Source organism: Arvicola amphibius, chromosome 10, assembly GCF_903992535.2.
Source record: "Arvicola amphibius chromosome 10, mArvAmp1.2, whole genome shotgun sequence".
NCBI classification, from domain to species: Eukaryota; Metazoa; Chordata; class Mammalia; order Rodentia; family Cricetidae; genus Arvicola; species Arvicola amphibius.
The window spans coordinates 93964866-94035250 of NC_052056.1; the positions used below are offsets into that span (position 1 = coordinate 93964866).

Sequence of the window (70385 nt, forward strand, 5' to 3'; positions counted from 1 at the left end):
TAGGGCAGCCAGGACTACACAGAGAGACCCTGTCATGAAACACCAAAAAAACAAAAACTGAGAAAAGATGAGCAGAATCGGGCTGATAAAATGTGCAAAATAGCCAGGCGGTGGTGGCGCATGCCTTTAATCCCAGCACTCGGGAGGCAGAGGCAGGCGGATCTCTGTGAGTTCGAGGCCAGCCTGGTCTACAAGAGCTAGTTCCAGGACAGGCTCTAAAAAAAAAAAAGCTGCAGAGAAACCCTGTCTAGAAAAACCAAAAAAAAAAAAAAATGTGCAAAATAGTAACAGTGGTGAGAGGGGCTGGTCTGCCTTGTTTAGTCAGTTTCAGCCCCTCAAGCCCACAGTGCATTTCGAAGCCTGTTGAAAAAACATGACTTACGGTTTTAGATTACAGCACTTGAAACAACAACAAGAAAAATTACTATGAAATTCATCCCACGTTTTAAGAAGGGAGGGAAAAAAGAGTCAACCCACTCAAAAATGCGAGTGTGAATTTGTCTTCAGAGACTTTTCTCCCCAAAATCAAATCATCAAATCCAAGTTGAAAGCAGAGAAAGGACGCAGGAGCCTGCAGTCTCGTTTCGGTGAATTTTCTCTTTTGTGTGAATTTGCCTTATTGGGACCGCGGCCTTGACGCTCTGGCCTCCACCTCCCAAGTGGATTACAGATGTGTGCCGTGCCGCCCCTGCTTGAAGGCCCGAGTCTTGCCTTGATTTTCCTATTGACCCCTTCATCTCTCCCCTCCCCCTCTCTGAACCTTCGTGGTGAGTCTCTGGTCTTCCTAGAAGACTACACCACACCCACACCCCCAGTTTGGTGCAGTGAGTGTGTGGATTTTTAGTAACCAGGGATGCATATAAATGTGTGGCAAAATAAAGGGGTCTATTTGGTGAGAAAATGGAGTTCCCGGCACAGAAGTGCTTCCCCAGCAGGAAGAGGACTCCAGGCTTGATTACAGAGATCGTTAGTGTGGAAAGACACAGGGAACGAACGTGATGTTTCTTTCTGTCTCTTACTCCCTTTACTGCCCAATCTTGCAGCCCCTAGGGGAGGAAGGACCAGGAGAGACTGGAGGCTGTTGCCTAGCAACGAGAGTCGCATCTGGATCAATAGCAAAGGCAGGCGATGCTCCAGCCCCCAGCCCAACTCTCTTTAGCTCTCTCTTTGATCTCAGCTGGCCCAGCAGGAGCCTGAGGGGGATGCCCAGGGCAGCCTGCCTGATTAGAGGCAAGTCAATAGAGGGAATTTTCCACAATGAGGTTATGTGGATGGAGGCAGCATCTGCCCCAGACTCCACCAACACTCTCTCCAAAGGGAGAAACCAGCTGTCTGGCCAGTACTCGCCTCTCCTACCAAAGCTTCTGAGTTGACACATCACCTCCCAACAACTTCCATTTATTTATATATTTGTTTGTTTGTTCAGTGTGTGTGATATGTGCAGGTATGTGTGTGGGATGTGCACGTATGTGTGTGGTATGTGCAGGTATGTATGTGGTATGTGTAGGGGTGTGTTGTGGTATGAGCAGGGATGTATGTGTGGTATGTGCAGGTGTGAATGTGGTATGTGCAGGTGTGTGTGTATGGTAAGTGAAGGTGTGTGTTCTGTGTGTGTTCTGTGCAAGTATATGTGTGTGGTATGTGCAGGTGTGCGTGTGTGCGTGTGTGCGTGTGTGTGTGGTATGTGCAGGTGTGTATGTGATATGTGAAGGTATGTGCAAGTGTATATGGTATGTGCAGGTGTGTGTGTATTGTACGTGCAGTGTGCATGTGTGGTATGTGCAGGTATGTGTATGTGTGTGTGGGCGCATGCACATTTGTGCACTTGTGTATGGGGCTAGATAACAGTCTTAAATTTTGTTTCTTACATGGCACCCTCTTTATTTTAAAAGCAGGGCCTCACTGACCCTGGGGCTCAGGCAGGCTAGCTTGGCAGGAAGCACCAGGGATTCACCAGGGATTGCAAATGCACACTACCCGGTCTTGCATTTTTGTTTGTTGCTTATTTGTTTTTGTTTCTTTGAGACAGGGTTTCTCTGTGTAGTCCTGGCTGTTCTGTATCTCACTCTGTAGACCAGGCTAGCTTCAAACTCAGAGATCTGCCTGCCTCTGCTCCCTGAGTGCTAGAATTAAGGTGTGCACCACCACCGCCCGGCCAAGATAGGATCTCATTTTTCAGTGCTGGCCTTGTGCTGCCTATACAGCAGAGGATTACCTTTTTATGCATGTGTGCATATACAAACATGTGCACGTGTGCCCAAGATCACATGCCATAGCAAGGCCCATTTGTGGAGGTTAGAGAACGAGCGTCATCTCTCTCCTTTGCACCATGTGGGTTCTGGGGAACCAAACTCAGGCTTGGCAGCAAGTGCCTTTACCTGCCGAACCATCTTGACTATCCACTGAGGGTGAGCTTGAAATGCTAATCCTCCTGCCTCTACCTCTCCAGTGCTGGGATCACAAGTGTGTATCATCACTCTGGTGTAAGACTGTGTTGGAGATGGAACCCAAGGCTTCGTGCACACTAGACAAGCACAGTAGCAACCAAGCCACAGCCGAAGCCCCCAGCTCTGGTTTCAATAGCTATCTGCGGATTTTGGGGGGGGGATCTGTGTGGGGTTCGAGAGCAGTGTTGCCTGTTCTGGTCTAAAGCCTGGAGTGTAGAGTATCTGTCGCCCCTGGTTGATGATGCTCGTCTGAACTCCTGGCGTGGTGGGGTCTGTCCCATACGAAGCTCTGTATGGCCAACTCTGGATTTCAGTGGTCTGCACTGGGGTCACTTGGGTTGTGTGACCCAGACTGTAGTTTCTCCTCGACAAGCACATAGCGGAGGCCACCGTAGCTCCAGGAATCTGCCATCTCAGCTTCTGCTCTGGGATTCAAGCTGGAAGCTCTAGAATAGGGGGAGGAGCTTGGCTAGAAGACAAGTCCTTCCTGTCTCATTCAGACGCTGGGCCGGCTTCCCGGCCTTGTGACGGGGATGACAGTGCAAGCGTCAGAAGTGCGCAGACTGGACGTTGGGAGCAAGGACTAAGGACAGCTTCCGCTGAAGTCCCTGGAGATGACAGTGGTAGCACACAGGAAGTGAGTTCCCTACCACTGCAAGCACAGGCTGATTTCTTTCTTCCTTCCTTCCTTCCTTTCTTTCTTTCTTTCTTTCTTTCTTTCTTTCTTTCTTTCTTTCTTTTTTCCTTTCTTTCTTTCTTTCTTTCTTTCCTTCTTTCCTTCCTTCTTTCTTTCTTTAATGTGCATTGGTGTCTTGCCTGCATGTATGTCTGTGTGAGGGTGTCAGATCTTGGATCTTGGAGCTACAGACAGTTGTGAGCCACCATGTGGGTACTGAGACTTGAACCCTGGTTCTCTGGAAGAGCAGCCAGTGCACTTAACTACGCCATTTCTCCAGCCCCATGGGCTAGATTTTTCTTACAGTTAGTCCGTCAGTTAGTTAGTTGGCGTGTACCATGACACACACATGCAGAGGTCAGAGGACAACTTACGGGAGTCAGTTCTCTCTCCCACCATGTGTGTTAGTGGCTGATCTCAGGTCCTCAGCCTTGGTGGCAAGCAGCCTCCTCCACTAAGCTATTTGCCTGCCCCAGGTTGGATTTTTGCTGTATTTGTCCATTTTAACATAAGACAGAGCTTGAACTCACTATGTAGCCAAGGCTGGCCTCGAACTACTGATCCTCCTGCTTCCACCTCCAGTCACTGAGATGGTCACAGTTGGCTGCCCTGTGTGAAGGCCCCTACCAGACCCTTAGACCAGGAAGAGAGACTAACTAACCATTCTTACAGAGACCTCAACCAAGCTTGGCATTCTAGTGTATGTCTGTAATCCCAACACGTAAGAGACTGAGACACATGAATCATGAGTCAAGTCAAGTATAGGAAATTAGGTATGGTGGCACACACCTCTAAGCCCAGCACTTGAGAGGCAGAGGCTGGTAGAGCTCTGTAAGTTCGAGGCCAGCCTGGTCTACAAAGTGAATCCCAGGCTAGCCAGGGCTACCTAGTGAGACACTTATCTCAAAAGCAGGGCTGGGGATGTGGCTTGGCTGGTAGCATGCACAAAGCCCTGGGTTTGATCTTGAGTACTGCAGACACTGGACACGTAGATTAATGCTTGTTATCCCAGCACTCGGGAGGAAGAGGCAGAAGAATCAGGAGTTCAAGGTCATCCTTGGCTACAAAAGGAGTTCCAGGCCAGCCTGAGCTACACAAGACAATAAATAATACATAAACAGACAAGCAAATATGCCTGTCATTCAGCCAGAGATAGATAGAGCATAGCAGAACAAGAGCAGAAGCTAAAAGGTGACCCCAGAGGCACATCCCCCAGGAGGACATATTTTAGAAAGTCATTGGAGGCTTCAGAGAAGAGGTGACATTGCCCATTTTGGCAGAATGAATGGAAGGTGGGGCATTCCAGACACAAGGAACGGTATTGACTGGTGTGTTCTGAGTAGTGCAGAATATAGCAGGGGAGATGGGAGCTAGCCTATGACTGGACAGGTTGCCCCAAACTCACGTACTCTCAGAACAGCCTATGCTTCTCCTAGGCTATGCACCATCATCCGGTCATCCGTATTCAACAGCACAGACTGAAGCTGCAAGGAAGGGGTGGGGCCAAAGCCTGGCCCAGCCCAGGTGGGTAGACAGAGGTCTAGACTGAACAGGGGAGGGCAGGAGAAGGGACCATGAGGCCGGCTCTCAAGACACAGCACTGAGGTCCCAGCGCTGCAGGAGCCAGGCTGCCTATCTCTCCCCCAGGTCCCACCTTGGCTCCAACCCAGGTGCCCTAGTGGAAGAAGCTCCCGCCAAGATTTTCCTCCGGCTCCAGCAGGGGCCCCAGGAAGCTCCAGTCACTGAATAATTGAAAGGAAGCAGTTTGGTCTTTTCCTCCCAGCTGCACCAGCGTCTTCTGGAGGGTTGGGTAACAAACAGCAGCTCCAACTCTTCCCCAGAGATACCAAGGCGGCTGGGAGGAAGCCGCTGTAACCCTCTCACTGCCGGGAGATGCCAGCTTCTCCTGGCTTCCAGCTCTCGCGGCTCACTGTGGCATCTCCTCCCTCCTCCCCCTCCCTTTTTTCTCTTCTCCTTCTCCATAGCTCAGCATCTCATATAGCCCAGGGTGACTCCAAATTCCCTCTGTTGCTGAGGATGGTGTTGAACACTAAATCCTCCTGAATGCTTGGGTTGCAAGTTTGGGACACCACAATAGGTTTCTGTTGGAAATCAAACCCAGGGCTTTTTGCACGGTACTAAGTGACATCCCCATCAAATGTACACATGCTTGTTTTTGTTTGTTTTGAGACAGAGGCACAGTCTCACTGTGCGGCAGCCCAGTCTGTCCTGGAACTCACCATATATCACAGGCTGAGCTTGAACTCATGGCCTTACTGCTTCAGCCTCCCACGGACTGGGACTCTAGGCGCCCACAGCTAGCTGGCACATTTGCTCTTCATAACCTCTTTGAGAGGAAGTACTTATGTTAAGCACCCATTTTACAGACAAAGGGCAGGATGATAGCACATACCTGTAATTTCAGTGCTCTGGAGCCCAAAGAAGAAAGCTTGCACGTCCAAGGGCAGCCAGGGATACACAGCCAGACCCTGTGCCAAAAGCAAATTAGCATGGGAAAAGGGGCGGGAAAAGCAGGGCTGGGATGTAGCTTAGCTGGTAGACTGCTTGCCTATCTTGTATGAAGCTGTGATCCGAGCACTTGGGAAATGGAGATGGGATGACCAGAATTTCAAGGTTATCCTTGGCTACATAGACAGTTTGAGTCCAGCCTGAGCTACACGAGACCCCGTCAAAAAAGAAAAGAGAGACATCAGCAAGATGGCCCAGTGGTAAAGGCACTTTCCAGCAAGCCTGACAACCAGAGTTCAATTCCCAGGGCCCACATGGTGGAAGGAAAGTACAAACTCTTCCAAGTTGTCCTCTGCCCTCCGCATTTGTGCCACGGTGAAAGCACACACACACACACACGCACACGCACACACACACACACACTATAAATGCAGCTTTTAAAATGAGAAAGAGAAGGGGGAGTCACACTCCTCCAGGAAGGGGGAGTCACACTCCTCCAGGAAGAGCTCCCACCATCATTCCAATTCACCCTCACCAAACCCCACACAGACGCCGTTTTAAACATCTCCTTTCCATCCTTTGTTCCTGGATTTTCCTCTAGAGGGCGCTAGAGCAACCGCGCCATGAGTAACTTGGAAGGACAGAATCCAAGGCTCAGGGCGCTGGCCTCTATGGCGCCATCACGGGCAGGGATCACAGTGGAGGCTCCAGTCACTGTGGCTGCTGCTCTGTGCCACTCTTTGCTCTTAGGCTGCAGAAGCTGAGGGTTCCCATGGCATGAGGGGAGGAGCTGACAGGACTCTGCCCTTAGGAACGTGAGTGTTCTGACTTCAAAGCCAGGGTGATCCACCGCGACGGTGACGGAGATGGCTTTCTTTACCGGCTTGATAAAATACGTTGACAAAATGTTGTTGAACCTTGGGGGATTTCATTTCGTTTGGTTTTTCACCAGACTCACCAAGCATGTTTCTGACAATATACGTAAACAGAGACTGTACTTTTGTTTCCTGGCTGCCCAAACCCGAATAATCACACAGAAACTATATTAATTACAACACTGTTTGGCAGATGGCTCAGGTATATTTCTAGCTAGTACTTATCTCTTAAATTAACCCATTTATATTAATCTATGTATTGCCATGAGGCTGTGGCTTACCCGTAAGTCTCCAGCGTCTTTCTCCTTTGGTGGCTTCATGGCATCTATCTGACCCTGCCTTCTTTCTCCCTGCATTCAGTTTAGTTTTTCCACCTACCTATATTCTGCCCTGCCATAGGCCAAAGCAGCTTCTTTATTAACCAGTGGTATAAAACATATTCATAGCATGCAGAGGAGAATCCCACATCAAGTATATATGTATATATATATATATATATATATATATATATATATATAGCCAGCTTGGACTACATGAAACAAAATAAAGAAATAAGTGAGTAAACCAGTTAGAAATGGGGAGGGGCTCAGTGGATAAAAGGGCTTGTCCCACCAGCCTGAGGCCTCAGGTTCAATCCCTGGAATCCAAGTAAAGGTGGAAGGAGAGAATCAATTCCATAAAGGTGATCTGTGGTCCTAGCACATCCCCCATCATATACACAATAAGAATAACATGGCTATTGAGTAGGGGTGGGGTAGAATATATATATGAATACACACACACACACACACACACACACACACCCTCTGCCCCTCACTGGGGGATTCTAGGCAGGTGCTCTATCATTGAGCCACACCCCAGCCCCTCACTGGAAGACTATGCAGGTACTGCAGACTCTCTCTTGAGTTCTAGCATGACTTCAGCCTAGTTGATGAGGGGAAGTTGAGTTGCTCTGGGTCTGCAGTACCTGCATAGTCTTCCAGTGAGGGGCTGGGGTGTGGCTCAATGATAGAGCACCTGCCTAGAATCCCCCAGTGAGGGGCAGAGGGTGTGACTCAGTGGCTAGGGTATGACTCATAGGTAAAAGAACTATGTGAAAAATCCTGAGTTCAATCCTCAGTACAAAAAAATAGTTAAAAATAAAAATAAATTCAAGCTAAAAAAAAAAAAAAAAAAACCTCTGAGTAAGGGCCATGCTAATCTCTGTATCGTTCCAGTTTGGGTATATGTGCTGCGGAAGCGGGCATGGAAACTTGTACACTTGAGAGCGTTGAGGTCTTGGATCCTGAGAGTCCCACTGCTTATGGAAATCTCCAGCAGGCAGGGGCAGGGAAAGGCAGGGGAAGTTCTGTTCTAACTAAGCAAGAAAGTCCTAGGTACAAAAAAAATGTACCCCTAACTAACTCTCCCCTCAACCGCCCACCCCTACCCCGCCTGCGACGTGTGCTCTGTCCGTGTTCCTGAAGTCCTGACGGCAAAAAAAGAGAGCCCTTTGCTGATACCAGCAAAGAACAGGGTGGGAGGGAGGCTGTGGGGAGGGGTTGGATGTTTTGGAACCTCTGTAAACTCTTACAAAGACTCTCTATCCTGCCCTGAGTTTGTCCTCTAACCTCCACGGGTCTTCCTCAAACACTCGAGGACTTTGCTCACTCTGATGGATTTTTTTTCCTATGTTGTTTTGAAATAGGGTCTCATGTAACCCAGACCCACTTGAACTCACTCTGTAGCTCTGTAGATGAGCTCAGACTTCTGGTCCTCCTGCCTCCACCTCCTGAGTGCTGACGGTAACAGGCAAGCACCACAGCTGGCGTGGAGCCCCTTGGTTGGCTTGTGTGGCACTGAGGATCAAAGGCAGGGTTTCCCACGTGCCAAGCAAGCACTCTACCAACTGAGCCACATCCTCAGCCCTCTGCTGCTTTGCTACCCTGTTATAGGGCTCCAAAATTAAGCCAATAGTGACCCTTTCAGAGAATCTTCCCTTGATGTCCAGGAGCTCCTAATACCCTTCATGTCCAAACTAGAACAAACACTGCTGACTGCCGGTGTGGGACAATTGTCTATATTCTGTTGATTGTGTTTTAAATAAATGCTGATTGGCCAAGATCCAGGCAGGAAGTAGAAGCAGGACAACCAGACAGGAAGTAGAGGCAGGTCAATGAGGACAGGAAAATTCTGGAAAGAGGGAAGCCCTTTCCTCTGCAGTCCTGCCCAGACACAGAAGAAGGAAGATGTGACCTGCCACACTTAAAAAGGTACTGAGCCATGTGACTAACATATACTAGAATAACGGGCTAATATAAGTTATAAGAGTTAATAAGAAGCCTGAGCTAATGGGCCAATCAGTTTATAACTAATGTAGACCTCTGTGTGATTCTTTGGGACCTAATGATTGTGGGAACCAGGCAGGACAGAAACTCCCCCGACAACAGACTGCCAATATTAAAGACAACTCATGCTGTTTGCAAGCCATTATGTCCTGAGGTAGTATTCCCCAAACCTTCATCCATGGCCACAACTTAGAAGGAAAAGCCAGAGGTTGTGGCTTGAACCTGTAACCATTAGCATTCAGAAGGCTAAGGTAGGAAGATCAAAAGTTCTAGAGAAAAAAATCTGACTGGCACTTGGGAGACGGAGGCAGGAGAACCAGAAGTTCAATATCATCCATGGCTGTAATAGTTAGTTCAAGAACAACCTGGGCATTTGAGACTCAGTTTCAATTTTTTTATCTTAAAAGAGGGAGTTTCAGGCCACGCTTGGCTATGTAGTGAGGCTCTGTCAAAAGAAAGAAAGAGAAAAAAACAAAAAATGCATCACCTAGGGAACTATAATAATCTCACCTCCTGAGATTTGGATCTGAGATGTATCACAGGTTGATTGACATATAAAATATAGGGCACCCAATTAGATCTGAACTTCAGAGAAACAATGAATAATTTTTAGAAGCCTGTCCCAAATATGAACTTCATGAAATTCAAATTTTATTTAACGAGGGAGCCCATGTTTTTATTTGCCAAATCTGACAACAGCTATCGGAATTCTTAGCAGAAGTCTCAGCCCAGTGTGATCTGAATCCTCTGTGGTCCCTCAGATGTGTGACGATGGGGATTGTGGCTACCTGTGTCTTCTCATCTGCTTGCTTCTCAATATTTTTGTTGATGTAGCTGAAGATAGCTTGGACTTCTGGCATCCTCCTTGTCATATTGACTTAAACTGGGTATACGATCAATGAAAATCCCTCAGTGCTTCCTAAATATATTACTTCTAAGCACTGCCTAACCCATTCCAATTTTAGAAAGTTAGTTGTGGGGGGAGCGAGATTCAACATGTACTATTTCCCAAAATCCTTCCCTACCTTTATACATTTGTTCCTTAGTTTCCATCTGTTCAGTCGTTTGGACTGTGACTCTATCTGTGGGCTCCTCCAGCCTGTGTCCTCGGGAAATCTGATCTTCAGGGTGTCACTGTTCCATCTGCTCACTGAGCAAGCATGCTGGAACAGGATAGGGCACCGTGGTCCTCCAATATAAACCTATGCACATTATGTTACTTAACCTCTATTTTGAATACAGGTGAATCAATAGAACAAAAGACAGAGTATAGCTCCCTTATCAAAAAAATACAAGGGCCCAGACATGTTTCCAATTTCAACTGTATTTTTGCAGATTTTGGGATGCTTTCATGTGTGTATTTAACTCAGAGCGCAGTGGAGACTAGGTAAGCATTCAACCACTGAGCTGTATCCCACCCATCCCCCCCCCTTTTTTGTCTCAGATGGGGTTGTGTGTCGTGTATCCTAGAACTCATTAGGTAGCCCAAGGTGACCTTGAACTTATGATCCTCCTGCCCCCCCCCCCCCCACTTTCAAGTGCTAGAATGGCAGGCATGCCCCACCAGACCTGGTTTACGTGGTACTGGGAATGGAACCTGGGGCTTCACACATGCTAAGCAAGACTCTATCAACTGAGCCATATATCCATTCCCAGATTTGGAGAGAGAGAGAGAGAAAGAGAGAGAGAGAGAGAGAGAGAGAGAGAGAGAGAGAGAGAGAGAGAGAGAGAGAGAGAAATTGTGTGTCTGTATAAGCCCCATGTGCCTTTTGTGTAATTTTTTAGGCAGTGTCCAATTTGGGTTTTGGGTTTTGCTTTTTGCTTGTTTGGTTTTGGTTGATTGATTTTGGTTTTGGTTTTGGTTTCTGAGAAGTGTTTCTCACTGACCTGGAGCTCAAGTTGGCCAGTGAACCCCAAAGATCTACCTGTGTCGCCTTTCCCACAAGGTGGGGTATGCACCAGTACACCTGACGTTTTAAGAGAATTCTGGAGACCCAACTTGGGTCATACTGGGCTACAAAGCAAGCATTCTGCCCACTGGGTTATCGCCCAAGTCCCTGTTTTGTTTTGGGCTTTTTGTTTTGTTTTGTTTTGAGACAAACCCTGTCTCTTCCATACTCCTGTAGTCCAAACTGCCTTGAATTCATAACCTTTCCACCTTAGCCTCCCAAGCTGGGATTACAGATGTGCATCACCATGCCCAACTATTTATGTTTCATATATATCTTTGCACTTAGTCCATAGGTTATTCTGCATTTTTTTTGGTTTTTCGAGACAGGGTTTCTCTGCAGCTTTTTTAGAGCCTGTCCTGGAGCTAGCTCTTGTAGACCAGGCTGGTCTCGAACTCACAGAGATCCGCCTGCCTCTGCCTCCCGAGTGCTGGGATTAAAGGCATGCGCCACCACCGCCCGGCTGTTATTCTGCATTTTAAATTTATTTCAGTTGTGTATGTGTGTGTCCAGGCACACAAGCCACAGTGCAATGCAGAGGTCAGAGGACACTCTGAGAGCGCCGTAGGCTCTCTCCTTCCACTGCATATGTTCCAAGACTCAAAAGCACCGTTAACCTGCTGAGCCATCCCGCTAGCCCTGTAGGTCATTCTAAACAGTATTTTTAGTGTCTCTGTGTTTATCCTGCAGTCCATCACATGATCCTACATAGAAGGGTCATGTTGATCTCCCCCAAAGGTGCTCATTTTAGATTTTAGGATCAGGACTGTTGTAGGTGTTTTAGCTCACATCAGTACAGTGCAACCTTCTCCTTGTGGGGCTCACATGACTTTATAAAAGATGATAACAATCATGCATGGGTGGCAACTACCTCTAATCCCAGAATTTAGGATGGTGAGGAAGGAGAATCAGAAGTTCAAAGTCATTCTCAGCTACACGTGTTTTTAAGAGCAGTCCTGGCGACATGAGACACTTTTTGGTGTATAGGGGCAGGGGTTGAAAACACCTGTCAATCAGGTGCAATGATCCATGCCTGTAACCCCAGCACTTGGGAGGCTGAAGCAGGCAGGAGGATCAGTGAAAGTTAGTCAACCCGTATTACACACGTCATTTTAGAACAATTAGGGCTACAGAGCAAGATTCTATCTCTAGCATCCGACTCCCAAAAAGAGAGAAAGTAAAAATATGTTCTAGGAGCTGAAGTCTCAGAAGTCTCTCTCTACAGCTCTCAGGAACCTCCTGCACTGTGACTGTAGGATTCGCTCTGAGAAGCAAGGGCAGTGCCCCAGTTACAGGGCCCATAGGCAGGCATGGTAGCCAGATGCAAACACATTGAACCTCAGAGCCATATCAGAGGTTCAGACTAAAATGGCAGGGGAGTGACTCAGACTTCCTACGAACTGAAAAACTTTCACGGGGAGGTAACACTTGAGCTGGACTCCAGAGGATGAATAGACACTCTTTGGGTGGAGAAGAGAACAAAAAATTTAACCTAGTTGAACTACCTGAGCCAAGACAAAATGGAGGAGTGAGGGGCTGGAGGTTGGTTTAGAACAGAATGTGGCAAGAGATGAAGTTTCAAAATGGCAGCATTGCTCACTGCTAGAATGCTTTTCTATAATATGCCTGCGAGTGTCTGGGAGCCCAATTATGCAGAAGAGCACCTGCCTGGAGTCCTTCAGTGAGGGGCTGGGGTGTGTCTCAGTGGTAGAGCCCCTGCCTAGAATCCCCCAGTGAGGGGCTGAGGTGTGGCTCAGTGGTAGAGCACCTGCCTAGAATCCCCCAGTGAGGGGCTGGGGTGTGGCTCAGTGGTAGAGCACCTGCCTAGAATCCCCCAGTGAGGGGCTGGGGTGTGGCTCAGTGGTAGAGCCCCTGCCTAGAATCCCCCAGTGAAGGGCTGGGGTGTGGCTCAGTGGTAGAGCCCCTGCCTAGAATCCCCCAGTGAGGGGCTGGGAGCATGGGTCAGGAGCAGACAGATTGCCAAGTATAGGGAGGACCCTGGCTTCCATCCCCATCACAGTAATTTAAGGAGAAGAAGGCAGAACAAGGGGAGAGTGTGGAAACAGCAGGACTGACTGTGTCATGTGTTCTTATCCCATTCGCCCTTTGTAATGGCCTTTGATTTCTTCATTCCCACTCACTGAGCTCCTCTCATGTAGGCACTTGACTGGCAGTAGGGATTCAGAAGCTCCAAGGCTACTCTAGGCTTACCACTCTACAGAGACACAGCGAGTGTCAAGGGGTTGCAGGAGATGGTGTCAGCCAGCAGGGAAGAAAAGTCTCCTGAGAGTTGATGGCCTCTATGAGCGTTGATGAGGAGTCTGGGAGAGGGCATCCTGGGAACTCAGCCTGGTGGCGAAAGCCTGAAGTTGTAGAGCTCGGGAGGCTGAGGGAGGAGGAAGGCGAATGGGCAGCCGACCTGGGATGCCTGGTAGCTCAAGGTCCGTGTGGACTATGGAGTGAATGCATCTCACAGACAAAGAGCATGATCAGAGAGTGATCTGACCTTGGCAGAGCTGGGGGGAAGAGGGAGGGAAGATACATGGGCTAGATCGTGAGGCAGGACTGTGTCACAGTGGTAAGACAAGATAATAGGGCATCTCGAGTCTAAGTCAAGACATGACTCAGCCTATGTGGTCCTGGGCTGATCTTCCAGGGGGCTCATGGAAGATAGGGGTCTGGGGGCAGGGAGGCCAGGCAGAATCTAAGATGAAGATGATGTCAGGGGAAGAGAATGAGTGGATGAATGGGAGCCATAAGAGAGAGGTGAGGGATCAAATTTTTATGTTTTATTTTTATTGCGTGCACGTGTGTGTGCGCGTGCGTGTGTGTGTGCGCGTGCATGTGCGTGTGTGTGTGTGTGTGTGTGTGTGTGTGTGTGTGTGTGTGTGTGTGTGTATGTGTGTACCTGAGTAGAACAGGGTTTGGGATTCAGGGCTGTTCCATGGGCAGGGGTGGGAATTGACAAGGTTGGAGATTAATAGAGACAGATTTGGACAGTGTTTTAATCCCTTGTTTCTGTGCTAAATACTCTGACAGAGATCAGAAGCTGTGCTACGTGTCTTTAATCCCAGCACCCAGAGCCACAGGCAAGCAGATCTCTGTACATTTGAGGCCAGCCTGGTCTACAAAGCAAGGTCCAGGTCAGAGCTACATAATGAGACCCTGTCAAAAAAGCATTGCCTCTGAAGAAAGCAATTTAAAGGGGAAAAAGCTCACAATTCAGTGTTACCGCCCATCGCTGCAGGGAGGTCGAGTGTTAGGGACCTGGAGCGACTGGTCTCATCATATTCACAGCCAAGAGCAGAGAGTGAGGAATGGGTGCCTGCGCGCCCGTGCGCAGCTCACACTATCCACTCTTCAACAGTCCAGGACTCCCTGCCTCGGAAATGGTGCTGCCCACAGTGGGCAGGTCTTCCCACTTTCATGAATGCAATTAAGATAACCCCCATGAGAGGCAAGCCAGCTTAAACTGGACAGTCCCGCACTGAGAATCCTTTCCCAGGTGACTCTAGATTACATCAAACTGACAATTAAAATTAACCACTTTGAACAACTTCCTTCTCTAAGTCCCCAGGAATTGGCCTAGCCAGCAGAATGTGGGCGGTGCTCCTATCTGCAGTTAGGAATCAGGGGCTCAGAGATGGGCAATGATATCCTCAAGGTCACACAGCTAAGAGCAGAGGAGCCTGGCATGGAACCTTGTTGGCTGGGATTCACAAGGACGTAGAGAGGGCCTGAAGTCTCCCTTACCGCTGTTGCAACACTGTGCGTTTCTTCAGACAGTCCTGTCTGCCTTCCCATAGCTGTGGTTCTCAGCGAGAGTAGAAAATTCAATCCTCACTTACGTATTTATTGGAGACAGTCTTACTATGTAGCTCTAGCTGGCCTGAAACTTATTATGTGGACCAGGCTGGCTTCTGCCTGTCTCTGCCTTCCTGGCACTGGGATTAAAGGAATGTGCCACCACACACAGCTAAATATGAATTTTTTTTTTTTTTGGTTTTTTCGAGACAGGGTTTCCCTGTAGTTACTAGAGCCTGTCCTGGAACTAGCTCTTGTAGACCAGGCTGGCCTCGAACTCAGAGATCCGCCTGCCTCTGCCTCCCGAGTGCTGGGATTAAAGGCGTGCGCCACCACCGCCCGGCTTAAATATGAATTTTTAAATAATTAATTGCTATTTTATGTGCATTGGTGTTTTGCCTGTAGGTATATCCATAAAAGCGAAGCCAGATCCCATATAACGGCATTAAAGATGCTGTGAGCTGCCATGTGGGTGCTGGGAATTGAACCCACATTCTCTGGAAGGGCAGCCAGTGCTCCTAACCTCTAAGCCATCTCTTCAGGCCCAGAATGAGAGTTTTTTCCTCCTTTTTTTTAAAAATAAGATTTTATTTAATTTAGTATATAGTATTCTGCCTGCATGTATGCCTGCACACCAGAAGAGGGCACCAGATCTCATTACAGATGGTTGTGAGCCAGTGTGGTGGCTGGGAATTGAACTCAGCACCTCAGGAAGAGCAGTCAGTGCTCTTAACCTCTGAATCATCTCTCCAGCCCCAGAATAAGAATTTCTTAAAAGCTTATTTCTGTGTGTCTGCTTGTCTAGAAGGGGTATGGGGTTCCCTGTAACTATACTCACAGACTGCTGTGAACAGCCCAATATGGGTGCTGGGAACTGAACCCAGGTCCTCTATGAGAGCACCAAGCGCTCTTAACTGCTGAGCAATCTGTCTAGGCCAGGTGGCCAGGCCACTTTTAAAGAAGCTAATTGAGACTGAGGTTGTAGTTCAGATGGTACAGCGCTCGTCTGGCATGTGCAAAACCCCAAATCCATCCCCAGCGGGGTGAGAGGCTGCTGAGATAGCTCCTAACGGCATCTGCCCAACCCTTCCCTGTATCCTTCACATCCCACACCCTGAGAATGAGGTCTTCAGTTGCTTAGCAACTAGCAGAGCCTTGGAGAAAGGACCCGTGAATAGCTTAGGAGGCGGTTCCCTCTGCTAAGATAGAAGTTGTGTGTGTGTGTGTGTGTGTGTGTGTGTGTGTGTGTGTGTCTGTGTTCTACTTTTGGCCTTGCACTTATTGCCTCCAGACCCACTCCACCCCTCGTACACAAGAGGACATGGCTGCCTGGAAAGCTAATTTTCCATGTCACCTTGTGCGGTCTTTGAGGGAAGTGTTTCCAGAACAAGGAAGAGATAGTCTTATTGAGCCTACCCCCTGCCATGTTAGCGTTGGAAAAGTTAGCCAGATGCAGTGGAGACCGAAAACTGCACCCAGAGTAGGAAAAGAATAAAACCTGGGGAAACCTCCATTTCTGCAGAGTTGCTAGGGATGCAGACCGGAAGTCAGAAGAACAGCACCCCAGGCTATGAGCCTGCTGACTAGAGGTGCAGCTTAGATATTAAGCACTTACTCTAGCAGGGACCAGGTCCTGGGTTTGAATGCCAGGAACTGCAAGCAAACAGAAAGGCTGGAGAGATGGCTCAGCGAACCAGAGGACTTGTCTGTTGCTCTTGCAGAGGACTGGGGTTTGATTCCCAGTCCCCACATGGTGGTTGACAACTACCCATAAATCCAGTTCCAGGGGATCCATTATCCTCTTCTGACCTCAAGCGCTAAGCAACACGGGTGCTACACATACATGCATGCAGGCAAAACTCTCTCGCATAAAAGAAAATAAGTCTTAATGTCTTTTATTTTATTTCATGTTATTTTGTTATTGTTGTTGTTGTTGTTGTTGTTGTTGTTGTTGTTAGAGACAGAGTCTCTCTTTGTAGCCCTGACTGTCCTGGAACTCACTCTGTAGCCATGGCTGACCTCAAACTCAGAGATCTGCCTGCCTCTGTCTCCTGAGAGCTGGGAATCAAAGGCATGCACTACTGAGTCCTGTAATATCTTATTTTTGCTTATTTTGGTTATTGTTGTTTTGCCTTGGTTTTTGAGACAGGGTTCTCTGTGTAACCCTGGATGTCCTGAAACTCACTCTGAAAATCGGGCTGGCCTCAAGTTCAGAAATCTGCCTACGTCTGCATCTCTAGTGCTGGGATTAAGTGTAGGCACCACTAATTATATATATATATATATATATATATATATATATATATATATATATATATATATATAAAAGGCTGAAGTGGCAGACGGCTTGCCTGTCATACATGTAGTCCTGGGTTCGATCCTAACACCAGAAAATAAGATGGGTTTTTTTTTTGAAAATTCGTATTCATATTCAAAGGCTATGTATGGTGGCGCATGCCTTTAGTTCCAGAACTCAGGAGACAGAGGCAGGCAGATCTCTGGGTTTGAGGCCAGCCTGGTCTACAGAGGTAGTTCAAGGACAGCCAGAGCTACATAAAGAAAAGGGAAAAAAGGAAGGAAGAAAGAGATGAAGTTTTGTAACATTTATTTATTGTGCTTTGTGTGTGGAGGTCAGTTTTCTCCATGATTTGCATTCTGAGCTTTGAACTGAAGCCATCAGGCTAGGCGGCTGGTGTCTTTACGCTCCAAGCCATGTGTCTGGTTTCATAGAAGATTTTTCTTTAAAGTTCATTGGGATTGGAGGGACTGGGGCAGTGTGTAATGTGCTTGCCTAGCATGTACAATGCCCTGGGTTCCATCCCCAGCACCACATCCCACCACAGTGGGATGGCACATGCCTGTAGCCCCAGCATTTAGGAGACCGAGTCAGGAGGACCAGAAGTTTAAGGTCATACTTGACCACATAAAGAGTTGTAGACCAGGCTGGGATATAGGAAAACTTGTTTAATAAAAAAATGAAGTGGAAACAAACAAAACACAAAGACCCAGTCTGCACTTTACAGATGGGAAAAGACTATCGTGAAATACATTCATGTCCTGAAGTGACGGTGCCAACCTGTCATCTGCCCTCCCTCTGCAGCCTTCGCGAGCAAGCGGATTAGAGCCGCGAGTGAGCCCTAAACCTTCAGGATTAAGTCGTATAGTGAAAGCTTAGCGTATGGCCGAGAGGTGACCACCCCGCCTTGTGTTTTTTGTCTGTGTCGCAGAGCCTGCCGCCCAGGACCGTTGTCATGTCCTCCACCGTAAACAATGGGGCTGCCGGCGTGCCATCCCCGCCCGACGCCGCCAACGGCTTCCCGCAGCCCGGCGTCTCGTCCGGGACCTGGCCGCGCGCGGAGGAGGAGCTGCGCGCCGCCGAGCCCGGCTTGGTCAAGCGCGCGCACCGGGAGATCCTGGACCACGAACGCAAGCGGCGCGTGGAGCTCAAGTGCATGGAGCTGCAGGAGATGATGGAGGAACAGGGGTGAGCGGGGCGGGGCGGGGCGGGGCGGAGCGGGGCAAGAGGAGCCGGGCCAGGGGAGATGAGGTAGGGCAAGGTCAGTTTATGTTCAGGACTTAGTGCTGGAGTCGTCAGGGGCGAGGCTAGGGCGTGGTGGGGCGGGGCTAGGACAAGGAAGGGTAGGACCGTGGTTAAACTACACTCCGGGTCTTGGCGCTGGAGGGCGGGGCAGACAGTCAGGGGGCGTGGTTGGATACAGTAGGCGGAATCAGAGAAGGGTGAGGCGGGGCAAGATCGGTGTCTTGAGTACCTGGTACTCAGAGTAGGGGCATGGTTGGGATGTACTCTGGGCATGGTGAAGAAGGGGGCTAGGGCGAGTCTAGACAGGGTAGGTATGGTCGGTATGTGGTTGTGATGGGCCTGGCTAGTCTATGCAGTGACTCTGACCATAGAATGAACAGTGCCCAGAGGCTGGGTGCAGAGGGAGAGGCGGGACTGGCAGAGTGTCCGGTTGGGAAGAGATAGGATGAAGCCAGAATAGGGGTGTGGGTGGGTGTAAGTGGTTGAGCTGTGCTCTGGAGCTCTTGGTGAGGAAGGACGGAGTAGGGGTGTGGCTAAACTCCCAATGGGGCGTGGGCAGGTGATAGTCATGCTTTGTTTCCTTGAGGAGTGCTGAGGTTAAATTAGTCTGGATTTGAAAGGCGCTGTGGCTGGAGTGTGATTTGGTGGGGCCAGGACAGGGATGTGACTGTGAACTTGGCAGAGTTGTATCCAGGCAGGGCTAGAGTGTGCTGGACAAGATAGGCTGTGGGGAGGGGGGAGTAGGGCAGGGATGGACATGTGTTTGGGCTGCACTCCGGAGTTTGGTACACCAACAAGGGGCTTAGCTGTTCTAATTGAGGCGACCTGACCTGGATGTGATGGAACTGTGCCCAGGATATTGGTGCAGCATGGTAGCGTGTGGCCAAAACCAGGACTTGGCCAGGGAGCTTGGCCTTGCACAGTGAGTGGATTAAGAAGCTAGACTGGGATGTGACCAGGGTCTGATCAAGCCTGTGGCAGGTCCCACGTCTGAGGAGACTGATTGCAGGTTGATCTTAGTCTGCAGTGCTGATGTGGATGGGGCCAGATAAGGTCCCAGCAGAAAGACGGCAAGGTTGGAATAGGGTGGGGGTGTTCAGAGAGACCTGGGTACCTAGTAGCCTGGGGCTGAATCTGAAGAGCACTGGGAGTCAACAGCCTAATCCAGCAAGGAGGTAGGGTCTGGACCAGCTAAGTGGAGCCACAAACGCAGGCCACCTTCTATTCTTCTGTTAGTTCAGGCAATTCAGAAACTGTCTCTGATGCTCTAGAGTAAGCCCCAACTCACAGGAGCCACAGAGATGCATCCCCATGCCCTGGATATATCCAATGTCATGAAGCACATATAAACATATATGATAACCCAAGGCCTCCGTTTCCACAATCTATAAAATATATAGAGATGCCAAGTCAGGCAAGAAAACACAAGGGTCCTTATAAGTATCCAGGCTTTCTGCAGCTTCTACTAAGTCATCGTGACCCTTAACACTGCAAGTTGAGGTTTCCCCTTGAACTAGTTACTGTAGTGGGTAATGCTGGCCTCGGAAGTCACTCCTGTCTTCAGTCACATGCACGTGCAAACACAACACACACGCATGATCACATAGACATACAGGCACACACATACACATACACACATGCATGGATGTACTCATACACATGAATGCATTAGCACATGCACACACGAATGCACACACACATGTGTATGCAGGTTCACATACATGCACACAAATGCACATCAAATATATAATTTAGAAATGGTCTCACTATGTGGCCCTGGATAACCTGGAACTTGCTATGTAGACCAGACTGGCCTTAAACTAGCTGAGATCCCCCTGGCTGCCTTCTGAGTGACCAAAAATATTTTTAGATAAATGAAATAAACTTGAAAGACTGTTTAAAGAATACCATGATAGTTGGTTTTAGTCCGACATTCCCAACTCACAATGAACACAAGCGTGAATGTGAGCACCTGCCTGGAATCTACAGGATCTAAAGAGAGCCCTTGGCCCCTATAATATGAGATACCTCAAGTCTCAATAAAAACCCAGACCTTGAACTGGGGTGTGACTTATTTGGTAGAATGATTGCCTAGTATGCATGAAGCCCTGGATTCCATTCCTAACACCACATAAACCCAGGTGATGTGGTGCATTGTACGTCATCCCAGCACTGCAGAAGCTGAAGCACCAGGATCAAGGATTCGAGGACATTCTTGACTACACAGCAAGTTTGAGATCAGCCTGGACTATGTATGTGAGACCTTGTCTCAAAAACAAAGACCCAAGGCCAGACATGAGAGTGCATGTCTTTAATCCGAGAACTCAGATACAAAGACAGAGTTCAGGGCCTTCAGACGATTTAAGATGCCTTCAACTCCAGCTCCAAGGAACCTAATACTGTGTTTTTCTGGCTTCTGTGGGCACCTGAATATGTGTGCATACATTCATACACACACACGCACACACTATTTTTCAAGACAGGGTTTTTCTGTGTAACAGTCCTAGCTATCCTGGAACTCACTCTGTAAACCAGGCTGGCCTCAAACTCACAGAGATCCACCTGCCTCTGTCTCCTGAGTCCTGGGATTAAAGGCATGTGCCACCAACACCCATCCCTTTAAATAAAACATTAAAAAATATTTTTAAAAATGTATGTGTGGCCGGGCGGTGGTGGCGCACACCTTTAATCCCAGCACTCGGGAGGCAAGGGCAGACGGATCTCTGTGAGTTCGAGGCCAGCCTGGTCTACAAGAGCTAGTTCCAGGACAGGCTCCAAAAGCCACAGAGAAACTCTGTCTCGAAAAACCAAAAAAAAAAAAAATGTATATGTGAAGCTGGGCGGTGGTGGCACACACCTTTAATCCCAGCACTCGGGAGGCAGAGGCAGGCGGATCTCTGAGTTGGAGGCCAGCCTGGTCTACAGAGTGAGTTCCAGGACAGGCTCTAGAAACTACAGGGAAACCCTGTCTCGAAAAACCAAAAAAAAATGTATGTGTGAGCCAGGCAGGGCTACACGGCTTCTTCTGACTGCCTTCTTTCTCCCAGCATTCAGTTTAGTTCCCCCCACACTGCCTACCCTACCACAGGCTGAGGCAGTTTCTTTATTAACCAATGGCATTCACAGAACACAGAGGGGAATCTCACATCAACATAGCAAGACTCTGTTACCAAAAAATGAGGAACTGAGAAGATGGTTCAGCAGTTAAGAGCACCAGCTGTTCCTCCAGAGGACCTGGGTTTGATTCTCAGCGCCCACCCTGTGATTCACAAGCATCTGTAACTCCAGTTGCGGGGGATCTGTTGTCTTCTTCTGGCCTCTTTGGGCACCAGGCACACATGTGTTTCACAGATATACATACAGGCAAAACACTCATACATGAAATAGTAATTAAGACGATTAAACGTTTGTTAGATGAACCTAATACACATTATTAAGAAGGAGGGAGAGAAATAAAGAATAGAGAGAGAGAGAAGAGGTGTAAGGCTGGAAGAGGGAGAGGAAAACAGAGGAAGGGGAAGGAAGAACAAGTGAGTAGGAGGGAGGGGAAGGAAGAAAGGGGAAAAGAGGGGAAACAAGGGAGGGAAGGGGGAGAGGAGGGGACTGAAAGAAAGCAGAAGGTAGGGTGGGGAGGGGAGGGCAGGGAGAAGGGGGGAGGATAAATTGAGAGAGAATAACAGAACTCCTACAAAAAAGCAGTTGCCAATGAGAGCAAGGACTGTGACCAAGGACTGGAGAGCAGGTGGGAGTGAGCTGAAGGAGTGACCTAAAATTAGCAGCGAGCCCACTCGGTCCCTGTGCCCCACAGGTACTTAGAGGAGGAGATCCGGCAGAAGGTTGGGACCTTCCGGCAGATGCTGATGGAGAAAGAAGGCGTACTGACCAGGGAAGACCGGCCTGGGGCCCACATGTGAGTACTTGCCTGGGTGACAGAGAGGGAGGGGGCATCTCATGCTGCAGCTGGGTGCCTGGAGGGGGTTCTTGTCCATTACGGGCTGGGGTGAGTGAAGGAGAGATTGTGGACTCTGTTCATTGGAAGTTCTGGCCTGAACCAGAGTACATGTACACACACCCAAGGTCAGCGAGGGCCTTTGTTGCCCACTTGGGTCCTGTATGGGTCAGCAGCAGGAGAGCCCAGATGTCAGACCAAGGATCATGGCTATAAACCATGGTGCTTCAGAGGTGTTCAGACCCCAACATTGCCCCTGACTGACAGTGTGACCACAGGCAAGCTACGACTTAATCTGTGGTTGATTATTCCCACCTGTGAAATGAACTCCAGAGTAAGCTTGTAATGTGTCCTAGAGTGTAGAAACCCAAGTGCCAATGGGCAGGGGGATGGCTCAGTGAGGGAGCACCTGCCTACAACTCCCCAGTGAGGAGCTGGGGTGTGGCTCAGTGGGGGAGCCCCTGCCTAGAATCCCCCAGTGAGGGGCTGGGGTGTGGCTCAGTGGTAGAGCACCTGCCTAGAATCCCCTTGTGAGGGGCTGGGGTGTGACTCAGTGGTAGAACACCTGCCTAGAATCCCCCAGTGAGGGGCTGCAGTTGTGTGGTTATATGCTTGCCTTGAACCCTCCAGTGTGGGGTTGGGGCTTCGCATTAGAGCACTTGCCTAGCATGCTGGAGGCCCTAAATTCAAGCATGGGAACTAAAAAAAAACATGTAGAAACCAGGCCATGGTGGCGCACGCCTTTAATCCCAGCACTCGGGAGGCAGAGGCAGGCGGATCTCTGTGAGTTCGAGGCCAGCCTGGTCTACAAGAGCTAGTTCCAGGCCAGACTCTAAAACTACAGTGAAACTCTGTGTCGGGGAAAAAAAATAAAAAATAAATAAAACAAAAAAAAACCTGTAGAAAATGGTGCATATTGAATTGCAGAGATAGCAAAGGATAGCCCATCCCCGTGCCAGATAATAAACTCAGTTAATCCTACAGGATACAGTCTGAGGGTAACCCTCTTGCTACTGTCTACTTTAGTCCCACCAAAACCTAATCCGTGATCCTAGATTCTGAAACAGGAGGATTGTCATGCTACATTGTGAGCTCAAGAAAGGAAGGAAGGAAGGAAGAAAGAGATAAGGAAAGAAAGAAAAAGAAAAAAGAAGAAAACACTCTTCAAGGTTCTATGAGCAGTTAATGGTTGCTAGGGAAAGAAGATTTTGTGTTTTTTTTTTTCTTTTTTCTTTTTTTGGTTTTTCGAGACAGGGTTTCTCTGCAGCTTTTTTGGAAAGATTTTGGTTTTTTTTAACACGTATTTGCTCTCTCCTTGTGTGCGCACGTATGTGTGTTTGTGTGTGTGTACTCGTGTGCTTATACAAGTGAGTGTGCATCTGCATGAGCATGTGAGTGTACATGCATGCCACGGTGTGCTTGTGGAGGTCAGAGGGCAACTTCTGGGAGCTACTTTCCTGCTTCCGTCATGTGGGTGCCGCAAATTGATCTCAGGTCATCAGACTTGGCAGTGGGTGCCTTTACCCACAGACTCATCTTGACGGCCAATGAAAAATAATGTTTTCGTGGGGCTGGAGAGATGGCTCGGCAATTAACAGCACACTGGCTGCTCTTCCAGAGGACCCAGGTCCAATTCCCAGCACCCACATGGCAGGTCACAACTGCCTGTAACTCCAAGATCTGAGACCCTAACACAGACATACATGCAGGCAAAGCACCAATGCACATGAAATAGAAATAAATTATTTTTTGAATTTTTCTTAATGATGTACCACTTTTGAGGCGCATATGCTTCTGTAAATAACCCCTCATTGGCGATCCTCTATGCAACCTTAACACAACTTCATTGGGTCACCAAAGAAGGCAGCAGAGGCCAAAGAGACGGCTCATCAGTTAAGACCCATAACTGCTCTTGCAGATCTGAGTTCTGCTCCCAGTTCCCTTGTTGGTCTGCTCACATCTGCCCATAACTCCAACTCCAGGAGATCCAGTGTCCACTTTTGGTCTCCCCAGACACTGGCACACATGTACACACACATACACACACACACACACACTCATAAATCAAAATGCCAAATCCAATTTGGAAATGGTTTCTGAGCCTCTGTGGGCTGTTAATAGTTGCTAGGGAAAGAACATTTTCCTTACCTTTTTTCCTTTGCTCTACATTTACCACTGTGTGTGTGTGTGTGTGTGCTCCAGTGTGGAGGTGAGAAGACAATGTCTGGGGAGTCAATTCTCTCCTTCCACCATGTGCACACCACAGGCTTGGCGGCAAGCACCTTTATTCCCTGAGCTGTCTTGTCTGCCCCACAAGATCATATCCTTTACATCTGGGACCTATCACAACCTAGAGCCTCTCGTGAAAATAAAAATGCCTCTTTCCTCCTTCATCTCCCATGAGTGAGGGCAGGGCTTCTGGGTTTTGCCATTTCTACTTTCTAACGTGCTCTCGGTGACAAACCTCCAGCTCAAGCCAGTCTGCATTACTCCTAGCATCTTCCTCTGTGGTCTCCTCTCTGTTCACATAACATGTTCAATCAGTATGTTATTTTAAAACAGGGTGGTGTGTGTGTGTGTGCGCGCGTGCGCACGCGTGCGCGTGTGCATGTGTGTGTGTAATGCATATCCCAAGAGAGCCCGGAATTTGCTATGTATTTGAGGATGACCTTGAGCTTCTTTTTTAAGAATTTACTTCTTTCTTCCTTCCTTCTTTTCTTTCTTTCTTTCTTTCTTTCTTTCTTTCTTTCTTTCTTTCTTTCTTTCTTTCTTTTTATACCCAGGCATAGTGTCACACACTTTTAATACCAGCACTCAGGAGGCAGAGGCAGGCAAGGCCAGTCTGGTCTACAGAGTGAGCTTCACGACAGCTAGAGCTACATAATGATGCACACACATGTGCATGTACTCAACAGAAGCCAGCCAGGAGCATCAGATCCCCTGGAGCTGGAGTTGCAGGCAGTTGTGAGCCACTTAACACACGTGCTAGGAACCAAACTCGGTCCTCTGCAGAGCACAAGTGCTCTTAACCACCGAGTCGTCTTTCCAGCCTGACTTTGAGCTTTTGATCCTCCTGCCTCTACCACCAGAGTGCTGGGATTCTAAGTGTGCACCACCACACTCAATTTTGTGCAATGCTGGGGGTGGAAGGCAGAGCCCAGTACATGTTAGGCAAGCATGTACTCAACTTGCTTGATGTTTAGCCCTGCCCTGAGAACCGGATCATTATTGGTTTTACTTGTGTTTCCTAATGCAATGCAGCTTCCCCAGTTTTTGCACAAAGCTCCGGTTTCATTACTCATGTAGTAAGCCTTCTATCTCGGTGCCTACAGTGCCATTAAAGGCACTGTGTTTGATGGCACGCGCTTGTAATCCTGGCACTTGGGAGGCAAGAGGTAGGAGGATGAGAAGTTCAGTGCTATGGGTGGCAGAGGCAGGAGGTTCTCTGGGGCTTGCTGACCGCCAACTTGGCTCCAGGTTCGGTGAGAGACTCTGACTCCAGAAAATGAGACAGTGAAAGATGAGACACTACTGCCCTCCCCCTACCATTGTGCTCATGCACACAGGCACCAACACCCACCCACACATGTACACATAGCCCACACACATATACACCACACGCATTCACACATAAACCAGCAATAAAGACATTAATAATAGAACTGCAGCAACTACACCCAGCCTTGCCTGACCACTCAGAGGCTGGGGGCTGTCCGTGGTGCTGAAACTAAGCTTGCCTACAGCCGAAGGATAAGGGTGAGGAAGGCTTGTCACTGTCTGGCCACATAGCTTCCTAGGAACTGGCCTCTGAGCCATTTTTTCACATCTCTGATGTGTAAGTGAGAGAGGCAGACACTCCATACATCTGTAAGAATTTCTAAGTCTGCCGGGCCGTGGTGGCGCATGCCTTTAATCCCAGCACTCGGGAGGCAGAGGCAGGCGGATCTCTGTGAGTTTGAGACCAGCCTGGTCTACAAGAGCTAGTTCCAGGACAGGCTCTAAAGCTGCAGGGAAACCCTGTCTCGAAAAAGCATAAAAAAAAGAATTTCTAAGTCTAAGGATACCATCCTGGCTGCTGGATCCCAGCTGTACCACACCCCATCAGTATGGCTTGGGCAGACCATGACTTCTCTGGCTCTTCATATCTTTATATTTAAAATGAAGGCACTGATACCCATCTCATAGGCTAGGCCTGTGGTAGAGCACTTGCCTAGAATCCCCCAGGGAAGGGCTGGTGTATGAATGAGCCGTAGAGTGCTTGCCTAGAACACCCCACCCCCAGTAAGGCTCTGAGGGCGTGGCTCAGCTCTAAAGCCCATTTGTAGCATGCAGGAAACTCTGGTTTCCATCCCCAGCATGAGAAAAACACAAATGAATGTCAGTGTGAGGATCAATACCTGGCACACAGCAAACACACATCACTGCTAGGTGGCCACCGCCATCATATACATACTGCCAACAATACCATATGCTCAATTGTCTTTGACTTATTTCCTTCTGCTTGACTGTCCCCACACTGCCTACCAACTGCCACCTGCCAGACTCCGTAACAGCTCCCAGTTCCTACATTTATGCCTAGGCCTCTAAATTTGACCTTCCATGAATTATAGACTACTGTTTTGGGGCATGTTAGGTAAGTTCTCTACCACAGAAATATACCTCTGGCCCCCAAGTATGGAAGCTCCTACAGTTAATTGACAAGTGTAGGTGATGGGAGGGTTGGCTCAGTGATTGGAAGCACTTGCTTCTCTTCCAGAGGACCCAGGTACAGTTCCTAGCGCTCACATGGTGGTTCATAGCTATCCCTAACTTCAGTTCCAGGGGATTTGACGTCCTCTTCTTACCTCTCTGGGCTTAAAGCTTGTATATGGTGTACACATAAACAGGCAGGCAAGACAATCACACATAAAATAAAATAAACAAATCTAATTTTAAAAATTAAACAATGGAGACATGCCCAGAATGAAGGGGGTCCACCCTGAGAGCCTTTAGGGGTCACTAGGGGATCACACTGGCTTCACGACAGAGGTGGCATCACTCCTAGAAAGCGACCGCTCCTTGCCCTTGGGTTAACAGGCTGATTTGAGCAATCATTTCTTGTGACAATCTTCTCTCCACACCGTCATCAGAATATTATACTGCTGGCACGTCTAGAAATGACCTGCCAGAAGCCAGAAGGATTTGGCCAGAAAGCAGAATATGATCCATGTTATTTGGACAAGTTTCCCTGGAAACGTAGGAAGGTGGATCCCTTGGGTGTTGGGAGCTCAGTCTGTTTGTTACCTTTCCAGACCTGTGGTCCAAGTATGTGACACAGACAACTCAGGCTGCTTTGCTCGTGGTATTGGAGGATTAATTCATTGTGAAATAAATGCCATACACCACTGCAGCCAGAAACTAGCAGAGAGAAAAGAAAGGACAGGAAAAGTCCATCAAAGACATTCCCCACAATGGCCCATTGTCCTTCAACTGGCCCCACCTCCCAAAGTCCACAACCTCCTCATAGCCTTGTTTATTTACACTGTGTGTGTGTGTGTGTATATGTGTGTGTGTGTGTGTGTGTGTAAAAATATGCATGTTCCTTGGCATGCATATGGAAGCCAACTTGTAGGGATCGATTCTCTATTTCCACCATGTGGGCATCAAGGATTAAACTCAGGTCATCAGACTTGGCAGCAAGTGCAAAAGTGTCTTTACCTTCTGAGCCATCTCACCAGCCAGACACTGTTCCGAGAGAGAGAGAGAGAGAGAGAGAGAGAGAGAGAGAGAGAGAGAGAGAGACTTGTGGTTATATAATATAGCAAAGTGCTTGGAAAAGCAGGCTTGCAGAGGCAAGGTTTACAAGGTACTTTCTTACACAGTGTGAACAAAATCCAGTCATTTTCTCAACACGTCTAATTTTAGACGTGGTGTGACCTCCCTGTACCTCATCATTTTATCTGTGAGATAGGAATTTTAATGATGGTTCCCATGTCAAAGGCTTGTTCTGAATACTCAATGATTAAATGAGATAAATACACGGAAAGTGCTTGCAATACTGTCTGGCACCCAGATTAGCAATTATCATAATAGACATAGGATCAATGTTTGCCCTGCACTGCGAGGCACAAGATAAAGAATGCAACCCTGATCCTTCCCTGTTCTACTATCGCCTGTGTATGGCCAGGTGGCTGAGTGGACGAGGAGAGAAAGAAGACCTTTAGCCCAGAACCCCACCCCTATCTCAGCTCACTCCTCTGCTGTTTGGACCAATATGCTCCTGACTAAACATAAATAATTAAGCAAACAGTGTTGGCACACCAGCCAGTGAGATGGCTCAGTGGGTAAAGGTGTGTGCCATGGAACATGATGACCAAAGCTTGATCCCTGGGGCTGACATAGTGGATAAAGAGAATAAAATTACCAGGTGGTGGTGGCGCACACCTTTAACTCCAGCACTTGGGAGGCAGAGGCAGGTGGATCTCTGTGAATCCGAGGCCAGCCTGGTCTACAGAGCAAGTTCAAGGACAGTTAGGGCTACACAGAGAAATCCTGTCTTTAAAAACAAGCAAACAAACAAAAAGAATAAAATCCAGCAAGTCAGCTCTACAGGCACATGATAGCACACATACTCACACCACAGACACAATAAATAAATGTAATAAAATTACCCCAAACTCTCTTTTTTATTTAAAAAAGGGTGACATGAAGAACAGCCAGTGAGAAGCAACCTCGTGTGTGTGTGTGTGTGTGTGTGTGTGTGTGTGTGTGTGTGTACATATATGTGGAGGCCACAGATCACCACTGGCATCTCCCTCAGTTTCTATCTACCTTATATTTTCTGACAGAATCTCTCACTGGCTGGGAGCTCACCATTAGGCTAGACTGTCTGACCTGCATAGTCCAAAGATCCTCCTGTCTCTCTCTCCCCAGTGCTGGGATCACTTGAGCACACCCTTACACCAGCTTTTTACATGGCTTCTGGGGTTGAAGTCGGGTTCTCCTGCTTACATAGCAAGCCCTTTGCCGACTGAGCTATCCCCCCATTCCCCCTCTGTTTTGAGTTTCTTTGAAAATAGGTTTCATGCAGCTTAGACTGGCCTCCAACTTGCTGACCTCCCGATCCCCCTGCCTCCACCTCCCAAATGCTGGGATCCCAGGTGAGCGCCACCGTGTCTGACTTAATGCACCCTTTCACGTCCTAGCCAACTGTCTATGCCTATGTTGGTCACCTCTATGGTGGAATGACACTCCCAATTCCTATTCCATAGACATGATGTGCCATCAGCTAGGAGACAAGCATGGATTTTTTTTTTTTTTTTTTTTTGGTTTTTCGAGACAGGGTTTCTCTGTAGCTTTGGAGCCTGTCCTGGAACTAGCTCTTGTAGACCAGGCTGGCCTCGAACTCACAGAGATCCGCCTGCCTCTGCCTCCTGAGTGCTGGGATTAAAGGCGTGCGCCACGGCCGCCCGGCAAGCATGGATTTAAGAGCAAAACATGTTAAGTACGTCTAGTGTTCGGCACACGAGGCCACAGCAACACAGAAAATAAAAGTTAAAAAGTAATGATAATAAACGGGCTGGGGAGATGGTAGCTCAGTGGGTAAAATGCTTGCTGCAAAGCGTGAGGAGCTGCATTTGGATTCTCCGCACTCACATAAAAGCTACGTGTGCCAGCGGGCATCTGCAAGCTGAGCACCAGAGATTCAGAACCACATGGGTTCCAGGGTTGCTGGCTAGCTAGTTAGTCCCAACAGAGATCTCCAGGTTCAGTGAGAGACCTTGTCTCCCAAAACTAAGGCGGAGGGGCTAGAAATATGGCTCAGAGCACGTGCCATTCTCGCAGAGAACCACCTGAGAGCTCACAACCATCCCTAACTTCAGTCCCAGGGGATCCAATGCCCTCTTCTGGCTTCTGCAGGCATTGCATGCACGTGGTGCACATGTATGGATGCAGGCAAAAAATCATACACATGAAATAAATTTCTTCAAATAAAGTTGAGAGTTATATAGGAAGACACCTTGGAGATGGAGCCATCAGAGAAGGAAGTACAAGAGAAGGGGACCAAACTGGAAGTAAGTGGCACATGAAGGATATTCAGGGCCAGCCTACCTGGGCAGTTATAGTGACCAGAGAGGTCAGGCATGGCCCAAAGGGAGCAACTTGATTTTGTAAAAAGCCATCATCGTGTTCAAGTCTGTGTCAGCTGAAGCTCCCTCCTCCCACCAGCTCACCCACGAGCCACTGGAGCTGCCCTTACCTTTACCAGGTTCACTGAAGACTGTGTTTTGCATGTCAGGCATTTGTGTGGCTGAGGAGCTGTGTGAGCGGTGATGGACCTTAGAGCACAAGGGGGCTGGACACGTCAGAGGAGGGAGACAGGACAGATGGGAGGGAGTCACCCGTTTCAAGATGAGGAAGAGCAGAGAGGTTTGAATTAAGGCATGTGAGGGTGTTGGTTCTGTGGAGGTAGGAGGATCACACTATTCTCTCTTTCATCCCCCCCAAAAAAGCCTCCCAAAATATGTGTCGTGGCTCCAAGGCTGTCAGGGACAACCTAGTGTTTGCAAGCTGGGTCATAATTATTGTTTTTCAATGTGCTAGGGACTGATTTCAGGGCCTCACACTAAAGAATTTTACCACTGAACCACACCCCCAGCCCCTCACCGGGGGATTCTAGGCAGGTGCTCTACCACTGAGCCACGCCCCAGCCCCTCACTGGGGAATTCTAGGCAGGGGCTCTACCACTGAGCCACGCCCCAGCCTGTCACTGGGGGATTCTAGGCAGGTGCTCTACCTCTGAGCCACGCCCCAGCCCCTCACTGGGGAATTCTAGGCAGGGGCTCTACCACTGAGCCACTCACAGCCATCCTTTTACTTTTCAATTTGAGAGTGTTTCCTCTAAATCTCCAGAGCTGGTATAGGCATGTGTATTCACGAAAGCAAGCATACACTTGCACCCATGTGTGTACATGTGTGTACATGTGGAAGTCACGGACAGTGGAATGTCCTCCTCTATTTTTCTCCACCTGAGGTTTTTTTTTTTTTTTGCTTCAGAATTTCTTTGTAACTGGTACTCATCACGTCCGTTGGGCTGGCTGAAGCACCAGGGCTGCTCCTCCTGTGTGTGCTACCATGCCTGGTTTTTATGCAGGTGCTGGCAATCCGAACTCCAGTCCGATGGTTGTGTGATAAGCTATCTGCTGAGGCCCAGCCCTTTTATTTCTTACTTTTTAAATTGATTTTTGAGAGAGACAAAGGGAAGAGAAAGGAGCAGCATGTGGGGGTGGGAGGAGGTAGGACAGCTCACAGGGGTCAGTTCTCTCCCTCCACCGTGTGAACACTAGGAATCGAACTCAGGTTGTCAGGCTTGGATGCACATGCCTTTAGCTACTGAGGCATCTTGTCAGTCATTAGTTAGTTAGTTATTGAGACAGGGTTTCTGAGGGTTGGTTCAGGCTTATCCTGAACTTGCTATGTAGTCCAGCAGGTTTCAGACTTGGGATCCCCCTGACTTCTCTCCCTGTACCCGGATTACATGTGCCACCATGCCTAATGTCAAGCCTTGCTTTAGCCCCCCCCCCCCCCCGCGTCACCACAGCCAGTCTCCCTCCCTTCCACCGTTTCTGTGCTGTTCCCGAGTCCCTTCCAGGAAGAGGTGTCTGTGATGAGTAAGCCAGCAGATGTCCCCTGCAAAGTAATCACTGCTACGGAATGCCCGGGCCATGGACCAGGCCTGTGTGCCCGCAGCCTTGGATGGACAATCTTCCTTAATCCTCTGCTCCAAGCCAGAGGATTCTCTATTCTTGTGTAGATAAGGTCCCCGGCGGTCAGTCAAAATAGTCATTTATAGATTCAAATCTATTTTGAGAACTCAAAGCGGGTACCCTTGTCCTGGCCTCCCTCCTCTGTACAGGAAAGGGTGAGCTGTGTGTGGGCCTCCAAGAGAGGGGGCGTGGGTGTGGGTGTCCTGTGGAAGTCAGGGAACTGTCCCCACCAGCACAGACGATGAGGAAGAGGGAGATGAGGGGAAGCCCATTACTGTGGAGACAAGTCTGTGGAAGGTCATTTGTGGTCTTGTTCAATTTAAAAATAAAAATTAAAAAAAAGGAAGAAAGAGTAAGAAAAAAAGAGAAAGGAAGAACCTTGGGGCCACTGAGATGGCACAGAGAATAAAGGAGCCGCAAACCTAACTCTCAGAGTTTGCTCCCGAGTCCACACGGCCAGGCGGCGGTGGCGCACACCTTTAATTCCAGCACTCGGGAGGCAGAGGCAGGCAGATCTCTGTGAGTTTAAGGCCAGCCTGGTCTACAAAGCGAATTCCAGGACAGCTAGGACTGTTATATAGAGAAACCCTGTCTTAAAAAAAAATCGAAAGAAAGAAAAGAGGAAAAAAAGAAAGAAAAGAGAATAAAAGGAAAACTGAAAAAAAGAAGCAAAAAAAGGGGGGAAGAAAGAAGAAAAATACTCCAGTTATTCTTAAGTTGAAGAAGAGGCTTAGTTAGGGGCCTACTCAGGCCCCAGGTCACACAATGGTTTAGCGACAGAGCCCTCATGACAAGGGCTTCTGTGAGTCCCTCAGAGGAGTGAAATGACCAGATAGCTCTTCTTCCCTGAGGATCAGGCAACCACAAACCGAGCCTCTGCAGCAGAGGACGCCTGGGGGCGGGGCGCTGTCAGAGGAGCTGGGAGCCTGAGCCTGGTGAGGAGTGGATACAGAGCTGGAGGCGGCAGAGAGCTGAGGCCCCCACCCTCACCCTCCGGCGCCAGCCGTGATTGATGAAGACAGCCGGCAGCTGGAGCTTCGAAGCTCAGAAGGCCTCTGGAGGCTGCGGAGGGGGGGGGAGGGTGAGGAGAGGCTATGAATATTTCAGGGGCTGAGGCCAAAGCTGAAGGAAAGAGGAGGGAAAGGAGGTGCAAGGCGGAAGGGGGTGAGATCAGGGATCTGGAGAAGCAGATGTCAGTGATGGGGGAGGGGCTCTTTGAAAGAGTAGGGAATCCAGGGAGGGAAAGGGAGAGCAGTAGGGACACCAGGATAGGACAACAGGGCTAACGGTTACAAGGAGGAGACTTGGTGAAGGGTAAGAAGGGGCTCAATAAACGGGACGGATCTAATTGTTTTGTTGTTGAGATCTCAGGCAACCCAGCTGACCTCGACCATCCTATGTATCTGAGGATAGCCTTGAACTCCTCACCCCGCCTCCACCTCCCAAGTACTGGGATTACAAGAGTGCCCTACCACACCCAGCTGCACAGGGAAACCTGGGTTTCATGAAATCTAGGCGAGCATTCTACCAACTCTGCGTTCCTGGTTTTTTAGTTGGTTTGGTTGTGCGTGGGAGGGTGCGTGCATGCCTGTGCGTGTGTGTGCACGCACGCACACACACGCATGTGTTACTGGGGCTGGAACCCAGGGCTTCCCTATAGGCCAGCGTTATACAGCTGAGTCCCGGCCCTCAAAGCTGCTTCCCCAGCCATTTATCTGATTGCTTATTCTTAGCTAGGTTGGTCTAACAGGCCCTGAACTTGAAATCTTCCAGCTTCAGCATTCCTAATAGTTGACGTAACAGGCCTGCCCTACCAGGCTTGGGGGTTCTTTTTCTTTGCAAACCACTGCCTCGGAGCCTGGGCTACTCGAATCTTCATCAGAGCCTCCAGGACTGAGGATGGCAAGCGCCCTGGTCTGCAAGCACCCCCCCACACACTCCCCAGCCACACATAACCCAGAGGACATAGGCCCGGCCATGGCGCCATACCCAGGCTGCAGCAGCTGGAAGGCCATTCCTCGGAGGCAGATTAGTAGCAGCGTCTGTCTTTCCTTAGCATGGCAGAGACCCCCCGGAGGATGGACTGCTTGGAACCGGGCCTGGAGTACCCACCCTTCGATGAGGACGACGGCCCGGTGGATTGCGACTGCCCGGTCGCCTGCTACCGCGGGCACCGGGGGTACAGGTGAGCGGCCGCCGCGGCGGAGGGGAGGGCAACACGGGGCAGCCTCCCTTACCGCCCCCGACGCCCCTTCTCACCCAGGACCAAGCACTGGTCCAGCAGCTCCGCATCGCCCCCTCCCAAGAAGAAGAAGAAAAAGAAAGGCAGTCATCGGAGGAGCCGGTGAGAGCGGCGCATGGTCCTAGGGCAAGGCGGGGAGGGGCCTTGAGGATGTGCGGGACACAGATGCTACACCTGGGATCCGGGAACCTAAACCAGCTCCACCCACTTGAATCGCCATCCTGCAGCCAACCCCTCCACTCTTAGCCCCGCCCACTCGCTAAGCCCTTCCCTGCTCTAAGCCCCACCTCCACTGGGCATAACCCTCCTCCCAGGGTTCAAGTAAACCCCATCCCAAGTGTGGGTGTCCCTGGGAAGGGGATCATTACCGGCCCTCAACTACAACTCCCCCGTTTCTATGTCCTCCCCCTCCTCTGTCCTGAGGTACAAGCTGGGACCACTAGCTAGCTAATCGGGTCCATCCCTCTGTCCTTTCTCTCTGGCATCCACCTTCAGCAAAAAGAGGAGACTGGAGTCAGAATGCAGGTCAGTGATGGGGGGGACAGAGACAGGGTGGAGGCACCTGTGGGTGGGAAAGAAAGACACAGCAGCCTGGCACCTCAGGGGTTGAAAGTGTTTGCATACCCGACCCAGAAATCCCAAGCGCTGGGGACACTCGGAGCTGGTGAGTTAGCCTAGTGTGAGGCCCTGTAAGGAAACCAGACCAGAAGAAACATTTCTTCTCTTTCCCTATACATGACAGGGGCACACTCTTGTGATCCCACCACTTGGGAGACCGAAGTAGAAGAACCATGAGTTCAAGGCTAGCCTGGGCTACACAGCAAGGCCTGTCTCCAAAACGAACAAACAAAAATAACCAAATAAACAATACCACAAAGGAACCAAAGAGCGGGCTTACTGGCCGGCCTAGCCAAGGTGGCATGTCTCGGAAGTCAGCGAAAGGGGCACTGGGTGGTGGTGGTGCAGCCTTTAGTTCCAGCACTCAGGAGGCAGAAACAGGTCTGTGAGTTCAAGGCCATCCTAGTCTATGGAGTGAGCTCCAGGAAAGCTAGGAAGGAAGAAAGGAAGGAAGGGAGGGAAGGAGGGAGGGAGGGAGGAAAGAAGGAAGGAAGGAAAGGAAGAAGAAGAAGAAGAAGAAGAAGAAGAAGAAGAAGAAGAAGAAGAAGAAGAAGAAAGAGAGAGAGAGAGAGAGAGAGAGAGAGAGAGAGAGAGAGAGAATAGGGGGCTGGTGAGATGGCTCAGCAACCAAAGAAATTGTAACCAACCCTGATGACCTGAGTAGAGTCACCAGGACCTACCTAGTGGAAGAAGATCACACATACACACACACAAACACACAACACACAAACACACACAAAGGAGAAAGGGCGACTAAGGGACAGGCAATAGTATCAATTTAGGGGTCTTTGGCTTTCTATACAAGGGACTTTGGGTTTCGTACCCTGGGACCTCTTCCCGGCTTCCATACCCTAAGCCCCTTCAGCCATACCCATCCTCTCCCCTCCACCCCCAGCTCACGAATGCCCACCCCTGTCTCCACAGCTGTGGGAGTGCTTCCCCCCTGCGCAAGAAGAAGAAGGGTGTGAAGAAGCACCGCAGAGATAGGTAATCTGCCCTCTCCTCCCCACACCCCTGCCCCAGCAGCTTGTTTCATTCCCTGGGGCTCAGGACCTGGGCTGTGCCCCTCCGTGGCCCTTCCCAGGGAGACTCAGAAGAATTTGTCTATCGCCCACAGGTCTGATTCTGGGTCCCGGAGGAAGAGGCGATACAGGTTAGCTATGCTTTCCCAAGCAGGCACACAGAGGTTGCCAGACTCCTTGAGGGACCAAAGCCACAGGACGGGGGGGGGGGGGGGGTGCCCGAGTCCAGTCCCATCTTCCACACTGATGCAAAAGGGGCCGGAGCACAGGTCGGCCTTTGCCTGCCTCAGTTCAGCTTCCATGTTGAAGCCCCAAGTATGTTCAGAAAGAGCTGCAAGCCGTGGTGTGTCCAGGACAAAGCATTTCTGTGAACTGGAATGGCTCAGTGGGTAGAAGATGGGGGTGCCCAGGCTGGGGCTAGCCCTGGAGTTTCTGGCACCTAGTTGTTAACCCTCTATAGGGCTGACTGCCAGGCGGCCATGGTACTGGCTTCTGGGTTAACTGGAGGAAAAGAGGAAGCCAGGCAGAAGTTAGTAAACTCAGTATCAGGGATCAAAAGGTGTAGCCCGGGGGGAGGGGGGGGCAGGCTGGAGAGATGGCTCAACAATTAAGAGCACTGACTGCTCTTCCAGAGGACCGGAGTTCAATTCCCACCACCTACATGGCAGCTCACAACTATCTGTAACCCCAGATCGAGGGAACCCAACACCCTCACACAACATACAGGCAGGCACCAATGCACATAATTAAAAAAAAAAAAAAAAAGTGTAGGCCAGTTGTGCCCTTACCCTGGGAGTTGGACTCTTCCCTACAACCCTGACTAGGGACAGAGTCTCCAGGCCCTTCCCTTGCAGGAATTTACCAAAGGCCATTCATACCTGGGAGTATGGAAATAATTCCACCCTACCCTTCCTATTTTCCCCATTTCTGCCCGCTTTCTCCCTCCCAGGGTGGAAGGATGGTGCCCCCTAGTGGCAACCATCTTATGTACAGCCCCGATCACCAGGACGGCGAGCTAGTCGTTTTCGTTTTGTTTGGTTTGGTTTGGTTTTTGAGCTAGTCCCCCTTACATCAGCTTCTCTGTGAAACTGACGACCAAAGCAAGCTGAACCCCTCTATCCCAGCCCTTTCCTAAATCTCGGTGTTTGTTGTATTTGTTTGGGATGGGAAATGATTTTGTGGTATCAGAGAAGTTGCTACATGGGGATAAGAGATCTCACTCCAGTGAGATCCTGTTTATATGGAAAGCAGAAGGTTACAAACTGGGTGTGCATGGCTTGATGGTAGAGGGCCCGCTTATATGTGAACTCCACGGATTCTACCCCAGCACCACATACATACCCACCCCTCTTCATGAATCCTGGCTGTGCCCTATCGGGTGAGGTGGGCAGCTCCCGCTCAGCCAGGGCTGTTTAGGCCTAAGAGGGGCAAACTGGAGTTCCTTGTCTGAGCCCAGCTGGACTCCAGAGTTCTACAGTCACTCTGGAGCCACCGGTGGTGCTCAGACCTGGTCTCTGCTTCCTGCAGATCTCGAAGCCTCAAGAGCAAACGAAAAGAAAAAAACAAAGAGCGCAAGCGGTAAGAACCCTCTGCTCTCCTCCCCCTGCCCCAGAAAACCTGGCCTTTTAGCACCCCCAAAAACCAACCTCTTGAACTTAGCTAGAATCAAACCTCTAAGGGCAACTTGAGCTAAAAAGGATAGCCCCCTACTCGTGCCAGACAGACACGTTCAAATGCGCTGGGGAAGCCCTGTGAGCCAGTGGCCACTCAGGACTGGTGGCGCTTAGCCTCCTTGCCACCTGTCCATCCTTTCTGCCCTTTGACCTCTTTAACCCACACCCGCCATTCTAAGAAGACCAGATGAGAGATGAGATGATCTTTGGACGTTGGGGCTGTCACCAGGAAAAGGCGCTTTTCCCTAACTCTCTGATGACTTTTGGGGACCCTACACCCGGCCCCAACCCCATTTAGGTAATTTTTTTTTTTTTTTTTTGTCGGAGCCTGTGCTGGGGGTGGGGCTGACCCCATAGTGACCTTCCTCAGTTACACCAAATCCCCGAGGTCAGGCCAGGCAACACCAAGGTCAAGGTGGATAACATTTCAGTTCCGGCTGACTCCCCTTGTCCACACCAGGCCTCACGCTGAGTCCCCAGGCCGAAGGTCTCACCACCACAGCAGCGTCACTTCCCACAGTCCCTCGGTGACCTCACACTACAGCGATTCCGGATCACCCAGCAGGTAGGCTGAACCCTGGGGCGGGCTCAAGAGGTGATGCTGGGCGGGTGGAGGTGGGGGCGGAGATTTAGCCCAGCTGTTAGGCTGTGTGCCTGGTGTGCACGAAGCTGAGTTTGACCTCACCCCCGGGGTCATAATCTAAATGTTGGGTGCATGCCTTCAACCCCAGAACTTTAGAGATGGAGGTAGAAGGATCAGAAATTCAAGGTTATTCTAGACTAGACGTAGAGTTGAAAACCAGCCTGGGCTACACGAGACTGTCTCAAAAAAAAAAAAAAAGTATTTAGTGCAGCTTGGGGAGGGAAGCGAGTGTTGCCTCCCCTAAGGGCCGGGGTGCGCGGGGGAGGGGGTAGTTCCCGGGATCAAAGTTCATCAGCCAGAAGCAAGCTGGTGCCCACCTGGAGGAAGAGCCTAAATGGGAATTCAAGGCAGTGCAGGGCTGGCTCGCTCGGGTTGCTCTCTCCGTGAAAGCGCGAGTTGGGAATCAAGCAGAGGGGGCGTCCCACGCCGGCTCCCCCCCATCCCTCCGCTCCCCCAGGCTGAGCCCCAAGCATCGAGATGACGGGAGGAAGACTGGCAGCCAGCGATCCAGCGGGAGCCGGTCGCCGTCCCCGTCGGGCGGCAGCGGATGGGGGTCGCCCCAACAGAACGGAGGCAGCAGGCAACGCAGCGGAGCGCACGGGGGCCGCCCCGGCTCGGCGCACGGCCCGCCCGATGTACGTACGCTTGGCTTTGCGGAGGGTTCGCTACTCCGCTTTCGCGGGCTGCGCCGTGCGGGGTAGGGGCGGGTAGCTGGAGGAACGGGGGCCGTTAATGGGTCACCGGGCGACCCGTTCGACTTTCTCTCCCTTCCCAGTCCTCCCTTGTGCTCTGCAAGGGGCGTCGGGTGCCTGGAGTTACCTGGAATGCTCGGTTGGATGTTGTTCCCACCTGGACCTGGTGGTCTGGTGAGGGGTTAGGGGTGGGGACCTGCAGGCCTGGGCCACTTTTGTGTTTGGCAAAGTGAAGGTCAGAGAAGGCCTGACCATAGGGATAGTTGGGATACGCCGCTGGAGGTGAACCGAGGTTTCTTGCCTTCCAGGGAACAGGTGTGGGCAGTAAACACGGCAGTCAGGAACTGGAGAGAAGTGATTCAAAAACTCCAGTGGGTGTCACGTGACATCCAAGCCCTTACCCCTTCTCTGAGTCCTTTCCCTCCCCTAACCTCTCTTTAGCCCTTTCTTCTCTTGGGACCTACAATGAGCTTTTATTGTCCTTGGCCCCAGCACTGCCCAATTTGGATTGGTGTCTCAAACCTGCCAACTTCACTTCCCAGGCTTGTCACTACCAAGACACCCAAAACACTCCTACCATTACGGTCCTCACCACAAAACTGTCCCCATCCATATATAGGAAGGGACACCGTCACCTCTAGATCTTCAGGCAGGTGAGGTGATCGTAGGAGCCCGAACAAAACACTAGACGTTCTTATTCCCCTCATGGGCCACACAAAGGTCTATAGACCCCCATCTGTCTGCCAATCAGAGTATGAGGCTGAGGCCTCCCGAGGAGAGGGTGCTGTGGCCCTGACAGGGCCACTGGGTGTGCTCAAAAACTTGGGGTAGAATAGCAGGGTCCTTCCCACACCCGCGAAGCATTGCCCAAGATGCCTCATCAGAGTGACAAGCAGCCCCTCCCCAGACCGCAGGTTTCAGCAGCTAACACGAACCTGTACTTGTCGGTTTCATTTTGCTTTTTCTGTTTATTTGTTTTCTTTCACGCCCTTCCTTTTCTGAAGTACTCTTCCTCCTGTGAGGAAGGCGAAGGGAGGTAGGGCACAAAGCTTTTGTTCTCAGGATTTCTGTGGGAAAGCCTGCCTCTAGACTGTCCTAAAAGACTGGTTCTTGGCCTAGCTTCTGGGGCTTTGGTTAGGCCACCAGTCAAGGTCACTGATGTCCCTTGGATCTGTCTTGGGAGTGTGAGATGGCACGGTGGAGATCTTAAAGCAACCAGCAAGGGCTAGAACTGATGAGCTAACCTAAAAAGAAGCATGGCCATCCGAAACTTCCTGAGCACAAAGACTACCTGCACAGTCTCTCATCGGTGACCTCATTTAAGATCCCCAAACACAGGGTTTTTTTTTCCCCAAACCAGGGATGAAAGAAGGTCCTGTCCCATTTCTGATCCCTTCTGTGGGTCTTGGGAATCTGAACAACTTCCCTGTCCACTGCTCCTTGCAGCACATGTGAATATGTGTAAACAAAATGGATACAGTAACTAGACATGGGGGAGGGGCAGACAAAATGGCAACAATAACGAGATGGCCGTGAAGCAGCACTTTATATCTCCTGCCCAAAACTGGACTCCATTTTCACAAGGCTGTGGGAGTTTACAAGTATGTTGTTTACTCTTATGACAATGCATAGCTCAGAATCTTATCCCTCACCTTTGCATCCTGCACAATCTGAGACTTTGAACGTCCCAGGTCTCCAACTTAGGCTTGATCCTCTCTTTTCCTTTAAAAAAAAAAAAAAAGACTTTTAACAGGGGACTGTGATAGAGGCTAGTTCTCCTGTACCCAGAAAGGTGAGATGGAGGGAGGGCTGGGATGTCCATAACCTTCACCATTTTGAAAAAAGGTTTTGGGTATAAGTACTGGGGATAAGAGCTTGTGACACTGTCTTTAAGAAAAGGAGAGAAAAAGATATGGAAAAAAAGAGAAGCTCAATGTTTTTTTAACCCCACCTATGTCTTTGTTTGTTTTTTAGCCTCCCATTTGAAACGTGGTAATACTATAATTCCATATCTTGTTTAGCTGAGGGTGGGGGAGTTTATGTCATTTTTCCCTGTTACTTTGTTTTTTTGTTTGTATTTCCTTTTTCTTTATTTAAAAAGAAAACAATTTTGTAATGTACCAAAATGTAAGCTATCTTTCTGGGTTTGTTTTGGGTTTTGTTTTTCCTTTTCTCTCTCTTCTGTGTTCTAGAACTTTGCTTGTGTGTGTGTGTGTGTGTGTGTTACTGTGGAAGCCTTTCTTCTAATGCAGAGATGATGTTTGAATTTCTAGTCTACATTAGTCATGCCCATATCTTTATATATTTTCTTCTCTTGTGATCAGAATTTAAAAGGGAACACAACTCCAAATATGAATGACAGCCACGCTGACAACACCTGTTTAGTAAGGAAGGGCAACTAGCCCTCTTGCTAACCCCAGGGAACATACTGGAGTTAGCTTGGGTTTTAAATGAACAACATTGGTGTTTCTGAGTCCATAGAGGACCTTGCAAGAAGCGAGTGACCACACAGAGAGAAGGGACTTGTCCTGTGTTACTAATTGGGTGCTGTGCACAGGCAGAGGAAGCCAGCGTCAGGCCCTATGTCCTTAGAAAGCCCAGAGAAGGGGCCTGAAGGCAACTGCAAGTTTAATTCAGGTAAAGCTGTCCAAGCTAGAGAGTCTAGACTAGAAAGAAGCCCTGTTCTAGTTGGGGGACAAGCCATTGGTGTCTTTGCTCCAGACAATCCTCCATCAGAAAACAGAGCCATGACTGGTGGTGGTCACATGGAATCTGGAAGAGGATAACAAAGCCAAAGACAGACAAGGTCACCCTTGGTAACTTAGTCTGAGAACAAAAATCAATATCAAAAATTTAAAAAGGAGAGCCTGGGATATAGCCCAGTAGTAGAGTTCTGGCCTACCGTGTAGTTCAATCACTACAGAGAAAAAGGAAGAGAGTGACCGGCGGGGACTTAGCTGGCAGTGTTTGCCTTGGATTGGCTCCCTAGCACCACATAAAATCTGGGGCTAGTGGTGCACACTTGTAATTCCCGCACTTGAGAAGTAGATGCAGGAGAATCAGTTATTCAAGGCCAGCCTCTATTAGATACTGAATTTGAGGCTATCCTATGCTACATGAGTTTCTGTCTCAAAAAGCAGTTAAATACGTCATAAGGAAGTCTTGGGTTGATCTGAGAGGCAAGATGCAGCTTCCAAATTGAATTTATAGTTGTTTTTCCTTTTAAATATGTGTCTCCCCTCCTGCCCTCTTCATCTTCCCTGACTGGCCTTATTTAACCAGCCTCTCTCTCTTCTCTTTGTCTGGCCTCTCTATCCACCCCCCACACGCTCTCTGCCCCCTCTTGCTGTGCCTGTTTATCTTCTCTTTCCATCTCTTTCCTCCTGATTAGGGCCTCTCTCCCAAGCTAAAGCCCCTTCTCTATCTACCCTGTGGTTTCTGCTTTTATTAGCTGCTGCATGCATGCCCTCCGGGAAGTTGGTTATGTAGAGAATTAAGGAAAGCTTGGCTTTTGGAGCCTGCAGCTAAAGATTTTAAAATAAGTAAATAAATAATGAATCTAACCGAGACGGCTGAAAAGTGGCCCCTCCCATCCCTGAGGCCACACCCAGAAGCTGCAGGGCAGTCTGTTTCCCTCTGCTGGCTCAAGGCAGGGGTCCATTTGGAATCCCACGTCCTGCATTCCCCGTGCAGACACTTTCTTGTCTTTCTTTTGTTGTTGCATCCCTGTCCCTGACCACTGAGAAGGTAGGTATCCCAGCTCCTCTGTGCATTTATTTGCTCTCTCCCTCTCATCTCAGATAAGTCCGCCCACTCTGCTTAGTTCCTATCTTCTCTCTCTCTCTCTCTCTCTCTCTCTCTCTCTCTCTCTCTCTCTCTCTCCCCTCACTTTGCTCTGAGTTGATTTGTTTTTAATTTTCTCTTTCCTTTTCTTCCTTTAATTTTTCATTTGCACTTTCTCCAAACAAGCCACCTCCTAGCTGTCTGTCCCCTGGTCTGTGGTTTGGTTCCCATCGCTCTCCCTCCCTAACCCCTGATGGTTTTGCAGGTGTGTCCCTCTCATCTCCCCTACCTCTGCTTCTTCCTATCCATCTCCTGATCCTGGTCCCCAAGGCCTCCTTCACTCTCTCTCCTCATTTTGTTCGCTGAATGCATTTGTGTGTGGTTTAACATTCAGTCTCGGTGTCTCTTCCCATACTATGTGCTTGTGTGTGTGTGTGTGGGGGGGGTGATTTGATTGCTACTGTCTGGAGTGGTTGCTGAACACCCTCACCCTTCATCCTTGCCAGCTCCTAGCTAGGGACTTTGGTCACACACACTCCAGTCCTCCAGGACCCACCTAGACAGTAAGCAATAGAAGAGTGGGCTCTGAGAACCTCTTGATCTCCAGATATGGAAGGGATTTCTGGCTGAAGATCAAATTTAAAGTTGTCCCATTGCAGCCTTTGGGGCTGACTAGGCCAGGCTGATCTCTAGACTTCGACCAAGTTCTTTTATGACAGCACAGTAGAGCTCAGAGGTGCAAGTTTCGGGGGCCTGGGACACCAGCCGGTATAAGTACCACTGAGATTCACAGCTCTGGGCTTTAGGTGTGATAATGGAATGGATTCAGAGTCTGGAGCAGGCACTAAACTTTGAGAACTTACTTGGCCGAAACTCTCTGGGATGATTTTAGAATGAGATAAAATTTTAGCTTACCTATCCCCAAAACAAGGCCTCCTCCAAGTCCCCGGTGTCTTTTCTTCTTCTGGACATCTAAATTGGAGCAATTTAATAGTGTCCCTTGGTACAAAATGATGCAGAGGAGATGATCGCTAGTTGGCCACAGTGACTCTGGACAGAGTGAGACTTGTGATCGCTACTCCTGTGCTCAGCTGGCTGCTCGGAGAGTGGGTCCCTAGGGACACCACCACTCCACCCTTCCTCCACCCGCTTCCGGCTCTACCTGAAGGTAGCCACAGAAGTTTGAGCTCCCAATAGCCCAATGGCCACATCCAGGTCATGGTAGACCTCCATCTTCAACTTCAAGGAAAGCGTTAGATACTTCTCTTGTGTTTATCCCAGGAAGGGTCAGGACAGTTCACTCTTCAGAACACTCCACCTTGGATGGTGCTCGCTGGAAGGGAGATGATGAAGTTGTTCTTCACGAGGGGATAAGTACTGCTAGTCTGAAAAGGGGTGTGTCCTAGCCTGATGGAAACTTGGAGACTCCATCCTTCAAGCCCTCCTGGACCTCCACAAAGGGGCAAACACGGGGAGATGGAGGCGAGCAGGCGTCAGGCCTGGGATGCACAGGGGACATCATGGCACTCCAGGTGCTTCTTGTCCATCACACTGTCCCCTTTCCCCACCCTTCAGGTGTTTGTTCCCCTTGACCCTCAACTTTTTCTTAGACAAGTTAAAAATGATGTCATTAGCGGAGCCATGAAAACAAGTGTATAGGGCGCTCGCTTTGCGGGCATGAGGGCGCGAGTTCAAGCCCCAGAAACGGCATTAGAAAGCCAGAGATGGTGGCCTGTGCTTCTCCGCGCAGATCCGGGAAGGCAGAGGCAGAGCAATCCCTGGGGTTTGCTGGTCAGTCAGCCTAGCTTGAATGACTAGGCCTATGTCCTCAAAATAGCTCAGTGGGTAAAGAAGCTTGCCACCAAACCTAATGACCAGAGTTCAATCCCTGGGACTCACATGGTAGAAAGAGAAAACCAGCCTCTTCAGGTTGTCCTCGGTATGAGTGAGTGTGTACACACACACAGACACACACACACACACAAACCAATAAATGTAACTTAAAATATATTAATTCTAAGAAAATAAAAATAAGAAAGGGTTGCTGACTCCTGAATAATGACACCCAAAATTGATATCTGGCCTCTAAATGCACACACATACAAATGCACCTGCACATGCGTGTATGCACACACACACACACACACACACACGCACACATACGCAGAAAGGGAGGGAGCAAGGGAGGAATGCACACACATACAAATACACCTGCACACGCGCGTGTGCGTGCACACACACATATATATGCGCGCGCACACACAGAAAGGGAGGGAGCAAGGGAGGAATGAAGGAAAAAATGAAAGCAAAGAAGGAAGGAAGGAAAGAAAGAAGGAAGGAAGGAAAGAAAGAAAGAAAGAAAGAAGAGAGGAAAAAGAAAAACTTCAGTACCCCCTGGCTTTCACTCGACCTCTGGGAAGAATGAGGCCTAACCAAGCACAGCCTCTGGCAGGATCCTGGTACCTTTTCTTGGCAGTTTCTGGAGAGATGAATGGGCTGGCCTCCCCCAAGGACTCCCCAACAGCGCCGTCTTTCCATCTCTGCTATCCTGGGCTGCAGGGGACTGGACCCTTCCCATCTGACCTCAGACCTTCTTCCCCTGTTCTGATCCTTTTAGTCTATTGGGGGCCATAGAAGCCAATCCTTTTATAAGCCAACCCAACAAAAGATTCTGGTCATCCCGTTTTATTGGCAGGGAATCAGAACCCACCTAGTACGACACTTAGCATAAATTCTCATAATCAACTTGGATCCCTTCAAAGGGTTCTTATACTAAGGTGAGGTCAGTAGGCTAAAGGAGTCAGAGGAGCGTAATGGGGAACGGAGACTTCAAGACATTACCGGGTAGGAAGCCACAGTCTTGGCTTGGACTTCAATGGTTGGGGACAGAAACATACTGGGGTGTTCATCTCTCCAGTCCAGAACCTTTCTGCCCCTAATACTCCACCCAACTTCCAGCGTGATACAGTGGGAAGTCACGGTGGTTCTGCATGGGACTGGGGATACAGTTCAGTTGCCAGTGTTTGCCTAGCGTGCATGAAACATTGGGTTATAAGCCAGACATCTCTTAAACCCTCGTGGAGGTGGAAACAGGAAAAGCAGAAGTTCAATGTCAGGCAACTTGTGTCCTACTGATGCAATAGTGACTTGACTGGAGGGTAAACCACCACCTCTGCCACCTTCTGGCTGAACTGAGTCTATCTTTACAAAAGATTCTTTTTTTTTTAGCTTAAAAAAATTGAAAGTTCAAGGTCAAATTTGACTATATATTGAGTCCTAACGGAGCTGTGTGGAATCCTGTTAAAACTGACAAAATAGGGAGCTGGGACTGTAGCTCAGTGAGAGAGCGACTTGCCTAGCATGTGTGAGGCCCTAGGTTCGATCTCTAGTACTGACAGGGGAAAAAAAGACATGGGAGGGGGGCTCTGCGTGTCTATTATGGAAAGGAGCATCGTAGACCTGACCTTCCTCCTTGACCCTGTTCCTTTCCTTGAGTCAGGTCTCTGGCTCGGATACAGACTATGGTCTTGATCGCAATATAAAGTCCTTTACCAGTGGCCTCGCTGCCTCCCCTGACCAGAGTAGCCTTAAAGGAGGGGTCTGCAGTGCCCCCGAGCTCTCGTTACCATGCGTTCGTTCCTAAGGCTCCCTTACCTGATATCTTTATTTACTTAACAAGTTGACCACCCTGGGCATAAGGTGCATCCGAAGATCCTAGAGATGTCTTTCTCGCTTGCCTCCTAAAAGGAAACTCAGTGAGAGAACCCTGGTACAGCCTGGGGACTGGGAGAAGTTGTCTGCTCGGGGCCGGGGAGGAGAGCTGAGGGTTCTCCTGGAGATGTCTGTTGAGAATGAAACCGTCTTTACAACAACCAGCCTCAAACCAGGCATGGTATAATCTGGGCGTGTCATCCAGCACTTGGGATGCAAAGGCAGGGATGTTCAGGTATTCAAGGTTATCTTTGGTTATGTAGAGAATTTGAGGCCAGGCTAGGCTACGTGAGATCCTGTCTCAGTTTTTTTTAAAATGGGACTTGGAATATAGCTTAGTCAGTAGAGAACTTGGCTAGCATGCATGCATGAAGTCCTGGATTCGAACCTCAGAACTGTGTAAGAACACCTGAAACCCCAGCACTCAGGTAGTAAAAAGTCAGGAGAATCAGCAGTTCAGTTATATCGAGAGTTCAGAGTTCCAGGCCAGCCTTAGCTACATGAGACCTCATCTAAAATAAAACGAAGCCTCCAGTTTTCAGGAAGTGAAGACTGACCTGTGGGGCCAGTGACTGCCAGATCATACCCACTCTGGACACCTACGCCTGCCTCTGCTTTGGGAAAAAGACCAGCTCTCCCAGGAGAAGTCTTCATGGCCTCGCTGACTCCCACAGTGTGCTGACCAGCTATGACTGGTATTCCTAGATCACTTCGGCCGTCAGTCACAAACTGGCTGTACATTTCCAGCAACGAGGCCCACTTCCTGGCTCTAGATCTTTATTGGACTCTATGGAGCCCTTTAGAGAGCCGTCTGGGTCTCTGATCCCCTCTGCCAGAAACATCCAGAGCCAAGCAAAGAAACCATAGTTTGTTATCTGTGACAGCAAGATATCATGAAGGAGTCAAAGAGGCAGTTGAATGGACTCAGTTCAGACCCCTCCTGGCACCTGGAATGCCCCGATTGGCCCTGGCCCTTAGTGAGGCCAATTCTGCCTTCCTCAGCCAGTAGTATTAAGAATTTACTATCATATTTTGTTGAGATTATGCTCAGCATGGTACACTTGCCTGTAATCCCAGCATTCAGGAGACTGAAGCAAAAGGATCTCAGGTTCAAGGCTGTATTGTAAGACCTTGTCTAAAACAAACTAAGCTAGGAATGGCATGCATTTGTAATCCTAGCATTTAAGAGGCAGCAGCTGTAAAATCAGGAGCCCAAGGTCAAAGGTCATCCTAGGCTGCATATATATGTACAGATCCTTTCATACATATACATACATACATATATATATATATATATGGTTGTGCGTGGCTGGCATGGTCGTGCATGCCTTTAATCCCAGCACTCAGAGGCAAAAGCAAGTGGATCTCAAGGCTAGCCAAGGCTACATAGTGAGACTCTGTCTCAAACAATCAAATCTGAGGTTACAGACAGCAAATCTGGCTGGACGATTGTGGAAGTATCAGGGACAGATCTGCAAACAGAATAGTACCATCTGCCCTTGCAAGTCAGAAAGGGGGCCCCGAAGTCAGAAAGGTCCTTCTGTGCAGGGATTGGTGGGGAGGCTGGGGAGGGCACAGTTAGAGAATCCTGGAGTATTTACTTCATAACAGACACCGGGAATCAAAACGCCAAATCCTCATTGTGCAGATGGGGAAACTGAGGCCTAGACCGGGGAAATTAATTTGTCCAGGGGCCCCATGGTACTGAGGCAGTGACAGGCTCTCAGATTCCTAGTTCCCAGGCAGGGACCTTTGGATGGTGTCAGGTTACCTTTCTGGTCCTCACTCTTGGAAAAAAAATTAACAGCCCTATCCAGATGTCAGCCAAGGGCACTGGCTGAGGCCCAAGGAGCTGGACACGGCTGGTCCTCTCTAGAGGTGAATCGGCCTCCTCTTGGGCCTAGAGTTGGGGTGGTTGCGTTTTTCTCTCTCTCTCTCTCTGTCTCTCTTGCATTTTTGTGACTCTAATGATGAACTTATGCTGCCACACTTTTCCCTTCTCTTACACAACTCACCTACTAAAGGAGGAAGTGCCACTTTATTGGTAAGTGGACGTTAACCAAGAGGGACTTAAAAAAAATCAGAACGTTAAAAAAAAAAAAGAAAAGAAAGAAATGGAAAAAAAGAAAAAGAAAAAGAAAAGAGAGAAACAGAAAGACAGTTGCTCAGCTACTGAACACCCCTGAGCTCTCGGCAGGGTCGCAAAACAAAGTCAAATATTAACAGAAAGAAAAAAAAAAGTCAGGTTCCCCAGCAGATCATTTTGGTTTGGGTATATAATGACATTTGTGGTTTTTTTGTTTCCGTTATTATTATTATTATTACTTTGGTTTTCTTTTTTATTTCTGTTTTGACTCCTTTTCTTCGGTTAAATTTTGAGTTCAGTTATCTTGCCCCTCCCCCATCTGTGTGCCGTGTGACACCCGCCCCCTCCATGCCCTTTATCCTGGTGGGCTGGCCCTGGCTTGACCTACCAGTGTCGTCCCTCTCTCTTCTCTCTACTGGGAGGGAAATTGTCTGTCCCCCATGAGGGGACAATGCCAGCCCCTCTGGTGCCCCATCCTGGAGCTCCCCCTCCCCCGCAGCCCCCATCCCCACGCTCCGTCCCTCTTGTGTTATGCATGCCGAGAACCTTGCATGGTCTGCTATGTTGAGGCCAGAAGGTGAACACTCAGGAGAGGTAGAGGCAGGGCAGGCGCGGGAACCGTGTGTGCGATGCTCCGGGGCTGCAGCCCGCGGCCTAGGCCCGGTGAAAGCCCTCTCTCCTTTTCTCCCCCCACCCCACTGCCCTCTCACGTCCCCCCTCGATCCCTCCTCTTTTTCTTTCCACCTCTCTGTCCCGCTTGCACCGCTCCCCTTCTGCTTCCTCACTGCCCCACCCCACCCCACCCCATCCCCTGTGTCTGTCCTCTGCATCCGCAACCTTCTTTGCTCCGGTTCCCCTGTGCATCCCTCCCGACCTCTCTCGCCCCCTCTCCGCCCCTCCGTGCCCTTCTCTGCCTCTCTCCCCGTCAGAAGCCTAGCTCGCCCCGGGCCTGCGACAAGGTGACCGCCGCGCCCACGCCGCCCGCGCGTGGGAAAGACAGTCAGAGCCCGCGCTCCGCGCCGTCGTCTCAGGGACGTGGGGGCCGCGCGGCGGGAGGGGCGGCCAGGCGCCGTCGCCGGCGGAGGAGGAGGCGGCGATCGCGATCCTCTGCCAACGCGCCCCGCCGCAGAGGGCGCCGGCGTGCAAAGCCAGCGCCGCCCCGGGGCTCGTCCCGCTCGCTTAGCGGGGCTCACTCCAGCAGCGAGTCGGGCGGCGGCGCCCCGGGTCCAGGGCCCGAGCCGGGCTCAGAGCGAGGTCACAGCGGACACGGGAAACGGTGAGCCCGCCTCCTGCCTGCACCCCACAGGAGTACCCTTTCATTGGTCACCCCCAAACGGAACCCCTCGCTGGTCACCCTACATACAGCCCTCGGGGTCACCCCACATATAACCTCTCACTGATCACTCCACATGGGGTTTCCCTCTCGGCATCCCACATGCATCCCCCATCACCTCCAAGGGAACCTCCCTTGTTAGTCACCCCACATGGACTCCCTAATTTGTCCCTTTGACGCCTCATTTCCTCTGTGCCAGCCTCACGGATCCCTACTGCCACCCACACACAACCTTCGTCTCTCCCTGCCCCGCAGCCAGCCACTGAGCCCCGTACCACAGGCCCACACCCCTGAGCCCTGGCCCACGCTCCCTCCTCTAGGGCAAAGGAGCGACCCCCGCGCGCGCGGCCCACAAGCACTTCGCCATCTCCAGGCGCGCACAGCCGGCGGGGTGGCCCAGAGGGGAACAGCTCATCGCGCAGCCCCGGCCCCCATCCAGGGTCCTGGAGCTCCAGCCGCTCGCCGTCCAAATCCCGCTCACGGTCCCCAGACAAAAGGACACGCAGCCCCAGCCTCTCCCCGTCTCCCAAGAAATCTCTTGGCCGGTAAGTGTCCCTAGGGGGCGGATGGCGGAGAACCCGGGCTTAGGGCCCAGATGGCGGGGATCCCTCACCCACGAGTGGGCCCCACAGGGACAAAGACAGCGAAGGCCGTGCGAGGCATGCCGAGGCTGAGGCCGCCCGCACCCGACGTCGCTCCCGCAGCTACTCGCCCATCCGAAAGCGGCGCCGTGACTCGCCCAGTTTCATGGAGCCAAGGCGCATCACCAGGTACAAAGGGGCCTGAGGGTGAGGTGGGAATAGAGCTGCTGACTCTAGTTGGTGGCAGGGATGTCAGGGAGTCGAGATTCACAGACCTCGGGGAGCCTTCTAGAATGGACTGATTCTGATCCGAAGGAAAAAGGAGGGTTTGCCAAGAGGGGAGAAACTAAAAGAGAGGGACTGAGTGAAGAGATTCAGGGGTCATCGAAGAGTTGGGGAGGGACGCGGGTGCCGGGGCATCAGACACCTTGGGAAGGAAAGATGCAGATGCATGGACCAGAGCCAGTCTGTACTTGGGTCGGGGTGGCCAGACGCGGGCATGGAGTTCAGCTCTGGGAGATTCCATTCATTCATCTGGAGCCCCCAACCCCCTCCCGGTGTCTGTCACATCCTCAGTGATATGTACTTTTTCCTTCATCTCAAGGAACCTCCTGCTGCGTGGCCTGTGGCCAGCCTGGGGGCCGTGTGGACCGGGCTCCACAGGCAGCCCAAGTGATGCCCATGTGAGCTAGTCTGGTGGTGGCCAGCTGTCGTCTGCGGCTCCTTTTCTCACTAACCTCCCAGCACCTGGGGAAATTGGTGGAGGGGGCAAAGCATCCTAGTATCTGGAGCAGCTGTCCGAGGAACCCCAGTGCAGAATGAGGAGTGTGGCTGATTTGATGGAAGACTAGGGGTTTCTGAGTCTGTAGATGCAATCACCCTAAAGCTGGGACTGGTGGCTCAGGCCTCTCATCCCAGCTACTAGGTAGGCTGAAGCAGACAGGGTGGAAAATTCAAGCCCAGCCTGAGGAACCTAGCAAGACCTTGCCTCAAAACAAAAAGACTGATACAATGTTTACCTAGAATCCTCCAGTGAAGGCCATGGTTGGGTAGGAGAGCACTTGCCTAGAATCCCCCAGTGAGGGGCTGGGGTGTGACTCAGGGGTCGAGCACCTGCCTAGAATCCCCCAGTGAGGGGCTGGGGTGTGGCTCAGTGGTAGAGCCCCTGCCTAGAATCCCACAGTGAGGGGCTGGGGTGTGGCTCAGTGGAAGAGCTCCTGTCTACCATATATGAGGCCCTAGATTCAATCCCTAGTACCAACAAATTTAAAATCACGCTGCAGTCCAGGATTTTGCCCCAGTATAAATAGATTGCCATACACTGAGCCCAGCATTGTCCTGCCTTGCTGAGGCACCTGGGGGAGACTGACACACCTCAGTGGCCTGAGGTGCATAATTAGCTGAAATCTGTAAGAATCTTTTTAGCTCCAACTCTTGATTCTGAAAATAGTTCCCCTTCGTCCTTGATAATCTGGATCCAATAAAGCAGCATGGGCTCCTCCTTTACTCAGACCGAAAGGCTGGACTGCCATACTGGAGATAGCCCCCGGACAGGTCACACGCTCTTGCTGTTCACTGCCGGCCCTAGGATGGCCAGAACCTTACATCTTCCACCCGGCTCCCACCTCAGCCCCTCTGTCCCAGGCTGCCTCCTCCTCCCACTAATGCGCACCTATTTTTCTTTCTCAGATTTAACCCTTGAGATGGGGCCTTATAACCCCTTAACCACTTTCTTTTCTTTTCTCTGGGTCATAGCCTCCTGCCTTCAAACTAACTCCGGGCCAGTGGGGGTGGGGTGGGGTGGGGTGGGGGTAGCTGGTCGGGGTGAAGGGGAGAAAGGGAGGAAGACTGAAACAGAGACAGCAGTGGCCAAGGGTCTCCTCCTTGTTCTCTTTGTGTGACCTTAAAAATCTAAATCTTTACTCTGGAGGTGGTGGTGCACACTTTTCATCCCAGCACTCGGGAGGCAAAGACTGGTGGATCTCTATGAGTTTGAGACCAGACTGGTGTACAGAATGATTCCAGGACAGCCAGAGCTACACACAGAGAAACCTTGTCTCGGAAAAGAAAATAACAAAAACAAAACAAACAGACAAACAAAAAAAGCCCTAAATCTTCTATTTGAAACAGGGATGGGGGGGGGGGCAGGAAAAACAGGATTTAGCCATAATACTTGCAAGCAGAGAAGCCATTTCTGGCCTTTTTTATGTGTGTTGTCCCTATTTAAAAGCTTCATTCAAAGGTCTATAGACGTGGTTCAGTTACTGGAGGGTTTGCAGAGTGCAGTGTTCTGTCCTCAGCACTCACGAACAGGTGAGGTAAGTCCGCAGTCCCAACACTTAGGAGGTCAAAGGCAGAAAGACCAGAAGTTCAAGGTCACACTCCGCTACACAGGAGGTTTGAGGTTAGATACGTGAAACTCTGTTTCAAAAATAAAAGTTTTATTCCTGCTAGACATAAGGGCACATATATACATGTGATCCCAGAACTCAGAAGTTCAGGTGGGATGACTGAAAATTACAGGCTAGGCTGGGCTACATATTGACTCTGAGGAAAATAAAGCAAGAAAATAAAGAATAAAGGAAGAGAAGGAGCGAAAGTCAGATGTGGTGGCCCATGTTTGTGATTATAGCACTCAGGAGGTAGAGACAGGAGAATCAGGAATTGAAGGCCAGTCTTGGCTACAAAGTAAGGCCAGCCTGAGCTATAAAAAAAAATCCTTCCTCAGCCAGGTAGGTGGTGGTGGCGCATGCCTTTAATCCCAGCACTCAGGAGGCAGAGGCAGGGGGATCTCTATGAGTTTGAGGCCAGCCTGGTCTACCTGAGCTAGTTCCAGGACAGGCTCCAAAAGCTACAGAGAAACCCTGTCTCGAAAAACAAAACAAAACAAAACAAAAAAAAAACCCAAAAAATATCCTTCCTTAGAAAATAAAAATGAAGTTTTGGGTTAGAGAGTTGACTCAGCGGCTAAGAGCATTTGCTGCTCTTTCAAAGGACCTAAGTTCAAGTCTCAGGTTACACGTGGGAATGTCTGTGTGCCTCAGCTCCAGGGGACCCAGCAATCTCTGGTCTCCACGGCCCCATGGGCACAAACCCCACATACAGACACATAATTAATTTTTTTAGAAGAAAAAGTTTCACTCATGAAGTTCAGGGTGTACTCAGAGGTACTAATATTTGTGAGGTTCTGGTTTCTTTCTACCCCCAGCATTGACAAGCAGGAGAAAAAGAAGCATACACACACACACACCCCACCACCAGCACCAACACCAACAACAATAACACCACCACCACCACCAACAACAACAACTAATAAATTTTCATTTATTCATAAAATACCTTAGTTTTTTCAGAAAACATTTCTTAGCACTTACTCAGGTCAATAAAGAACTTGGACTTTTTTGCCCTGTGGGCAGACAAAATAAAAACAACAACAACAAAAAACCAAACAAAACAAAACAAAAAAAATCGATATGAATTTGGCAAAGGACACACAAGTTTGGAACTGGAGTTGTCCCTGAGGCCAAGGCTCAGAGGAAACTTGGCAGGAAGCCCTCGCCACTGCTGTGATGGGGACTGAGGCCGCTTGAGAGCCCCGATGGGCAGAGCCCCGGGTGGACTAGGATCTGCTTTTCTCTCTTACAGTGCCCGAAAGCGTCCCATCCCCTACTACCGACCCAGCCCCTCCTCCTCCTCCAGCTGCTTGAGCAGCGACTACTCAAGCCGGAGCCACAGCCGGAGCCCAAGTCAGGGCCACAGCCACGGGAGCTACAGCAGCCGCAGTCATGGGACCCGCAGCCGCTCAGGCAGCCGCTCCAGGAGCCGCAGTCCCAGCTACCACAGCAGAAGCAGCTCTGAGAGCGGGGGCTTCTAAGTCCAGACGGACCCATCTGGGGTTAGAAGGCCCTGGCACAACCGGGAGAGGCTGGGGCCCTGAGACCTGGGAAGGAGGGGTCTGTACCCCCATATTGCTACAGAGGTCCGGGGTGGGGGTGGGGCAGCACGTGGGCAGTTGGGACTAGGGAAGAGCTTCTTCTCTGGTGGGTGTCCCACCCACAAGGAGGAATCGAATTGTCTTGTCCCTAAAGTGTGCCCATCCCCACGCCCTGCCCACCCACCATGACCAGGGAACAAAGAGCCTTTTCGAACACGGATTAGATCACCACGCCCCTCTTCTGCTTGAGGCCAGCTTACCAGCCTTGGGGCCCATTGCCTGGGTATGGCACAAGAGTCCACTGTTGGCTCTCACCTCACCTCTGCTCAGTGGACCCCTGCACAGCTTGGAAGGTGCCAAACCCGGACCTTCCCCTCCTCTCTATCTCCCTTGGAGTTGATCTGCAGACAGTAAAGCGAGCCAGATCTCAGGGGGAAGCAAGACCCACCCATGGTGTATCGCCAGGCAGGATGAGATGCTCACACTTGGTCCCATCTCTCTCCCTTGTCCTCATAGCAGCAGGCCGGAGGCCAAGGCCACACCATCCAGGCCTTGGTCAGCACAAGAGGTGGCATATACCACATCTGTATCTAACCCTGAAGTCAAAGATGGGGGTTCAGGGGTGGGGACATAGCTCAGTTGGTAGAGTGCTTGCCTAGCATGCATGAAGTCCTGGGTTCCACCCCAAAGCATAAAACCAAGCATGCTGGTGCATGCCTGTAATCCCAGCACTCTGGAGGTAGAGGCGGGAGGACCAGGAGTTCCAAGGTCATTTTAGGCTACATAGTGAGTTTGAATTCAGTCTGGGGTACAGGAGACCCTGTCTCAACTGTGAGAGAGAGAAAGACTGGGGATTCAGGTCAGAAGACAAAAAAGAACACGGGTAGAAAGCCGAGGGATATTTTTTTTTTTTTTAGTGTGGGCCCAAACAATGCAGTCAGATGACGAGGCAGGTCAAGGGCTACTGGGAGGCGTATACTGACTGCTGTCTGGGTCACGGGCCAAATGATTGCTCATGGTCACAAGCAGAGGCCAGCATGCAGCGCACTTCAGAGCCTGCCCAAGGGAGGCCTCGCTACCAGGCTTTGATAGGTCAGGGTTGGTCAAGGCTTTCAGAACAGGAGTGGTAGGTTCCAGCCAAAGCCGTCCACCTGGGGCATGATGGGGAAGCAGTGGTCCCCCCTCTAGCCCTCTTCCGTGGCACCCAGCCCTCCCCCTGCTGGGGCCCTCAGGGATCTCGAAGTCTTCCTTGGCCCAATAGGGCAGATGCCCTGGGCTCTGGTTAGGGGGAGGAGTCTGGGGTCTGATCCGGGTTCCCACCCTCTCTCAGTTTCCCCTTCCCTCTTTCTCCGCAGTGCGGGGAAAAAAAATTGGACTGTAATAAATACATTAGGTGCCCGGATGACAGACTGAGTGAGCCTGGGTCTCTGTGGCTGCGACCATCAGGGGAAGATTAGGGAGGAAGGAAAGGGGCTGGGGTCCTTCCCTGGGAGGACTAATCAGGGCTCACATTCCTCCTGTGAGCCCTATGAGAAGAGGTGGCATCAAGGAAATCTGTCGGATCATGTCCAGCCCCCTGCCTCTGAGTGAGAGACTACACAGCCCCTGAAGCTCGAGATGGGGAGGAAGACTGAGTCAAGAGAATGTCCTTCCTGCCTGGAGGTCTTGTGGGCTGTTTGTTCAAATGTATTGTGTCTATGTGTGCAAGACTGTGAGGTGCCTGTGCCACTGCATGTGTGTGGAGGTCAGAGGGCAACTCTGGAGTCCTCTGTCTCTTTCCACCTTTACGGGAGCTCCAGCTCTGCCCCCAGGCAGGTGAGATGATCACCTGTGCCCGCTGAGCCATCTTGTTGGCCCATGTTTGTGTGTTTGTTTGTTTGAGACAAGGTCTTACTGTGTAACCCTGACTAGCCCAGTAGACCAGACTAGACTAGAACTCTCTGTAATCCTCCTGCCTTAACCTCCTAATTACTGGGATTTCAGCCATGCGCCACCATGCCCTGGTTGGGCTTTTTCCTCCTACTCCTCTTCCTCTTGTTTCTCCCTTTTTTTCCCTTTGTCTCAAAGATGTCTCGTGTGTGTGTGTGTGTGTGTGTGTGTGTGTGTAAAATGTGAGTATGATGTGGGTGAGTGATGTGTAGTGTATGGTGTGGTATGTGTAGTATATGTGCTATGTGTAGTGTGTGGTGTGTAGTGTGCACACACTGTGTGTGTAAGACAAAGACCAACATGAAGTGTCTTTCCTCTACTTAAGCTTCTCCGCCCTAATTAGAGTCAGAGTCTCTCACTGACCCATGGAGCTCCTAGGTTCCCTCTGTCTCTGCTTCACCACCCTCGCACCCAGCACTAGGGCTAAGGATTCCCGCATCCCTCCCTACACTAATGTTACAGATGTCTGCCACCATACCTAGCTTTTACATGTGTGCAGGAGATCCGAACTCAGGTACCCAGCGGGCACTTTACCACCAGAGCCAACTGCCCAGACTGTAACCTTGTGCCGAGTCAAGCATTTCCTGGGAATATGGCAGAAGCAAAGGGCCCATCTTTCAGCAGAACGGGCCCTTGCCCACACATGGCAGGCACTGTAGGAGCCTGTCCTACAAAGTCAGCCAAGGTTCCTGGAGTGGGGATCCTCAAGGTCAAAGGAAAGTCAGATGAAAGAAGCTGAGACAGAAGACAGGATAGACTCGGGAGGTCTGTCTGGTCATGCCGAAACAGCCAAACAGCCCAGAGTTTATTTCAGAGTTTGCGTATATACAAAAGCAGAACAAAGCACAGCACAGATGGTCAGTCAGTATCTAACCATAAGACCATTCCTGTCCTTGGGTGAGTAGCCTCCTCTCCAACACGTGCTTGCTGCTCAGGAGCAGCCTTACTTTGTATCTCGATGTTCCTGAGGTTTGGCATCAGCAGGTTCTTTCTACTAGATGGAGTGTTCTTTTTTCACGGCTAAGTCAGAAGTCTCTCACAGGCCTCGAGGTTATTGGAAAAAGCAGAGCAGGCAAGCTTGAATTCAGATGACTTATAAGTCAGAATGGACTCCAGATGGAAACTGAGTCACACATGGGCTCCCACAAGGCATGTCATGTTGGCTGTCACAGACAGACAGACACTCTGAGGTGCTTCAAGTCCCCTTATCAAGTACATTGGTCCAGCTAGGCGTGGTGCTGCAGACAGTGAACTCAGTGCTCAGAAGGCAGAGACAGGAAGAATGAGAGTTTGAGGCCAATTTGGGCTTTACATAGCAAGGCTATTAAAAAAAATACACATTGCCAAGTGGTGGTGGCCCATGCATTTAATCCCAGCACTCGAGAGGCAGAGGCAGGCAGATCTTTGTGAGTACGAGGCCAGCCTGATCTACAGAGCAAGTTCCAGGACAGCCAGGATTGTACATAGAGAAACCCTGTCTCAAAATAAAAACCAACAAACAAAAAGAATCACACACACACACACACACCCTCCATTTTGGCTGAGGGTGTAGCTGTTATGACCCTGCTGGCCCCTCTTCTCTGGGTTAGCCACAGACAAGAGATGTCCTTTGTGTCCAGTTCCTAGAGCCTGTCAGTCCATAAACCTTTATCCAGTTTCTTCTCCTCAGAACTGGAAGAGTCACCTGATATAGCCAGAAGCTCTGTTCCTGATCCAAGCTGTCTAAAGGAAACCCTGGTGATACCTTTTTAGCCCTTTAGAAAATTAAAAAGCAAATGAGCTAACCATGTAGCTCAGTGGTAGAGCCCCTGCCTAGAATCCCCCAGTGAGAGGCTTGGGTGTGGCTCAGTGGTAGAGCACCTGCCTAGAATCCCCCAGTGAGGGGCTGGGGTGTGGCTCAGTGGTAGAGCCCCTGCCTAGAATCCCCCAGTGAGGGGCTGGGGTGTGGCTCAGCTGTAGAGCCCCTGCCTAAAATCCCCCAGTGAGGGGCTGGGGTGTGACTAAGTGGTAGAGCACTTGCCTAACATTTAGGAATCTCTGTATTACATCCCCAGCAACACACACACACACACACACACACACATGGCTTCTCTCCTACTATTTCTTTTCTTTTTCTTTCTCTTTTTTTTTTCCTTTTTTCTCTTGTTTTTTTAATTTATTTTCGTATCCCAGTGTGTGAGTGTCTGGGCTGCATATATGTAAGTGCACAGCATGCCCTGTGTGACCCGGGGTCAGATCACTGGAACTGGAGTTAGGGACTATTAAGAGCCACCCTGTGGTTGCTGGGAATGAAACTCCAGAACTCTGCAAAAGCAGCAAGTGTTCCTAACCCCTGAGTCATCTCTCCAGACCCTATTTTTAAATTTTTAAATTTTATTTGTGTGTATGGTGGGGCACATGTCATAAAGTACATGTGGACACCAGAGGACAAACTTCGGGGAGTCAGTTCCCTCCTCCCACCTATACTTGTGTCCCAAGAATCCAGCTCAAGTTATCAAGCTTGTTTGGCCAGTGCCTCTTCCTGCTGAGCCGTCTCAAAGCAGAGTCCTTCATCCTGCCAGATTCCCAGACCGAACAGCCACAGGAAACAGGAAATGCCTCTAACAATGTTACAATGTTATTTCCAAAATGCATCCCCCATATAGTCATTTATTTTCTGATCCCTTAAACATTTCTTTAAAAAAATACTACGCCCCCCCCAAAATAGAACTTTTTAAAAAGTGTGTGTGTGTGTGTGTGTGTGTGCTTGCGCGCGAGCGTGTGGACCCGCACGCACGGACGAGTGCATGCAGGACCCACAGAGGCCAGAAAAGGCGTTGGATCTCCTGGAGATAGAATTACAAGGAAATGCGAGCCTCTGACACGTGTGCTGAGAACAGAACTCAAGTCCTCTGCAAGAGCAGTGCACGGTCTTTACAGATGAGCCACCTCTCCGACCCTCACCCTCCAACAGTTCTTGAGTCTCCCATGTGCGCAGCGCAGCTCAATCCCCGCCTCTGAACACGGCAGTCTGAATGAATGACACTGGCTTTCCTGCCGGTCTACGACCAAGAAGTTCATAGGCCTTGCAATAACTCCAACCTTATCTCCCCAACTACCGGAGTACTTCGCTGTCAAAGACGCCTCCTGGGCGTCTCCATCACCGCAGCTCAAAGTGAGCTCATTGCACAATCCCTCCCCCATCCGTTTAGCCACCTCCTACTCCATGGAGCTGTCCAGATACCCGGATGTGTCTGCTACCACCTTCTTTGCAATCCTCTGGGCATCTGTTTGGGGCTCCAGACTCTTGTCCCACTTGTTCATTCGTGGACATTATCTATCCCTCCTCAAAGCTCTGAGAGTCTGAGGGAGGCGCAAAATCTTCCCTCTGCGTCCCTACCCTAACACCCGTACAGGCATCTTTGAAATGTTTGTTGAATGAGTAAGCGAACAATTCCAGAAGCCCGAGACCAAAGATAAGGGCGTTGGCAGCATACGGACACTAGAGGGCGACAGAGAGTGAGGGAAAGGTGGTTTAGGGGGACACCTCCCTGCCGGAGACTCCCAGCCTGCCGAGTCCTCCTTGGCTATTTGCAAGAAAAGAAAATCCGGCCCCGGTGCCTCGGGGCTGAGGCTCAACCTGCCATCTGCTCAACTCCTGCCGTACCGAGAAAATACGACCAGAATCAGGGCACAAAAACAGGAAACATCGCCCCGCTTCCGTTGCCAGGAGACTGGGAGGGACTGACCTTCCCTAGGATGTCGGGCGTTTGGCACCCCAAGCTCTGGAGCCTGGAACTAGCTCTCACTGCTTGGAGGTGTAGCCACTCACTCCTGTCTTGGTCAATCACTATCTAATAGGGCTCACATGAAGCTCGCCATCGTTTCTATTCCAAAACACAACAGCAAGAGCCCACGGGTGCGTGTTCGTGTGTTCGTTGCGGTGGGGGGAGTTTGTAAACGTGTATATATGTGGAACAGCACAAATGTGTGCCTGTGGAGACCACAGGACAATCTTGAGTGTTGTTCCTTGGGCGCCAGTCTCTTTTGGGAAGCCCTGTCTTATTGGCCCAGAGCCTAGCCTGTTGGCCTAGAAGACCCAGGAATCCTTCTGTTTCCACCTCCCTACCCCCATAGTTACAAGCACACATCATCCCGCCTAGCTTTTTTCCACATGAGTGCTAGGAATTGAGCTCAGGTCTTCACATTTGCAAAAACTAGCACTTTACCAAGGAAGCAATCTCCCTGGGGTCCCGTTGTCTTTAGTCAGTTTACTCAATTTCCTACACCCAAAGCCCCCAGGGAACTTGGTCCACTGCTATCCCTAATCCTTGCTTCTCTAACATACTTCCAGAAGCAGGCCCCCTCCCAAGTCTGCGTCTCTCATCAAAGGTGTATTCATTCACTAAACTTGGCTCCTAGTCAGCATCCACCCAGCAAGTCACAAAATAGGATGGCATAGCTCAGGGTCCCTACTTTTCTCCTGACTACCTCTTGGGGGACACCCAAACCCGTCCCCAGACTGGACTGCTTCTCTAATGGGTTTGGGGAGTTCCGATCTTACCCTTCTTCTCTTGATTTTACAGTCATTTATATCGATTGTTTTACTGTTTTTTTTTTTTTTTTCAAAACAGGGTTTCTCTGTACAGCCCTGGCTGTCCTGAAACTTACTCTTGTAGACCAGACTGGCCTCAAACTCAGAGATCCACCTTCTTCTGCCTCCTGAGTGCTAGGATTAAAGGCATGCACCAGCACTGCCCAGCCAATTTTTTAAAAAAAAAAAAATAATAATTTATTGAAATAAAAAAGTAATGCACTGAATTTTATTTTACGTACATTGGAATAAGGGTCCCCTGGAACTGGAGCCACAGACAGTCGTGAGCTGCCATGTGGTTGCTAGGAACTGAACCGGGATCCTCTGGAAGAGCAGCCACTGCTCTTAACTGCTGAGCCATTGCTCCAGCCCAATTTTTGTTTTGTTTTGTTTTGTTTTTGTTTTTTAATCGGAGTCTCCCTAGGTAGCAATGGCAGACATGGAACTCACTCTGTAGCCCAGGCTGGCCTCACACTCACAGAGATCCGCCTGTCTCTGCTTCCCTAGTGCTGGGATTAAAGGTGTGTGCCACCACACCTGGCTGTATTGTTTATTTTTGAGACGGGAGTCTCTTTTTTTTTTTTTTTTTTTTTTTTTTCTTTTTTTGGTTTTTCGAGACAGGGTTTCTCGTTTCTCTGAAGCTTTTTTTTTTTTTTTTTTTAGAGCCTGTCCTGGAACTAGCTCTTGTAGACCAGGCTGGCCTCGAACTCACAGAGATCCGCCTGCCTCTGCCTCCCTAGTGCTGGGATTAAAGGCGTGCGCCACCACCGCCTGGCGAGACGGGAGTCTCATAAAGTCAAAGCTGTCCTCCACCTTGATATGAATTCCCGACGCCCTCATTTATGCACACATATACCATCAGGGCCAGTTCATGGTTCATGGGTGAGATTAGATTTATTTTTATTTTTTAAAGATTTGTTTTAATTTTTATGTACAAGTGCTTTGTGTGCCTGCATGTGTGCCTGAGGAGGTCTGAAGAAGGCATTAGATCATGCTGTCTGTGATTGACATGTTGTCATGTGAACACAACGGAGGATCGTAGCAGTGGGGGAAAGGCTAGGCTTCACTGGTCAGGCAAATGGGCCAAAGGTCAGGGCAGGACTAAGTGATGGGAAGTTTCTCAGAAGAAACTCGAGGGTGAAAGGGCGGGAGGTTGATGGAGGGCTTGCCTAGCATGTGTGAAGTCCTGGGTTTGACCCCAAGCACCACGTAAAACCGGGTGTAGTGGCGTATACCTGTAATCTCAGGTAGAGTCAGGAGGATTAAAAATTCAAGGTCACAAGGTACGGTGATGCACACCTTTAATCTAAGCACTCTGTAGGCAGGGACAGGCAGAGCTCTGTGAGTTCCTGGCCAGACAGCACTGCATAATGAGACCCTTTTCTGGCAAGGGTGAGGGGACCAAAGTCATCCTTTGCTACAGAATTGAGTTCCAGGCTAGGCTAACCTGGGCTACACAAGACCCTGTTTCCAAAAAAGAAGGGCATGGTGCTAGAGAGGTGGCTCAAAGGTTAAGACTCTTTCTTGCTCTCGCGGAGGATGAGGGTTCAGTCCCCAGCACTCACATGGTGGTGCACAGTGTCTGTAGTTCCAATTTTAGAGTAGCCAATGCCCTCTTCCAGTGTGGCATGAACACAGTACACTTACATACACCCTAGCAAAGCACTCATAGACCTAAAAATCTTAAATAAAATATAACACTTTAAAAAAAAAAAAAGGAAGAGCCAGGCGGTGATGGCACATCCCTTTGATTCCAGCACTAGGGAGGCAGAGACAGACGGATCTCTGTGAGTTCGAGGCCAGCATGGTCTACAAGAGCTAGTTCCAGGACAGGCTCTAAAGCTACAGAAAAACCCTGTCTCTAAAAACCAAAAAAGAGAGGAAGGAAGGAAGGAAGGAAGGAAGGAAGGAAGGAAGGAAGGAAGGAAGAAAGAAAGAAAGAAAGAAAGAAAGAAAGAAAGACAGACAGACAGACGTGGACCAGGACATGGTAGGATGAGGCTGTAATCAATCCCGCACTCAGGAGGTGAAGGCAGAGCAACCAGAAATAAGAGCTCATTCTTGGCTACATGAAGTTAAAGACTGGGCTGGAATGAAGGAAGGGAAAGAACCATCAAGATGATGAAGGCAATTTGAACGATACCAGCCTAGGATTCTTAATTTCTGTGTTTGTTTGTTTTTCAAGACAGGGTTTCTCTGTGGCTTTGGAGCCTGTCCTGGAACTAGCTCTTGTAGACCAGGCTGGCCTCGAACTCACAGAGATCCGCCTGCCTCTGCCTCCCGAGTGCTGGGATTAAAGGTGTGTGCCAACACCACCTGGATTAATTAGTTTTCTTATATATATATTCATTTGTGTGCGTACACGCATGATTGTGAGGCATATCACACATACTGTGGCACACATATGAAGGTCAGAGGACAACCTTCAGGAATCCGTTCTCTCCTTTCACTGTGTGAGCCCCAGGAATCGAACTCAGATCACCAGGCTTGGTGGCAACTGCCTTCACCAACTGAGCCACTTCAACAGCCCTTTACCTGGATTCTTGCTTGAAGGCAGGCTGAGGTGGTTCAGAGAGCCTGGGGGTAGTGGAGAGTGACGGTCCTGATTGGATCCTGATAAGGGCCCACATAAAACTCACTTAGCATATTTTTGCTAAAACTGAGTTTGACAAGGGAACATAGAGCAGGGCCTAGGAAATATACAAGTTTGGTCAAGCCGGCTCTTCCGTCAGGGAGGCCCGTAGACATACCCCAGTGCTTTAGACATTCACGGAGCAGAGAAGGACCAGGCGGCACGGGGCGGGGGAGGGAAGAATAGCAGAGGAGAAACTTGATTCACAGCCGTGGAGCCTTCCAGAACATCCAGTCCAATGGTCTCATTGTGCGGATGAAGTAAATGAGTCACATTTATTGGCCTCTGGCCAAGGTCAAAAACATCCATTCAGGTCCCGAGGTAGACAGCCCAGAACAGTTGGGGTTGGAGGATGGCTCCCCAGCCCTGCCACCCGGCCCCTTGCTGGTCCCTTCTCAGTGATAATGGGGGTAGCCTGAGATCAGAGCCTGGGCCTGGCTGGAGGCAGCATTTTAGAAAAGGACGTCCAGAGAGAACACATTGAGCTGTTTCTGGACAGGCCCCAGATACCCCCAAGTCGTGTGTGCCATAATGATGACTAGGCTTATTTCTGGTCCACAGTAGAACTGGGGGTGACTGCTGCACTCTGTCAGCTGTCGGGCCTCTCTGCCTGGCAGCTCCCTGAAGACTCCAGAGAGTTCTCTGAAGCTGAGCCAGAAAGGGAGGGGCTGGCTGGGGTGCAGCTGGCAGAGGCCTGTCAAGGGCGTGGCTAGCTTGGACAAAAACTCAGGCACTTTTACAAAGGGGGGCACTTGCTGCTCTGAGCACCCCAGGCATTGAGATTACAGACAAGAGGAGGTGCCTTTGCACGGAGGAAACCCCAGACCCAGCAGAGGGCAACGGAAGGGATGGGGCTATAGCCTGTCTGCCTCAGAGTCCAGGGAAATCTCTAGATGACAATGTCTATTCCTTATCCTCCCCCTTCACTTTCTCTCTTTGTATGTCCCCAGCTGTCCTGGAATTCACTCTGTGGACCAAGCTAGTCTTAAATGTCTCCCAGGTGCTGAAATCAAAGGCTTGGATCCCATGCTCCCCCATACATCCCTCTTTCTCTCCTATCCCCCCTTTCTTCCCTCTGTGTCTTTTGACTTTTTCCCCTTAGGTTTATTTATTTTTATTTTATGTGTTTGGGATGTTTTGCTTGCACAGATGTCTGTGCTCGACACACATTTAAGTCCAGAAGAGGGCTTGAATGTCTTAGAGCTGGAGCTAGGGACTGGGACTCGAACCCAGGTCCTCTGGAAGAGGACCCAATGTTCATAACTGCTGAGATAACCCCTGAGTTGTCTCTCCAGCCCCCCTTTTTTGCTCTTTATTTTGAGTCATGGTCTCACTCTGTAACCCAAGTAGGCCTTGAACTTTTGACCCATCTGTCTCATCCTCCAGAATAGCTGGAACAGCAGGCCTGTGCCCCCAGGCCCAGCTCTCATCTAACAAATGACATTCCTTTTTTATGCAATACGTATTTTTAATTTATTCATTTTTATTTTATGTGCATTGATATTCTGCCTGCATGTACGTCTGTGCGATGGTGTCATGTCCTCTGGAACTGGAGTTACAGACAGTTATGGGCCACTATGTGTGTGTTGGGAATGGAACCTGGATCTTCTGGAAGGGCAGCCAGTGCTCTTCACCACTGGACCATCTCTCCAGCCCAAGAAATGCCATTCTTAGAAGCAAATAGCAAAATATGACATGTCATAAAACACATCCAAAAGCCTCACTGTCCAGAACGAAAGAACACAAACGGGGTATGGTGGTGAACACACCCATAACCCCAGGACTTGGAAGGCAGAGGCTGAAAGATGCTCCAAGTTTGAGACCAACCCCATCTACAGTGAGCTCCAGGCCAGCTGGGGCCACACAAGGAGGGAGAGCCTAGCTCAAAAACCAAACAAGACAAAATGAAAAGACCTGAAGCTACCGAGAAAGCACGTCAGCTCACTGGACGCCTCGGGGCATTTGGGACCCAGCACAACTTTGTAAGATGGGCAGATAAGAGCTATTGAGCCAAAAAAATAAAAATAAAAAGTAGAAATAAAAGACCTTCGGAAGTGGTGGCGCACGCCTTTAATCCCAGCACCAGGGAGGCACAGGCAGGTGCCTTCTCTGCAAATTCAAGGCCAGCCTGGTCTACAAAGCGATGCCCAGGACAGCTAGGGCTACACAGAAAAACCCTGTCTCAAAAAATAAAAAATAAATAAAATAATAATAAAAAGAGCTATTGAGATGGTTCGTTGGGATGGTTCATTGGGTAAAGTCACTTGCTGCCAAGCCTGACGACCCGAGTTCAATCCCAGGGACCCACGTGATGGACCGAGAGAACTGATTCTGGCGAGTTGTCCCTTAGCTTCCAAACAGGCCACAGCATGTGTGCCCCCCCCCTTCAAAATAAATGTACTTAAAAGAATTTCTAATAGGCAGATGAAGTAGCCCTGCTTTTCAGATCATGAAATGTAGGTTTAAGAGGCCATCAAACCCACACCCAGTTCCAAGCCCAGCCCAGCCTGTCTGACCCCAAAACCCAGTTTCTCCCCCACCCGCTTCTCATCTCAGACTTCACAGAGCTCCCAAGGCCCTGCCCTTGTGGTGGGGCAGGTTGATTGTGAAACCGGTCAGCTGAAGCAAGTAGGAAACCAGATGTGGATGTCCTCTGCTCATCCTAGTACTGGGGAGGCTGAGGCCGAAGGGTCACCACACTAGACACCGACTTCTGTTATACAGGTTAGCACAGAAAGTTCAGGCTAGCCTTGGCTATGTTAGGAGCTACTGTCTCAAAAAAAGAAAAAAGAAACTAGAGAAGTGGCTGGGCAGTGGTGGTGCACATCTTTAATCCCTACACTCAGGAGGAGAGGCAGGTGGACCTCTGTGAGCTCGAGGCCAGCCTGGTCTACAGAGTGAGTTCCAGGACCACCAGGCTACACAGAGAAGCTCCGTCTCGAAAAACAAACAAACAAACAAACAAACAAACAAACAAACAAACAGTAACAAAGAAGAATGGCAAAGCTCGACAGGTAAAGGCGCTTGCCGCGAAAGCCCAACAGCCAGGGTCTGGGGCCCAGAACCCATGTTAGACAGCCAGATGTGATTGCACCCTGTAACCCCAGCACCCTACAGCAGGATGGAAAGCACAGACATCCAGAGAGTCATGGAAGGCGAAACCTTTTTCAAGGTGGAAAAGCCAGGCATGCTGGTACATTCCTTTAATCCCAGCACTCAGGAAGCAGAGGCCAACCAGTCTCTATGAGTTCGAGTCCAGCCTGTTCTACATAACAAACTCCAGGCCACACAGGGCCACGTAACAAGATACTGTCTCCAAGATAAACAATAAACAAAATTCCAAAACCTGCAAAAGACATAAAATAAACAAGAAAAGGTAGACAGCTGGTGGATGGAGAGAACTAACTCATGGAAGTGGTCCTCTGACCTCCACCATGGCTATCACATGTATAAACTATACATATACACAACAACAATTAAACTTTTGATTTCAGTCCGACATTTCCTTGTGTGTGTTTGTGTGTGCACACATGGGTGTGTATGCCGTGGCACATATGTGAAGGTCGGGGGACAATGGAAGCTGGGTGTGTGACGGTTCATGCCTGCAATCCTCGTACATGGGAAGGGACAGTACGAAAATTAAGGACAGTCTCTGATATACTACAGTATGAGCCAGCCTGGGCAGGATGAGACCCGGCTTCAAAATTAAAAAAGAAAAGGATGTGGACTCCACATAAGCGAACACAGTGACTGGATGCCTGTCCCACATGGCACAACCTCTCTTGGCCATGGCATCAAGCAAAACTGCCTCTTGCCCTGGTTTAAAGCAAGATGAAGGACGCTTGTGTCTACAAAGAGCCGGCAGCCCCCACCTCCCAAGCGAGGCTGGGCCTTTAAAAGCATCCATGACCACACTTGACAGCACCCTCTAGGGTGGGGCACCTTGAACTCCAGTCTGGGCTAAGGTGGGCAGGCAGGGGCTGGCGAGCATCCTCAATGTCTGCTGACCTCACCACAGATTTATGAAGCTGGGCATGGGTGGGGCTGGGAACAAAGGCTTGGGCTTCCTGAAACATCTTGGGGAGATGGGTGGCCAGGAGTTCCCAGTTACAATGGGACCCAGTAAGGGAGAAAGCAGAGGCCCTGAGCGCTTCCCTTGGTTCCTAAGAGAACTCTGGCATCTCAAAGGCCTTTCTGGGGTGACTTCAGACTAGTGACCAGCTCTACCCCAAGAGGTATATAGAAGATTCAGGTTTCTCTCACAAGGAAACGTGGGGGCTGACAATGGCTCATTGGGTAAAGGCGCCTGCTATCAAGGATGATAATCTGATCCCCAGATTCCACACGATAGATGGGGAGAACCCACTCCCACTCTGACCCCTAAGTATGTGCACATACTTGCATGCACACACATACACAAATACCTGTCAGAAAACAACAGAAAGGAAACCTAAGTCAGACCTGGTGAGAAAGGCTTTTAACCCACACTTCCAGGAGGCTGAGTTGGGAGTTCAAGGCCAGTGTGGACTACAGAGTGAGTTTAAAACTGGCCTGGGCGAGTTAAAAGTAAAATGGAAGCTGGTGCGATGACCCAGTGGATAAAATCATTTGCTTGAGGGCTGGGGAGATGGCTCAGCAGTTAGGAACTCTTGCTGCTTTAGCAGAAGATTAAAGTTTAGTTTCTATCCACATGGCGGCCACTACCCTCTGAAACCCAGTTCCAGGGGATCTGGAGGCTTCTCCTGGCCTCCTCAGTCCCAGGGACACAATTAGTACACTTACACTTACATACATGAGGCAAAACACTCTTACACATAATTAAAAATGTCTTTTTTTTTTTGAGACAGAGTTTCTCGGTATACCGTGTCTGTCCTGGAACTCACTCTATAAACCAGGCTGGCCTTGAACTCACAGAGATCCACTTGCTTCAGTCTCCCAAGCGCTGGGATAGAAGGCATGAAAAATAAATAAACCTAAAAAAAAAAACAAGCAAAAATGGCCATGCTTCATTGCCCGATAATGGCATTCTTTTTCCAAGAACCCATAGAAAGCAGGAGAGAGAACCAACTACCCAGAGTTATCATGTGACCTCTACATACATGGCATGGTACACACACTTTGCCTATCCCACCACACATGCACGTGGGCACACATACAAACACACAATAATAATAAATAAATAACAATTTTTAAAAACAAAATGACCAATGATAATTAGCAGATTAGCAATAGAATCTCCTAGTAAGATAGAATAGATTCTCCTGCCTAGAATCTCCTAGTAAGGGGCTGGGAGGTAGCTCAGTGGCAGAGCCCCTGCCTAGAATCCCCCAGTGAGGGGCTGGGGTGTGGCTCAGTGGCAGAGCCCCTGCCTAGAATCCCCCAGTGAGGGGCTGGGGTGTGGTCAGTGGTAGAGCCCCTGCCTAGAATCCCCCAGTGAGGGGCTGGGGTGTGGCTCAGTGGTAGAGCCCCTGCCTAGAATCCCCCAGTGAGGGGCTGGGGTGTGGCTTAGAGGTAGAGCCCCTGCCTAGAATCCCCCAGTGAGGGGCTGGGGTGTGGTCAGTGGTAGAGTGCTTATTTAGTATTCAAGGAGCACTTTGGTATCTTTAGCCTTGGCCAACTGTGGCGGCACAGGCCTGTATCCCAGTACTGAGAGACACGGGCAACAGAGTCACCGTAGCTTTGGAACCAGCCTGGTTTGTCAGGTCCACCTCTTGATGGATTGGGATGACTAAACCCCACCAATTGTCTAACCAAGGTGGATAACAAATAACCAATAATTAATCGTGACTCACCAGGCCCTGGGCTACATCTTCACTTTTATGAAGTCACTGGATTCTCATGCCAGGGCAATGACATCAGCATTGTTACTCTCCTCCTCATCTCCATTTGGCAGAGGGAGGGGGGAAAGAGCAGAGAATCTGACTTCTCCAGACTCCCCTACCAGGCCACGGAACCCATGAGCTCAAGCAGTCAGATGGTCTGTCTGAGCTGTCCCTCCCAATGAGCCCACCAGGCCATTAAACAGTGTATGGTCTGTGTGGCAGTTGCCTATGATTCCTGCCCTGCAGAGGTACAAGCAAGAGGATCAGGAGTTAAGGTCATCCTTGGCTACATAGAGAATTCCAGACTAGCCTGGGCTACAGGAGACCCTCTCTCAGAAACAAAAATAGAGGGGCTGGGAAGATGCCAAAGTGGATAAAGTAGCTGGCTGTGCACGCATGGGGACCGAGTTTAGGTCCACAGTGTGTAAACTGAGGACGTGACAGCTCTGAGCGACGGCTGAGAGGAAGGTTTTGTTTTTTTGTTTGTTTTTTTTTTTATTGTAGTTACGAGGAAGGGTAAAGCCAGAGACATCTGGAAGAGTCTGGAGGAGAGAGAGAAAGTAGGCTGAACGTGGCCAGCTGATTGGGCCAGGCTGAGGATGGGGGAGAATGGGAGAGGAAAGCAAAGGGGCAAAGGAGACCAAGAGAGAGGGGACCAAGAGAGAAAGACAAAAGAGAGAGGGGACCAAGAGAATGCATAGCCAAAATAGTAGCCTTATAGGGCAATGGGAAACTGGGGTGGGAAGCTCATGAACTGGAGAACTTTAGGGGCGGGGTGAGAAGAGCCAAGATTTGGTAACAGGTATCCCTGTCACTGAGTGAGCCTGGAGGCCAACATGTCACTTTGGTATGTTAATCAACACCACAGAGCCCTTTGTCCCAAGTTTCTTTTGTACCTGACACAGAGCACCCATATAAAAGTGGTCATGGCTGGGTATAGTGGTTCATGTCTTTAATTCCACCTCTCGGGAGACAGAAGCAGGCAGATCTCTGAGGTTGAAGCCAGCCTGGTCTACAGAGAGTTCCAGAACAACCACAGCTATATAGTCAAAGCCTGTCTGAGGTGTGTGAGGGGGAACCGGGCTGGGTGGAGGCAGGGAGCTGAGTGTAGCTGCCTGTGCTGCCAATCCCTGTGCTGGGCTGGAGGGGTATGGCAGTTCCAGAGACAGGAGGATTGTAGGGGGCTCGCTGCCCAGCCAGTTTACAAGCCCCAGGGTCAATAAAAGACCCTGTCAACCACCAAGCCTTCGCTCCCCAGGATACACATGGGAGGAGAGAGTTGAGGGTTTCTGGTCGTCCTGAGGTCTCCACAGGTGTGTCCACACAGG

At 49.9% G+C, this 70385-nt stretch overlaps 1 protein-coding gene across 2 annotated transcripts; it reads left to right on the plus strand.

Moving 5' to 3' along the window:
* The first annotated feature begins 17798 nt into the window (after positions 1–17798).
* Positions 17799–55508, plus strand: Srrm3 (serine/arginine repetitive matrix 3). 2 transcript variants are annotated; one of them, XM_038346205.1, is made up of 15 exons: positions 17799–18031; positions 21897–21998; positions 33840–33968; positions 34047–34127; positions 34521–34550; positions 35568–35630; positions 35761–35796; positions 37193–37243; positions 37799–37903; positions 38439–38616; positions 49183–49529; positions 49907–50131; positions 50219–50356; positions 50772–50850; positions 53813–55508. In XM_038346205.1, exons 1-15 carry the CDS (start codon positions 17799–17801, stop codon positions 54023–54025), a joined length of 2010 nt encoding a protein of 669 aa, XP_038202133.1. In that variant the 3' UTR covers positions 54026–55508. The 2 variants fall into 2 exon arrangements, with proteins under 2 accessions (XP_038202133.1, XP_038202134.1); XM_038346206.1 differs by lacking the exon at positions 50772–50850.
* The last annotated feature ends 14877 nt before the right edge of the window (positions 55509–70385 follow it).

What these genes read in the sequence shown, in the direction of transcription:
- Srrm3 (XM_038346205.1), top strand. Translation starts at nt 17,799, where the DNA reads ATGTCCTCCACCGTAAACAATGGGGCTGCCGGCGTGCCATCCCCGCCC. An exon ending in AGACTGGAGTCAGAATGCAG is followed by an intron (nt 34,551 to 35,567) that starts GTCAGTGATGGG and finishes CTGTCTCCACAG; the next exon opens with CTGTGGGAGTGCTTCCCCCC. An exon ending in AAAAACAAAGAGCGCAAGCG is followed by an intron (nt 37,244 to 37,798) that starts GTAAGAACCCTC and finishes TGTCCACACCAG; the next exon opens with GCCTCACGCTGAGTCCCCAG.